At 40.0% G+C, this 72,089-nt stretch overlaps 1 protein-coding gene and 1 long non-coding RNA gene across 5 annotated transcripts; one reads left to right on the top strand and one right to left on the bottom strand.

Annotated features, from left to right (window-relative positions):
• The first annotated feature begins 13,274 nt into the window (after positions 1–13,274).
• On the top strand, positions 13,275–55,971 carry MACROH2A1 (macroH2A.1 histone). 4 transcript variants are annotated; one of them, XM_079320046.1, is made up of 9 exons: positions 13,275–14,001; positions 21,657–21,856; positions 34,423–34,529; positions 35,973–36,170; positions 38,005–38,112; positions 44,729–44,819; positions 48,544–48,633; positions 51,672–51,846; positions 55,671–55,971. In XM_079320046.1, the coding sequence occupies exons 2-9, from the start codon at positions 21,685–21,687 to the stop codon at positions 55,834–55,836; spliced, it is 1,107 nt and encodes a 368-aa protein (XP_079176172.1). In that variant the 5' UTR covers positions 13,275–14,001; positions 21,657–21,684; the 3' UTR covers positions 55,837–55,971. The 4 variants fall into 4 exon arrangements, with proteins under 4 accessions (XP_079176172.1, XP_079176170.1, XP_079176171.1 ...); XM_079320044.1 differs by lacking the exon at positions 44,729–44,819 and adding an exon at positions 43,158–43,257 and having other exon boundaries at positions 13,858–14,001; XM_079320045.1 differs by having other exon boundaries at positions 13,858–14,001; positions 38,002–38,112.
• Positions 55,972–57,172: 1,201 nt separating this feature from the next.
• On the bottom strand, positions 57,173–70,515 carry LOC306808986. Its single transcript, XR_013776139.1, has 2 exons — positions 70,379–70,515; positions 57,173–58,171 (listed from the first exon to the last, which is right to left on the bottom strand). It is a non-coding gene; the product is annotated as an uncharacterized lncRNA (long non-coding RNA).
• Between the last annotated feature and the right edge of the window lie 1,574 nt (positions 70,516–72,089).

The following is a 72,089-nucleotide window of genomic DNA, read 5'->3' as shown; positions in this document are numbered from 1 at the left end:
AGGCAACTGCATCCTTTTTCTATATTAAGGTGGTTTAATGTATCAAAGGACAAGATCTGTTCTCTTATAATTAGATTGTGAATGATTTGAAAATATAGACTGTGCAGCTTCTTGTACAAATGCTCTAATTCATGGTTAAAGATCTCCAAGATGTTGGAATAACATACAAATATACATAGAGATAATAAAATCCTGATGGATCTTATAATTACTTCTGTCTTGCAAGATTATAATAGCTTCATACCTCCAGTTCAGTTTTTGGAATCACAGGCCATAAACCAGAAGGGTCTTGCAGGATCAATATGCAAGTTATTTAGAAGACTGTTTGATGCACATATGATTTTCTGTAACACTGACACATGGCAGCACATAGATCTAACCCAACAACCAAACATGCACACATTGGGGTAAGGATGAAAGAGAGAATGAGCATGGCAGATGTTAGCTGGATCACATAATGCTTGGCTGGAAGGCACTCAGATACTCTCTGGTGATGAAGGTGGAATAACATCCTGTATAGATGAGAAAGCAATTTACCCAAGGAACTTGCAAGCAAATAAAAAAATACAGTACCATACTCATGAAATGACCCCTCTCTCTTCTGTCCTAAATTCTGCCATGAGGCAGTGCTCTGAAACATCTGAATCTATATGGATCAGATGAATTTCCAGCTCTGAACACAAATCAAATCCAAAGAGATAATGAGCCAAACAGAGACATTAATTATTTTTATGCTGTCGTTTATTTTGCAGCATTTAATTAATGTCATAAAAATATATACTATATATTTTCAATAAAGAATTTAAAGTACCACAATCAAAGATCACATGACCCTAGTTTCATTATGAAAAGTACCTGGATTCAATAAAAGGAGGACATAGCTTTATCCAAGACATAAATTCGGTTCAGGCAGCAATATTGAGAAAGGTTAAATGGTAAAGAAAACTAATCTCTTAAAGCAATATGAATCATAGAAAAAGAGGTGGTGGTAAGGCGATAATAAAACCTCAGAGCTGTAATTTTCTTCTCACAGAAGCAATGCCTGCTAGGGAATATACAGCACTGCCTGTGCTTCACAGCACAGCAAGGACCAGCAGGGACCAAACATGCAGCATTAGGAGTCACATCTGGGAAAGGGTGATGGGGAGAATTTGGAAACAGGTTGGACTGCTTAACAGGGCTGCTTTGCAACCTCCAAAGTGCCACTGGCCACGGGCACATTGTCTCCTGTTGTCAAAGGGTGCAGAACTATCATTTGTGTAGAGCTGTACCAGTTTACCCCAAATGGACAACTCAGTGCCATTTATTTACAATTAGTATAATAGCTTATTTATATTTTTGAAGCCAGTTTAATCAAAGATAATTTATAACTTCTTTATTCTTCACTGTACGTTCTCTTTGCTGTCAGCTTGAAAATGCAACCACACTAAAGTAAGTTGTTTTCATTGCCATTTTCCTAGAGCTTTAGACTTTGATGACTTGAGAACTTTGGGTCCAGCTGAGAAAATCCACCTCTCAGTCAGCACATCTGGCCAGTCACCAAGATCTGTCAGCATTCAATTACAGACATGTAGAATATTCATATTGTTCTGGTTTGCTTCTCTCTTGTTTCCAATATTTAATGTAAACCTTGGCATGTTTTGCATTCAAGTTTTTTAATTGTCTCTTTGGAGGGACAAATTTTGGTTTGACTTATTTGGTTTATTTTAGTCTTCCTGAGCCCAAACTGGGAAAACACAATGATGTGTGGCAAGGTTGTCAAGCCACAGTGATTAAAAAGGCTGCGTCTTGAAACCATTGCTTCCTGAAAGCTGGAAATGTAGAATGTCTTCTCAGATTGACTCTCTCATTAGCAAAATGCAGTCTGGTTTCCCTCCTGCCATCAGAGAAAGTCTCTGATTCTCAAAGCCATGAAAGTATGAAAAGAAGACTTGGACTAATTCTGCTTCTTTAACAAATCAGTTTGTCCCTGTGTTTTCCTGACACCTATCTGAAAATTTTTGCTGCACATTCATTATCCTGCAATCACCTGCCTGAAACCATAACAAGTGTCTGTGGCACCAGCTCTGTCTCCTATCCAAACCTCTTTGATGAAAACTTTAGATGCACAGGCTGGAATTGAGTTGGCTCATGAGGAAAGGCTTCCCAGAAACAAAAATCCCAGCTCTGTTACTCACCAGCTAGATGTGGACAGCATCAGCTCATATTCCTAATAATTTCATATATGGGCATCAACCAAACCATGAAATGGATGAAACTTGAAACCTCCTGCAGTGAAGCCTCTCTGGATTGAAAAAGAGAAAGAGCTGAGTGGGTTTCAAGTATTTTAAGCTCTTGATCAAACCAGGGATCTCCTGGCATGCTAGCTGTGCATGGGACATGACCTTCTGTCATGCCACTCTTCCCCTCATCCACGCTTAAACTTGCAGTAAAATATTGTATATATTCATAATTTCTCTAACCCTCTTGTTATTTATTGCCAGACCCTGAGGAAACTGTTCCAGCATCCCTTCATTTCCATTTCCCTGGCAGCTCTTTAGCCACATTCAGGATTTATTTCTTGAAAGTACAGACTAAGTCCAAGACACAATCACACTACATCACTGCCCTGTGCAGAGGTTGTATTCACATTCTGCTACAGTCTCTGCAAATTTCTCTATTATCTTAGCACTGAATTTTTGTTTAATTAAATTAATTATTATTTTACAGCTGAAAGCTTCTCTGATAACCAAAGCAGAGATATTTGGATTGTACATTTTTAAATGTTTTAATATAGTTCCAGGTCTCCTGTATGCCTTCTGGAGAAATAGATTTAGCCCAGCTAATACTCTTTAGATAATGGAGTGCAGGAGCCAGGGAGAATGAGCTCCTTCAGCATGTTTTACACAATCCAGAGCACTGACAAATAGCATTATAAGACAAAATAATAAATACCTCATGTGATACACTTCAAGTACTGCCTGATGAGAGATACATATTTTTAGGATGCATACTTGACAGAGGCTTTCATTTGATAAGATCACCAAACTCTTTTCTGATGAACCTTTTTGCAGCTCAGACCTGCTTATTCCAGCTGCAGTGTTCTGTCCCTTTGCTTCCCATGCTATAATCCCCTCCTCCAAACAGTCAAAAGCAATTCTTACACACTGCAAACTGATCATAACCTCCTCATTTTAATTCAGTAATTACCTCAGTCAGGGAGCACAACTGGGGTGCCCTTTGCCTTCTGAACAACTGCTTTTGCAGCCGTGGAGCTGTTTCCCAGATTTAAAGAAGGGAGTGTGACAAAGGAGAGCTGTGTGTGTATCACAGCAATCCCCAGCACAGCCACCTGCAGGGGAGCTGCACTGGGGCATGGCACAGCCACAGCAACCACGCCACTCTCTGCAGCAGGAGGGGACATTCCAGCCTGAGGACAATAACCTAAAAAAAGCAACAGACCTTGGTGACAAGCTCCCATAGGTATCCTGAACGCTTAAAGCTGTATGATACGAGAGCAGGAACTCCTCATGGTCCTTTAACAAAGAACAGTGAGTTTCCTACAAACCGATGATGATCTCCTATAATCCTCTTCCATGACCATTTCCCCACCTTAGCTTCCTCCCTCCTTATTCCCTTTGACTGCTAGAAGTCAGCAAAGATGTGACAATAATAAAACCCCCACTGTCTGCTTTGTCTTTGGATGGAGGTGATGGCAAGGATCTCTGCAGAAAACAAAGCCTCGCTGCTGATGAAGTCATTTTAAAACCATCTGTCGTAATTTACTGACTAATGAAGTGAAGGCTTGCTCTCCCCAGCCTCACTGCAATTTGCCATTCTTTTGGCACATATATAAAACAACACTTGTCTCCTCTAGCAGTCTCTGTGACAGTCTCGAGGTGACTGTCCAAACATTCCTCAACCCTGGCAAATGTAAAATCACCAAACTTTGTTTGACCCTCACTGAAAGACATTACAATAGAGTCAGTTTTGCAATACTCTAACAGCAATTTTTCTCCCAGCAGCTGTGTGTTGGCAGTAAAGGACAAGATCACACAGAATACACAGCAAATCCAAGTAAAACTGGAGTTCATTTCAGAATTGATTCACTGAGGTTCAGATGCAGCTCAAAAGGTGAAATCATGTGTTACCTCACCATCACCTCTTTTATCTTGTACAGTAATTTACCATCCTTGACTTTGAATAATTTCCTTCTTCTGTTTTTTTTTTTTCTTTTAAATATTTGTCCATTTCTTTTGATGTCTGAAATAAAAATAATTGTGCTGGAGATACTGCAGTTAATATGTGGGAATCCAAGCAGCATATTACTTGTGGAATCCCATTTGATTTCAGGTGCATCCCATTGACCTTGTACCCTATTCATTGGCAGCTAGATATCGTTTAGAAACTGAAGAAAGAAAAATAATATAGAACCATAGAATGGTTGAGGTTGGAAAAGACCATTAGGATCATTGAGTCCAACAGAAATATGAGAAGAAGTTTATTTAATTAAAAAAGAAATAGCCTGATCTTGCCAGAATTTTCCTCTTCTGGTTTAGGGAGGTTTATAGCTTGCCAGTAGCTCAGTCTTCATCCTTAGCACATTTTTCTTCCCTTATGTCTGTAACTCCCTTCCATCCTGGCAGGTAAAATGATGTTGGGACTGTAAGCACTGAAGTATACAAGTATGCTGACATCAGGCATGAAGCATTGCACCAGGAGGCTGGAAAGCCTGTTTATAGTGTATCATTTCAAGAGTGGAATGCTATATATTTTCTTGGCTTTTTGTAGCTTTCTTTAAAAAGTCTTTGTGGAGTGGGCTGCTGATTCAGCATTGCCTCCTGGTGAGCCATGAGAGGGTGATGATGTGAAACTGAAACACGAGAGCCAGCACTGGAACGGATCCTTAAATCAGCAGAGTCAGCCTTCTGCTGTGGCAGAAAGCACATCATCCAGCCCTTGGATTGCTGAGGTTTTCTGAGGTGGCAAGCAGAACACTGTGAATTTCTGCAGTTGGAGAGACAGCAGGACTAAGCCAGGGCTGTGTGTCTGAGCCCACCCAGGCAGGGATGACCTGCCCCTGGAACTCCTCCCGGCGTTATTTATGACAGCCACGGCTGCTCTCCTTCTCCAGCATCGGCTGCCAACTTCCCTTTTTTTACCACTTAGTAAAGAGAAAATTCTTCTTTTTGCCAGGTGAAATGTATTCACTGAACTCAGGATATTTGGTAGTAAATTCTGGCTCTGGCTTTGTTTAATGCTACTTTGGCCTAGTGCAGTTTGTCCATCTGCTCCCTAGTTATGGGTGCTGAGATGCTCGTTTTACAGCTCCTGTTACTCCCTTCCCTCTCCTGAGGCATTCTGCTGACTGATTTGAGAATATAAGCACGTTATCAGATGCAAGGATCTGAAAAACATTTCAATGCTTCCAAATGTCTGGACATTTCCTAGGTTTTTCCAGCCTGCATCATCTGCTTTGAACATGCTTTTTGTGGTGCTTTACACCTCTCCTTTGAATGCCTTGTCACAGGTTCAGTGTCACTAGTTCAGGACAGACCTGGTTTAGTTGAAAGCAGTAGTTTTTCTGTAGCCTCTACAACTGAAATTTCAATCTATATAATTTGCTTCAGTGTTTTGCCTGTAATTTGCATTGTGTCTGCATCAATCGAGTTCTGTCATCATATGCTTTCAATGGCTGCCAATTCCCTTTCTTCTCCTGCATAGCTCAGAGGAAGTCAAGGTAACCTGGCAGTCCCTGATCTGCCCATCTGGTTTGCTTTTCCTTTCCTCTTTGCATGTTCCTGCCTTATTCGTGTCCAGTAGGACTCTAGATTTTATAGACTCCATTTACCTGAGGTTCTGCAAACCATTCCTGGCCAAAAGGATGCAAAGTTTCACATTTCCATCACCACAGCACAGTGTAACAATTTTCTTCCCCTAAAAATTGTGACATAAGGTCTTCCCTGGATGCCACTACTGCTTACAATTCTATTATTCAAAGCAAATATCCTCAGAGGTTTTTTTTTCACAGTCTTACACATCTCTTACACTGATTCCTGATTAACAGCAAAAGCTGCCTCCAGAACAGAGTAGCTTATCACAGCAGCATTTATTACAGAACTCCTGTCTTTAACCTCAGACCAGAACTCACTGCAAGATAAAGTGATGCCAGACCACACAGTTCATCTCTAAGATTGAGGTACAAGCCTTGGAGCCTGGCTCCATTCCCAGGCAGATGCCAGCCATAGCCATATCCTGCTCAGGAGGGCTGGCCAGATCCAGCCTCTCTTGCTTTGGCTGTTGTTCAGCAGGAGGTTCATAATAAAGCTCAGTGACAGATGCAATAAAACCTTGCTTTCATCCACCTCCCATTGCTACCAGTGCAGTGTCATGATTTTTGTCAGATACTTCTTGACCCTTCCATCTTGTCCAGTGCTTAATTCAGCTTCTAGTGAAGCACTGCCATCAAATCCTACATTGATTTTATCCTTATACTACTTTTTGCCATTAAGGCAAAAAATGAAACAGTTTGAATTGGGAATTCAGTTCATCTGAGTGCTCCTTCTCCCCTCATGTCCGTTCAGGTATTCATAAAAATGACAGATTACTTTTAAAAAAAATATTTCTATATAAAGACAATTATTTAGCACTCCTCCACATTACTCCAAATTTGAGTCAAGCAAGTTAATAAACTGCCCACGCCACCTTTGCAGCAGCAATGTGGTCTATATATAAATAGTATGACAGGTGACAAAACTTTACTAACCCAATGCTCTTCCAGAGGTGTCCATAAGAGGCATTTCCAGTAGCAGTTTCAGATAAACCTTAATCAAAATCTAAAACTGCTGTTTAAATGCAATTTAAACTCCACCTGCTGGCTGAGCTCCTTAATGGCATCATGTCTGCACATACAGATGGTAAAGAGGCTTAAGGATGCTCCCCTTCCAGTGCTAAAGGGCTTAAGAAAGATCTATGATACTTCTCATTAAGAAAAATACCAGGCAAGACTTTCTAAAGTGATTAATGATCTCTATAGCTCTGTTTAACAGAAACATGTCTAAAATATCCAATTTGCAAAAGCACTAATCACATTTGAACATGTTAGCAAAAACAACCCTGAAATACTCTGAAACACAAATGGGTCTAAAGAGAAGCAGCAAATGTCTTCTTATTAAAAAAAAAAAAAAAAAAAGGAATGTATTTCATGAAGAAGCTTAAAATAGGGGTTTGAGTGACCAGATGTTGTTTCATTTCCCATATCCAATTTCCAGAGATGCATTTCAGTAACTGTAGAACACTAACTGTACATACATACACACAGAGAACACAATGCACACATGACAATGAGGGACTTGTGCAGAGTTCACATGCAGAGTTCAAATTTAATTCCATTGGGACTCATGTGCCTGTGTTTTTACAAAATCATACATTGAAAGAAAAATAGGATTTTGTTTTCCTTTTTTATTTTAGTACCTAAAAATAAACTTCAGTGAAAAAACAATCTATAGAGCAGTTTAAGAATATGAGGTGCATTCAGGAAAAACATTGGGTATGAGTAAATTTTTTCATGTGTGATAAGGGTAATTTAGCATAAAACTATGGATCTTCTATTTTCTTAGAACTAGCCAGACTTTAGAAAAATGTTATGGTACTAATGAGACAGAAATCTCTCATAATTCAGTGCGTGGCATATGAGGAGATAAAAAATTAATTTGAGAGGCATATTTCCAAGCTATGAGGGTTATTGACAACAATCTGTATAATCAGCAAGTCATCAAACACCGACTTTCCTCTTTTCAAAACAGTGCATAAAAATATATTAATTTTGTTTCGTATTTCTATTTAATATTAATTTATTATCCAAAAAACAGTTTATGTGACTGTATTTATATTGCTTGAACTGTTTGGAAAGTGTTCACCAGAACTATCACCCAGAGAATGCTTTACTTTCCATAGCTCAATTTGTGGGGCAGGTCAACTGACACTTGAGACTAATTCTGGTTGCCTGGTTAATCCACAAGCTTCAGAATGACCCTCTAAGCACTTTCAAACAAATACCCTGGCCCATTTCTCACTCATATTCATCCCAGTGCTTTCCATAAGCCATGTTTTATGGAGAAAAATGTCATGATGAATTAGCAAGAAGCAAGTAGAAAAGAATGACATATTCTGGTATGAATTGTAGGGCTTTATGGAAACACACGCATAGACACACACACACACACAAAAGAATATATATGTTACAGGCACCTGCTGATTCTTATTGTGCCTAGTCACAGAATCTACACATGACAGAAGGATGGACCTGTTCAACTGGTAATACTCTGTTAGCTTGATGCTGCTTATCCTTTCAAAACTAGCACATGTAAGGACAGTCACAGTGCAAAGGCCATTTGGGGTAAAAAAAAAAGCAAAGCTAAACCCAGCAATAATTATAGGGTTTCTCACTAACATGTATCAACTCTTTAAAAACACAGTCTCTGAGTAGCTGTCAAGAAACCAAGACTTTAGTTAGAAATAGTTACAGTTGATACCCTCAGCATCTGCACCCCAGCAGCCCAGCAAGCCTGTCTGGAATTAGCAGGAGCAGCAGAGGCTTGGCCAGACAGGTAAGGCAGCACTGCAGGAGATTTCAGCTGCCCAGAGCCTGGGGCTGCAGAACAGGTGATTCCCATAGAGGGAGATGTTGCTTTGTTTCTTCCTTATTTTAAAGTTTTTCTGTCGATGACATGGGAAAACTCTATGTGCTGCAGTCATGGCACAGACTTCCCAACAGTTAGATTTTTAAGATGAGGAAAGCATTCACCAGAACTTGTCAGTCATGTCTATTACCAAATTAAATGTTTCCATTGTCCTACTATATGGCTTTTTTGAGCCAGCATTACGGAATTTACTATTCCTGACTGTTTTCTTAACCTGTCCAAAGGAGCCCATGAGGATGCTCAGAGGGCTGGAGTATCTGTGCTACAGAGACAGGCTGAGAGAGCTGGGGGTGTTTAACCTGGAGAAGAGAAGGCTCCAAGGAGACTACACTGGGTATTTAAAGGTAGCTTATAGAAAAATTGATAGAAACTTATTGCAAGGGCAGATGTCCTATCCTTAGTGATAGGACAAGGGAGAACGATTTTAAACTAGAAGAGTGGAGACTTAGATTGGATGTTAGTATGAAAATTTTCCCTGTTAGGGTGGTGAGGCCAAGGCACAGGTTGCCCAGAGAAGCTGAGATTGTCCCATCCATGAAAGTGTTCATTCAGGTTGGATGGGATTTTGAGCAACCTGTCCTAGGGGCAAGTGTCCCTGTCCATGGCAGAGGGTTGAAATGAGATGAGCTTTCAGGTTCTTTCCAACCCAAACCATTCTGTCATTCTGTGATTCCTAAAGAGGGGTGGAGATGGAAACTGTTCTTACAAAGCAATCAAGCAGCTGCTGCATTCCCAGCACTCTTTGGATCCTTCAGCAAAAGCCAGGCTGACCACACCACTTGGCACTTTTGACATGGACATATTCTGTGTCCATCACAAATAGCTGGCACCATCACTTCCTGATTCTGTATCTCCACATAGAACATAGTTCAAAATAAACAGAAGGAATGATGGGCTGTCTCTGACATAATGGATTTATGAAGCTCAGGTTAAACTGAGGACATCACCCTCTGGTAGCCTATGGCTTGCTATGACAGCCAATTGTCTTCACATCTGCAAGAGAAGTTTTGTTTAATTTAAGGACTAGGGTTTGTCTCATGAGATGAATGTGCAAGTGCCTGATTTCATTGCTGCATGGTATTATAGTGGACTCTAATTCTCTTGCCTACTTCATGAACCATATTCTATATAATGTCTGCTGTCCAGCACAGGAGCTTTTTTAATTAATATTCCTCAGAGAGATGATCTGATTTTGCTTTTTCAGGCAAAGAAATGGGTCTGCTTTAAAAATAACCTCTTATATGAAATGATGCATCACAGCAATCCCATGCAGAACAGCAGTTAGGAAAGTACTCCATGGCAACAGCCACATCTTAATAGAAGATGATCTCCTGGACATCTCCCTCTGCATTTCTGCAATTACCAACTATGTCTCCTACCATCTGCAATTATAAAAAATCCCTCTGGCAAGTACAGCTATTGCTTACATGGAAAATTAATGTAGTGGAGCAACAAGACCTAATAACTAAATATAAGAAATGTGAGTTATTACTGCATTACTATCTGCCAAGCTTTATACCAGCTACCAGGAACCATTGAGCTGATCATCATGTGAAGTAATTTTGAATTCTTTGAGTTAATAATATAAATCATAACTCTTGGATTCAATATTTTCTTTGCACAATAATGCAGAACTTTCCCCTGCCACTTGACATTAAAAATGCAGCAATGCAAGAGGCTGTTTTCAATACCAGAAAGGAAAGAACTGATCTGCTCAAAAGACAGGGTGGGAGTCAGGTTATGTTGGGAGCAGCTGTGACCACAGGAGGAACAGGTGTGCCTGTTCTATTGGTGCTCCAGGGTGCACCAGGCTTGTTTCAAAGCACACTTCTTCCATATTGCTGGGAAAGAGGCATTTATGTTTCCTGTGTCATACTGCTGTTGGGCTACTGGTTTTATAAATCCAAAAGCACTTAGATTCTGTTTAGAAGAGGCAGGTTTTGAAATGCATTATATTGCAGGTTAATATTACCATTAATCTAGAGATTAATAATGACTTTACAGACTTAGGCTTCTTCTTTTATCCCAGCATCCATTAATTGTATGAATGACTTCCCAATCTGGGTTAAAAAGGTGCAATTATCACAGTGGCTCTCATTTACATCTTAATAATTTAAGACATTTGCCTTCTTTTTTTAAAAAATGACATTTTATTTAAAGTATTTTGAAAGCAATTAAACATTTTCTGACAGTGGGTATAAGCATCGATAAAAAATTTCCACAACTGACCTTTTTCTAGAAAACAGCAATGATAAATGGCATACATGTTTGAAAAAGTTTCACAAATATCATCTTGGGGAAAACAGTAAGAGGTTGCCTGCCTAGAAAGATTTGGAACAAAGTAAATTATTGGTACTAACTTACCTCTGTCTACCAGCCTGGGAAAGAAATCCCAGGCATCCACTTTTGGTGCCCTGGAAGTATTAATCTCACCATATCAGCACTAGTCAGCACATCTGCTACAGAACAATGAGCCTGCCAATTAACAGAGTCACCAGTGCCTTGGCAGTGTCAAGGCAGAAGGAAATGTTCTGAAGAGTGAGGATATCCCAATTGTCATGACTTGGATGTCAAAGCCAAGACTGACTGCTTGAAAATGGAATTAATCCTGTTCACCTGTGGCAGACAAAGAAAAGCTGAGGATAAAACAGCAGCGCAGTTCAACAGTCAGCTGTCAGGTTTGAAACCAAACTGAAATTCTCTGGTGATCTAGATATCAAAAAGATTAAAAGAGATCATCAAGATCAATGGCTCTGACCCTGAACTGAACAGGTATCAAATATCAAACTCGTGTTTCCAGCACCAGTTTGTGAGCAACCTTAGTTGCAGAACTTCCTGATCTTGGTGGGCTAATTTTGAACAATGAGGAAGCTGAGTACCTTCAGAGTGGCTGGAAAATAGAGGGAAGTGAAAGCAAAAGCCTGGCCCACACATCCTGTGTTGCATCATTCCTTGGGATGGTAATGACAAAGGTGGATTACAGAAATCTGCTGGAAGGCCAGGGTCAGCCCTCTGAAAGTCACAGCTAATTCTGCCCTGGCACAGGCAGCTCTGTGGGTTATCATGCACATTAGATGAGCACTGAGTGGATTTGGTATGTGGTCACTGTGCCCCTCTGATGGTGAAGGCAAGAATGTCACTAGCATGATGCACAGCACAGGTATATTTATCTGTGTCACTGTAACCTGAAGCTAAGAAGATGGATTAGTCACATGGTTTGCAAAGAGAGAGGAGGCTGAGCAGCTGAAGGAGGTTCAGATAACCCCTTCTGAGAAACAGGTCATGTCTGAGGAATCAGTACATCCTTTAGACCACGTGAAGGTTGAAGGAAACAGCAGCAATTTGCTGGTTAGGTACACAACATCCTGAAGGGAGTATTTCAGCAACCTGCAGCAACCTAGGACATGCATTCTCAGTAGCCAATAAACACACAACAAACAAATACCAGTGACAAAAGAGGTGACGCATTTAGAATGAGGATAGATCTCCCAAAGTGAAAATTCTTACCTAAGTTTAAGAGGATTACCCCCAGCCACAACCCTTCCCACACTGCTCTGCCCCTTCCCAGGTGATATTTCCTTCTCTAGCACCTCTGCTGCACAAACAAGTTAAGTATTTGTATTCTCAATCACTCAGAATTTTCTTCTGCAAATATCCCTTGAGGTTGTTAGAACTGATTATAGAATCAGAGTGTCAAAATAAAATAAGAGTAAGTAAATGTAAGAATATAAGCTGTTTATATTAGAAACAAAGACAGTGGAAGCCTGGAAAGGTGCTTTTAATCATCCTATACATACATAAATACATCACAACTGGCAAACAGAACAAAATCTAAGCCAAGGTTTGCTTTAGTGAGGTAGATAATGTAGTGTAGTTTCACAGGCTTTTGTGCAAACTTCTAGACAGTCATGACACATTGTGTGCTTTCAAAATGGGCATGTAGACCCAGCAGATGTTCAGTATGATAAATCTGTGCTTTGGTGGGAGGTGAGCCAGTCAATGCTAACATTACACATGATCAACAGCAGCCTTCATACTAGCACCCTATTCCATGGACAAATTGTTCAGGCCCTCTGCAAACTCAGGCAGCTCCCACTCCAGAAATTCTCACCAATTGAGAAGGGTTTGAATGTTAAAATCGAAACTTTTGAAGGCTTTCTTCAAAAGCATAAAATCCATAAGCTGGAGCTCAGAGTGGTTGATGAGAAAAGCGGGAGAAAAGCAGGAGAGAAACGCCTTGTCATCTAGTAGCAATGGTACGATGCCACTAGTAGCAATGGTACAGTTCTACCCTCGAAAGAACAGCAAGGGACACTGGGGAGGAGGCTATTCTGCTTTGGGTACTGAAGAAATAGGATGCTCCATTCAAATGGCAGTGGCACAAGAGTCTGGGAGCATGAGCAAGCCAGGAATCTTCCAGGACATTCAGAACTCCAGCTGCTTCTAGTCCCACCATTGTAAACACAGTGGCAGTCTGTTGTGACTTGTCTGTCCTGCAGCCAAGATCCGCTGTGGCAGCTCCTCTTTTCCACTGGCAGCTGGTGGAAAAGGCAACAAGGGAAGCAGAGGAGAGGTGGAAGGGGGACTGAACTTTCAGTGTGGCACAGGGCAAGGGGCAGCGGCAAGCCAGCACTACCGACCCGACAAGGTGAGCTCAAGGACATCCGTGTAGCCCATGGACAAAGGCTCCGACTGAGGCCTTGGTAAAATGGCACTGAGCCATTTTTGTACTGCACGAGGAAGAAAGTGCACGCTCCTCACGGAACAATCCAACTGCTCATTCTCTTCCCTCCATGAACTTCATTCCTCGGAAGTGCACAGAGCAAACCCCTCGCTCTGACCTCCCCGTGCTGAAAATTTGGAAGCGAACACGTTCGTACACAATGGCTCGGCCGGCAGCAGCTGCGGAGGCCGCGGTGCCAAATCCCAGCCCCACTCAGGGACTGGGCTTTTCAACAGCCGGGCCGGGCCAGCTGCCGCCTGGGGCCCGTGCGGGCGGGAGGAGAGGCGGGAGAGCCAGGGAACCTGCGGGATCGCGGCCGCGGTGGCCCAGCCGTGACAGATCGCCAGGGGATCCGTGAGCGGATCGGGCAGGAGTGAGCGGAGCGCGGGGAGCGCGGGGCTCCAGCGGCACCGTGAGGGGCGGGCGGTGGATGTGACGCGCGGCCGCGCGGGGCATTGTGGGAGCTCCGCCAGCCCGGCCAGCCGATCCCGGTAGCCCCGCGGGCAGAGCGGAGCGGAGCGGAAAGGAGCAGCGGGCACGGCAGCGGGGACGGGAGCGGGGCCGCCGCCGCCCCACCGGAGACATCTTGCCCGCGCCGTAAGTGGCCGCCGCTGCCCGTTTGCCGTGCGGGAAGGAGAGGGCGCGGGGGGCTCTGTCGCGGCGCGGTGACACCCGGCGGCGGTGGGGGGGCCGAGGCCGTGGGACGGAAGGGAGCCGGTCCCTTCCCCTGACAAAAACCGGGACTTGGTTCAGCTGATTCTTGCTGTGCCTCGGGTGAAGCCGGGAGATCCACCCGCGCCCCACGAAATGGTGGCAGTGGGGCTGCATTTCCATGGAATCCGCTATGGAAGGACGGTGTGGGGCTGGAAGGAGCCCGGCGGGCTGCGGGAGCGGCCGGGGGTGCGGAGCCGCTCCCCGCGTCCCTGCCCATCCACGCACGCACCGGCTCCGTCCGCGTTCCGCCGCGGGTCGCCGAGCAGGGGCGGGTAATCGAGGGAGACTGCCAAAAGCACAAGGCAAAAAAAACGCCAGGACTCGTTTTCCGTGTGTTTCACTTCGGGATAAAGAACCCGTGGCGTAAAAGTTACCTGCCTCTTGTACGGCTTAATTAAAAAAAGCCGGATGATGTATTTTAAACCGTAAGCAGAAGCTTCCGAGGGTAGTAAAAATAAATGTTTGTCTGGAAACAGGGTTCCTTATTCTTTTAGGACTCACTTCTTGTGGAGCTGCAATATGTCTGCCTGCAGGATTTGAGCAGCCCATAGGGACTGTCTGGGTGTGGGTGTTCTCCGAGGGGACCGCGAGTGCTGCAGGGCGCAGGTGGATGCGGGTTCCCGAGCTCCGCGCCGCTCCCGCGCAGCGGCGCTGGGACCCGGGCTCCAGGCTGACGTGTTCGCCTGTGCAGGAGACGGGGAGGGCAGCAGACTGCTGCTGTGACTTGCATCTCCCTCTAATCCTTTTGTTTCTTCTGTGATCTTTGAAAGTAAGTTGTAGAAGGCCCATGAAATTGTGGCTGAAGCCAGCAGTTGGAACTAGCTCCTGTGCAAGCAGGGTGGTTGGCTCATTTGTAGAGATGGAAGGAGACTTGTTGTAATATACTTGGATGAGACTTGTTATTTATCTCTTGACCATGCAAGTGAACAACCATTTTTTCCCCCAGGAACGTGTGTGGCTGTCACTTAGCAACAGGTCTATAGACAACTTGGCAGATCCACTGCCTCCCTCATTCTGAAGAGTAAAAGAAATAAATGAGCGAAGGAGCAAGAGTGCAATTAATGAAAACAGTACCTGGGTTCTCAGGGATTGCACAGAGTTGAAAGACTTATGTTGGAATAAGACAATAACAGTTGCTTTGAAAATTATGTTTTAATGCAGTTTGGTATGAAATATTTTGCACCAAGGAGTCCCTAGAAAACTACCCAGTGTGTTTGGAGGTTTGGGGCTTTATTTTTTTAGTGTTGTGAAAGAAAGGAATTACATTGTTTACTTAGTAATGGTTGCAGGTTATTTTGCTGCATTGTGTTTCGTAACCTTTCACACTGTAATCTAGGCCTCCTGGGTTTCTAAAGAGTAACTTTGATTTGCAGTGTGTGCTGTATACCCTTCTGATTGCCAGTAAAGTCAAATGTTGACAGTTAGATTAAGTCATAACTGATCTAAAAACTAGTGGCAAGACTAGAATTTATCTTAATGACAGTAAAGTCAGTAAAGTGCTTAAGCACTGCTTATTTTGTAGATCAGCATGAGCAAAAAGAGAAGTCCACCACTGCAATCTTACTCTTAAAAGAAACTGGTGTGTTTAAATTTGTTCTTAGGAGTTCCCTAGTTCTGCCAATACATAGCAGTGAACTTTGATAAAAGATATTCTCTTGATAAGGTAGGTGATATAATCACACTCTGGAAAAATAGTTATGAACCTTTGCTCTCAGTGAAGTGCAGAAATATTTTTGTGCAAGTCTGTCTGCTAGGATCAAGGCCTGCTCTCTGTTCCACAGAAAAGGTAGTCCTACCCCAGCAAGGTGATATAGTAGGGATAAAGGAGCAGGGGTCTGGAACTGATGCCACAAGAGAAGAAAAGAGCCTCTGCGTAGATTCCTCCATGGGGAGAGGAAATGTTTGCCCTGTGGGTAGAGCTGAGCATTAGGCTGGTCATCTCAAGAGGTGAAATTGGGGAAGAAAAATGCAGCACTTGTGGAAAGACTGCAGGAGTGGCTTGCTTCCTTGGTAGGGAAAGATGCTGTGAGCACATAAAGATGCTATAGTTCCTTACCCAGACCCATTGCAAGGACAGGATAGTCAGGATTCAGCTCGTGGTCCTTGTTCCAGGAGTGATGCAAGAATCACACTATTCATGACCTCCTTGATGGGTCAAGTTTTTGCAATCCCTTCTCTCACCAGTATAATATCTATTTTAAATTTTGTTTTGCATCTGAATTTTGCCTTGGAAGCATCCACGTAAATTCTTTGTCATGTTTTTATTTTCTTACAAAAATGTCAAGAGACAAAGTTGTTTTCAAGATGTTATTTAAAACAGTTTTTCTGCACTGAATTCACAAATGGTCCAGTGACTTAAGGCCGTCTATAAATTTTTATGCTAGCTAGTATACAAAAACCTATAATGTATAAATGGTTATTTCAGGCCAGTTCTCCCAGCAGTGGTCAGTGAAGACAATTATGTTTACATTTTCCTGTCTATTGGTGGCAGAATGCCCAGCAGAAACTCTTGTCTCACTCTCAGCACTGTTCTTAGTGAAGGTTTGCACATTAAGGGGTGTTTGTTTTGGTGTTTCAGACCCACTGTGGGAGAGAGGGACTTCTGCCAGTTGAATACAATTGTGCAACAGTATTTTGTTTATCACTCAGGTTTTGTGAAAACATTATTCTTGTTTTTCCCATCCTTTATGTTATTGCTATAGGAATTTTAATTGTCTTAATATTATTCAACAGAAAGTACACCTGTTGTGCATTCCTAGATGGGGAGTGCCTTCTTGGTTTTCCAAATGAAAACAAATGTATGGTGCTATCTTCTCAGATGAGAACTTAATGGAGTTATGGAACAACTGTTTTACAACTGGTTTCACTCTTCTGTCTGTTTTAGACCTGAAAGAGTTAATGCTTTGAGAAAGAACTTGAACTAAAGTTTGAACTCACATCAGATCAAATGATAACTGAGTGATTGGCTCTTTTTAGTACTAGAAACCACAGTCCCAGGCAGAGATGCTGTTGTGCCAGGCAAGTATTATTAGAGACCATTCTATACCATTTTATAAATATGCCAGAGCAGCTTCTGATTAGCTAAGAGCAGAGCAAGTTCATTGTCACAGCAAAGTCAAATGCACCTTTTCAGCAAGTGGCTATTATTGTGGGACATAAATAGATTTAAGAGAGAATCACAGCACTTACATTGTTAATCTTTTGGAACGGTGGAAAGAAAATAGTATTGCAGTTCATCTCTTGTGATACAAAAATGAACTTTCAACTTAGTCTTTGTAGTGAAAGAAAAGAAAAATAATTACTACATTTTAATATTTTTCCCATTGTACTAATGATCTTCTGGATTCCACTACTTACTGATATGATGATGTAGATCTAAATTGAATCATCTGATTGCTGAGTGCAGTTAATACACCAGTGTAAGCCACAATCAGAACAGCCTGTCTGACAGCTGTAAGATTCATAGTAATTTGTTTAGTCATTAAGAACCAGTACCTGAAAACTGCTAATAACAGATTGGATTTATTACTGCTATTTGATCAAAGTGTCAAACCAACTGAACTAATGAAGTTTTGGTATTTGGAATTTTGATATCTCTTTAGGATGTTCAGGCTGTACTTTAAGAATGATTATGTGATGTTAAACCTTACAGAAAAATCAGATGCCTATGTGCATTTGAGGGAGATGGTATTTGCAAGTGTGGTTCAGCAGAGTATCTGTCTTCACACAGAAAAATATGGCCAAACAGAGTTACTCCAGCCAATTCCAAAGAGAAAAATGTTAATTATGCTAATTTCATCTCATCAACCTAAAGATTGTTTCTTAGGAAATGTATTTCTGGCTCGCAAAGACATAACAGCAGAGGAGTCTTGTAGCTTCAATCTTTGCTGTGACCCAATTAATACACCATCAAATCTTGTTTATGCATTTGGAGATCTTAGAAAGCAGTGTGAATCTTGACACAATCTTTAAGGGGTTCAAAAGGCTGTGAATCAAGTGGTAAATTCTGTAGCTAGGGCAATCTGTGTCCAAGCACAGCAGAGCCACTGAAGAATAAGTGTTAAATTTGGTTTGAAGTCAAAGGTGAACTTAGATACTTGACTCCTTGGTGATATCCCCTGATTATCACAGTAATAATTTTGTGAACTCTCACATTAAAAAAAAAAAAAAACATTTTATTGTGAAATCTTTGGAGACTTGGCAATGTATTTGGTAAAGTTCTCAAAAATTCCATTGCAACGGCAGGACAGAAGAAAGAAAGGAAAGTACTGGTCCATCTACTGTGATTTATTTAAAAATATATTTACTTACTTTCATTATACTGCTCAAATCTTGTCTGAACTATGATTCGTGTGATAAGGTTGCCTTCGGTTGCCTCTGATCTGCGGGCTCCCAGTGACTCAGCAAACAGCTCCAGTTCATTAGTGTTGGCAGCATTCCAGAGTTTCTGGTGTTACAAAGATAAACCATTTTCCAACATGTAAGGCACACAGCCTTCTTTGGTTTTTGATCTGTTGCCATGCTCTTTACATTTCACCTCAATATATTTTCTTGTGGTTTTTGCAAGTGAAATCTCTTTCCCTTCTCCTTTTCGGTGGAGAAGTAAAAATAGGGAAGAGGCATTTGACAGTTGGTTGGGCCATGCTGCAGCTCAAAGGCAGGACAAACAGGTTCTGCAAAGTAGTGATACTGAATACACAATTAAGCTCTGAAAAAGGTTTTCATGCCAGGCTCTCACTTTCACATTCCAAATTACGTTGTTGGTAACAGTAAAAGTGGTACTTGAAACCTAATTGAAGTTTTCCTCCCTCCACTCCCAACATCTAAACAATCTGAGCATCCAGGGATTCACTACATGGAGGAATGGGATCCCTGAGATTGGAAAGTCTGAAACTCATCTGTGTCACATTTCACCTTTAATACTCAAAGTTTCAGAAGTTCTTGATTTTTTCATTATGCAGCCCTGTGCACCTTTTGGATTCAAAGTTTCCCCTCAGAACTAAACTTATGGCTAGAAAGGTCTTTAATGTTCCCTATAAGGGGATCAGGTGAATTGTCAAGATAGGTCCAGAGTATCCTAAATATTAATTTGAGTAATGTGACCAAATGCATAAAATAATGAGAGAAAATAGTAGAATTTGCTTTGGTGACAAAATAAGCTTATGGAAGAAAACAAAAAGACACCATTTTATATATGGGTTGGTGTTATTCTGTATTCCTACCTGCTTTACTAATGCTTTGGTGCAAATGTTACTGCAGCTAAGATGACACTCTCCCAAGGAAAGAAAACATTAGAAAGTAAGGATTTCCATATTCTCTTCCATCTGTTCTGATATCCCATAAACTCACTAAATGATTAATAGAAGTTACTGCTTAAGGCTTGCAGGCTTTCTCTAGAAATACTATGTTTTTCATCATTGACATCTCAGTTACAAACTAGATATATTGCAGGACAGCACAGATATTTCTTATGCCCTTTTCCATGGTGTTTGATTCTATGAACCTCTTAACATTTGAGGTTAAACATCCCTAGTACTATTGATGAAAATGGATTATGAAATATGAAAATAATTCCTGGCAGAAGGTCTATAGAGGAGTCAAAGCCCCACCCAGCCTTCTTGCTAACAAAGACAGAGCTAATGAGATGAGAAAATGCAATTAAATGGGTGTTTTTGAAATAATTGGTGAGCTGCATTTGGGTCATTTCTCAAGGCAAGAGAATTGGCTTTTGTCCTCTTCTTCACAGAATAATGGTTGTTACAGAGCTGAGTCCACAGCAAATGAGAGGAGAAGGAGCCCTTTTGATGGCTTCCCCTTACCAAAGATTCCTATCTGTTTCTGGACATGAGTGTCCTAAATGTAGTGTGACTTTCATCTGGTCTACAAAGATGGGATTATTTTGTTTAGCTTTAAAAAACAGTAAACCCATTGCTTTTAATTTGCTTAATGTGCTGTGCAGGTGTAGATTCTTATGAATGGAATGTGGAAGTAGAAAAGAAAAGAAACCTCTCATACAAATGTTCCTTTAGCTATCCTGGCTGGTCTTTGTTTGGCCTGAATGTTATGTATGTATGTATGTATGTATTATGAATTATGAATACACACATAATATATGTATTATGAATGTAGCCTGTATCTTATTGACTCATTGAGAATTGGAGGACTGCAGGATGTGTCAGCACAGAACAGAGATTGCAAAACCTAGAAGTGGGGCTGATAAACCTGTTTTGCTTAATTCTGAGGTGGTTCCATTGTGGATTCAGGCATGTGGGAAATACAGTTAGGTTCATAAGGGCAAGGAGAAAATTCAGAATAAACAAGTGAAAAATAGGGGAAGTAGAGAAATGGTGTGATGAGAAAGCAAGATTAATTAAAGGGGGTTTCATTGTATGGAGTGTATGAAGACATCAGTGAATTTGCATGTGTGTTAGGTAAGATTTGTGCAGCCAGGAGAGAAGTGGGATGCACAGAGGTGTGTGTGTATCACTGATGCATTCTGCTGCTTTCCCTGGAGTTCAGACATGAGGGAGGGGAGAGATGGGGAGGTGAGCACTGTCTCCTTTCCTCTGAAGTAATTTCAAAACCCAGCGAGTTGCCTAAACCTTCAAAGACGCCGTGAGAGTCTGTGAACCCTCCACCTCTTTGGATTTGTCAGTTTCTATTTACAGCCTGAGCAGAAATCAAAGAGAGGACAGAATATGTTTGACAGCTGTATCAGCAGTGGGTTCCCTTAGTGAAATAAACTGAGATACAGTTGTCAGATACGTGCTGGGTGTTCAGATCACTGTGCTGTTAGGGAAAGGTGGCAGATAGAAGATGGCCAGATTCCTGGAGAGAATGTTGAAGTGTGGAGATGGCTGAGTTTTGGTAGATTCAAATCTCAAGGGGGTCATTTCAGATCTTTCCAAAAATAGAACATTTACTGTACTGGAGATGTATTTTGCCATTCATAGGCCTTTGTTCTGTCAATTCTCACAGATCTGAACACTGAGTTTTTTTAAGGAGATGAATACACTTTATGAAAGCTTTAGCAGATGCAGTTTCTCCTAGTTTGGAATGTAATTATGCATGGACATAACTGCCCTACCACAGCTGTTCAGATGCCCTATCAAAAGTATTTCATGGAGATCAGGGTGTTGTGTCTGTCTCCTTGCAGAAAGCATCCTCTGCTTCAATACAGAAGTTCTGTTTTAAATCTGGTACTTACCACTCTTTGTTTCATTAGTCGTAATGGGTTTAATCTGTTGGGAATTTCAGAAAAGTAGATTTTTTAGGAAATATCTTGTTTTATATATTTTCCATATAAAATTATGCCAAATTACAATGGGAAGTAAACATTCAGTGGGAAATTAGTTTAGGTTCTTATTGTGCATATGCTAAAAAGGCAACTTGTCTGTATATTTTAGTCACTCTAATTCATTGCCTACCCCAAAATGCTGACTTGCTTTGCAATTCAGTGTGTGATCTTATAGTGAGTCCTTATTAATAACCTTTTATCTTTTGTTCCCCTTTTTTTTTTTCTTTCTTCCTGAATACAGAGTGTGTTTCAGAGCTGATACAGACAAGATGTCCAGCAGGGGTGGAAAGAAGAAGTCTACCAAGACTTCCCGCTCTGCAAAGGCTGGGGTCATATTCCCTGTTGGAAGAATGCTCCGGTACATTAAGAAAGGCCACCCAAAGTACAGAATTGGTGTTGGTGCTCCTGTGTACATGGCTGCTGTACTGGAATATCTAACTGGTAGGTTTTGCTGAATTATGTGAAATGGTAGCAGTAAAAGTTAAACACAAAGTGAATTTGCACAGAAAAAAACACCAAAACAAACTAAAAAAGTTACAGCTGCAGCGTATGTTATACTGATCACACATCTAAGGCAAAAATCAGCCCTGCCTCAGAGCCTTGATGATTTTTGTTCATTCCAGCACAGAATTTCCTTTCACCACTTGTAAATATACTCCTTACACATAGACAGTCAGGGTTCCTGCTGCCATCAGTGTGTGTGGACTGCATTGTTGCAGTTCTCCTTGCTTTGATTTTGTGCCTGATGACTTTATATGGGTTATAATTGTCTGTTAAGCATATACATTAATTTTAAATAGAGAGCTTCTCTGTGTGTACACAGGGCTGAGACTGCTTACATCCTTGTTTAAACATTTTTGTTCAATTTACAGATTTCTTTTCAGATTGCACTTGCTGTTTGCAATTTGTTTGATTGAGTCTGTGTACACAATGCACAGTTCATCTGCCCTGGATCTATGTAGCTTATTTGCTTACAATTGTAGCTCTTGCTCTGTTCCCTTCATCACATCAGAATGAGAATACCTTAAATAACTATCACATCTCACCTTCTCCCAGGACAAAAGTATTACTTTTTCCTCCATTTAGAAAGAAGCTTCAAAGGAAGAAAATGCTTTGCCCAGTGACATAAACAGCCAGACATGCAAGTAAAGATCTTTACATAGGTGTTTTGTTCTCAAACAAAACTTAAGATATTGCAAGTTTATCTCCCCAAACAGCATTACAAATGCAGTCTTTTTACAGAAAACCCCAATTATAATGGAATCAGTGTATCGATTTTTTGCAATAATGGTTTGCTTGAAATAAATTTTAAAAAATAGTTAGGAAAGTTCTGTCACTTTCATGTGGCCAGGTGGACATCTTTAGTATATGTCTGTGGTGTAGGGATCTAGCAAAAATAGCCCAAGTACCAGATAGATGAGTGTTTAGAGCCAGGTTGTTAGCATGATGAAGGAAAAGCTTGAGTTGGATCTTATTTCTCAAAGCAATGTTTCTTTCTCCAGTGCATCTGCTTCTGTCATTGTTCTTGCTATAGGTTCAAGTGTTTCAGTGGACAGGAGACTTTAAGCTGCATTGGTGTGCCAAGCCTCTAAAATGTACAGGTTTTTCTTTTACTCAAGCACAGAGTTATAAAACATTGACTTTTCTGAGAGTATTTAAAACCAGAGCAACCTGACCTTACCACAATTTTAAATACATTTCATAATGGCTCTTGACATTGAAGGACAGAAGATTTCTTCCTATCAAGTTTTTTCTTCCCCTAAAGACAAAGATTGGTAATATTACTAAATAATTATTGAATGCTTGTTTTCTGTAGGGTGCTCATAGCATCAAATATTTTTTTTCCACTTCACTTACTGATATTTTCTTTATTTGGGCCTTTTCTTTAAAAGAATACTTTAAAACTTCATAGATGACCTTAAAAAATTAACATTTCCTTTAGCTAGGTTCCTGCTTACAGCAATAATAACTCAAATAAAAGGCTTCTTAGGGTGAAGGGTGCTTTGAATGCTGTCCTTTTAAAGAAACAGAGCAATAAAGGTGAGCTTAAGGCTCTGCTAATGAGCAGCACATGTTACTGGTTAACTGATTTAAAGTTTTGACTGAGGCAGTGATAGTTGAGGCAGTTGAGAATAAGCTGGGGAAATGAAAATGTTTCTTGAACTGCTGGGCATCTTGGGAAGCTGTCTGAAGACATTACTGGCAACAACAACAACAAAAAAACAAACAAGGAAAAGTAATATACATTACTTTAGGAAAAATAAAAGGCAGAAAGAAAGGATAGCCAAAGGAAAAAGTACTTCTTCTTTATCCCTTTAATTGTTTTTTGGCAGTTTTGCTGTAGTTTTTCTGTCTTCTCTGAAGGTTAGGTAGATAATCCTAGTAAACTGTATTTCAGGGTTTTCTTTCATTCCTGTACATAGCTGCATCTCAAAAGCACAGCTACTCCTTTCTTTCTGGAGTTAGTACTTGTTTTATCACATAATTATTTGGGTTAGAAGGGACCTTGAATACCTCTTCCATGGACAGGGGTACCTCCCACTAGACCAGTTTCCTGCAAACCACGTCCAGTCTGGTGGCCTTGAACCAGATGGGACAGCCACAGCTTCTCTGGGCAATTGTGCCAGTGCCCCAGCATACTCATAGGAAGAATGACTTCCTAATATCTAATCTAAATCTGTCCTCTTTCAGTTTGAAGCAATTCCCCCTTGTAGTCCCCTCATTACAAGTCCTTCCCTCTCCAGCTTTCTTGTAGACCCCTTACTATTCCAATCTGATGGGGTTTTTTGTTCTTTTCTCCAAGTTTTTCACACTCTCTATAGTGTAATTTTTTAGCCTTTAGTGCTCAGTATGTTTTCTGAACTTGAGATCATTCATCTTTTTCAGTGTAATTCAGAAACAGCCCCTTGAAATTGAATGCTTGGGGATTTTTGGTTTGTGTTATTTTACCTCTTAGCAGTTACTACTTCACTAAACCAGAGAAATCCTGACTTCTCTCCAGGAGAGTTTTTAAAGATCCTCATGCTAGCACATGGTCTGAGACCAAATCAAAGCATTTCAACAATTTCAAAGTAAAACCAGGAACGTGACATAATAGGAAGGAGACCATGTGAACTGGCATGCTAATAAATTGGCTAAATCAAAAAGCAATCCTGTGCATCCAGGAAGGAGAAGTATAAAATATCAAAAGCAGTCATAGGAAAGAGAAACTTCAGAAAGAAAAACAGGCAGGGAAATGACAGAGACATGACCTAATAGAAAGGAACCTACTAAAGTTTAAAAACTGGTTCAGCAGTGTGCAAAATATGGAACCAACTTTATTCCTTTAGAAGGTGAGGTGCTAAATTTTGCTGGCCTTTGCTGAGGTTTAGCTTCAATTTAAATCTGAAATCAGCCCATAATGTGCTCAGAACTGGGATTTTTTTTGTTCAATTTGAGATTTGAACTTCTGAAATGCTTCCAGAAGTTCTGTTCTGGATTCATCTGGAGTTAGGACTTACCCACTTTGTACTTTTAAAGTAGTTTATTTTTATCATGTCCGTACAACTGCTCATTCAGAAAGTAAGAGAACACATTCTATGATTTCTCATGTCCTTAGGTTTCAATATACTTCACATTTAAACAAGTTGCACACTAAGTATCCTCCTTTTCTTACTTATTCACTAGAGGTTTTTGCTGCCTAGAAGAAACATTAGAAAATAATTGTCACATCAGCACAGTGGTGATACACAAGCAGTGTATGCAGTTTGGTTTCTTAAGCCAAGTTGCTTATTGTTTTCTGTTGTTTATCTATGGAAATAATGTGTTGTATCCACTGCAAATAGTGTGTCTTTTGTGGGTAAATATGCAGAATGTACTTTGGAGTGTTAACCAATATTGAAGCAGGTGGATATACATACTTTCTTTACTCTGGAGGAATAGTGTGGATGCCAAAGAACTTTAAAGGCACAGTTCTTGTTTCTTTTCCTTCTTTGCACCAGAAGTTCATGCATTTCTTCCTGCCTTGCAGGAAATAGAATAGTGGATCAGTTCTGCAGCACAAACAGAAATTAATTTTAAGCATTATCAACAATTTTCAGTTGGCACATTCAGTGTTGGTAATTCCTTCTGTCTTCTTTCCTTACTGCACTTATTTTCCAGTGGTTCCTTGCTTATTTGTCTTCCCTAACATGGACTTCAGAAAACTGCAGTCCTCTCCTTAATTTCTCTGCAAAGTAGTGCATCAGTATCAGTTTATGTCAAAACAAACCTCTAGGTCAATCAAGAGAATGGCCCCAGACTTCATTCAGAGCATTGCAGCCACTCACATGAATTTCAGTGGTTTGTATTTGTCAGAACTGGTGCTGCCATACATCTCATCAGGTGTGGTATTTTCAGATGTAGAGCTTGCACAAGTTACAATATGTAGTCCAACCTTTCTTACTGATGGAAAAAGATACTCCTTTGCCCTTGAAAACCAGAAATCTCTTGAGCATATTTAAAAGCAGAAGGAGCCAGGTCTGCAAGTGATTTCTGCTCCCCCCATCATCTGTTCTACACTGTGAATAATTTGCAATTGCCAGAATGTCATAGCAAATGAAGAGAAGAAGTTTATAAAGCAGCAGAAGCACAGGAGTACAGAAGAAATTAGACTCTGATTTATATTTGTTAGGTACATATGAAGGTAGGAGAAAATGTTAAATACCTACTATCTCCATTAGGTCTTTTTCTCAGATTTTTTGGGGGATTTTTTGCACAGGGGTCCTGTTGTTCATACATTTTCTGGAAATGTAAAATAAGCACTTTTTGAATCCCACATTGCATCTGAGGCATTCCTGTGTTTACCCAGGTTTTTGTTTTCAGTCTTTCTGATGTCACCAGAATCAAATAATGGGGGTTGATGTGCTGGAGCTTAGTTCATTGTGTTTTTACCTTGATAAATTTTCAGTGTGGGAAAATTCAGCTGCTGATTGGCTGCAAAAGGAAAGTCCTTCCTGAGAGCAGTGGGTTTGACTGCTCACTTTGCAATGTGCAAGCTGAACAGATTGAACTGCTGTTCACCTCTTGCGTTCTGCTCACTGACCAAAATCTTCACAGGGTCATAGAGGAAAACAATGATTTGCCTTCTCTGTCAAAGCAGATGTTCCACTGCTTGGAAGAACTCCTTCTTGGAAGCAGAGGGGAGCTCAGGGGTCCACAGTAAAAAAAGCATTAGGTTAAAAGGAGATTCAAGTTCCAGGCAGTCTGATACTCTCATAAATAACCATCCTTGGAGTGTAATGAAATTTAAGAAGATAATTAATTGACAATATCTTTTTGATACCATTGAAATGTGCATTCACTACCAAGATACATTTCTTCTATTTAAATAGGCAACTTTAGAAATGCTGCTTCATTTTGTGCTGGTAACACAAACTCTGTCTCAAAGATGCCTGAAGTAAATTAGGGTTTGTACATCCTGTGCATTCCCTGAGCAAGCATGAAAATACCTCTTTGTATGTAGTGTGCTTTTAATATGATTTAATACTGCACCTGCAATAAGCAGGGTTGTTTATGGCAATAACCTCACAAGCAGTGATCTTTTGACTACATCAGCATAGGAAAGCTCCTTTGTAACATTCCTTTTACATAAGACTTGTGTCATGCTCTAAAGTGAAGTGTCATCACAATTTAAAATTGCTCTACTTTTAAGAAGTGTGTCTTTAGATACAAAACTTTGCACTGTTATTAACTGAATGACCAACTTTCTGAATTATAAATGCACAAATTAGTGCATTTCAAATGTATATAAATGAAGGGTTTTCTTTCATTGATACCTTGGCTCCAGCCTTGTAAACACTTACATATTTGCCTTATTGTGTAGTCCCATAAACTTCTAGGAATCTCTGAGTTACAAAGGCTCACTCAGTACAAAATTACTGACCTGATAACAGTCCTAATGTATTCTCCAAGCTGCACAGGTCAGGTTTGATGAAAAACTGTGAGAGCCAACAGGAGTGTTTTCTTGTAATAAAAGCTCTAACAGTTCACTGCTATGTCAGCATAGTTAAGAGAGATAAATATGCAACATTGTGATGTGTCATATTGCAATAATATACAGAATGCTGGATGGGGCTGGTTTCATTTTTATGGGCATGGTCAGTGAATATATCCTCCCTTAAAAATGTCAATTTTTTGCTATATTTCAGTTATATTTTAATATCCCTGGATCTAGCATGAAATACTTCTTGTTTAGTAAGAAATTTCATCTGTTTATTTGGCTAAGTTGCAACATAGTAATGACTTGTCTACATATTGCTGCTCAATTTAATACTGGTATCAGCCTTTATTTGGAAGAATTGAGTGTAAGAAAAGTGTAAAACAAAAATGTGGCTGATTTTTGCTATGCAGTTTTTTTCCTAGCCATACCTTTGTCTTAACTGGAATTCCTTGTTGAGAAGAGTAAAAAAATCTATAAAGCTTAAGTCTTTTCTTCTTTGGCCCTTTATTCTTGGAATGACAGTTGTAGCACAACTGGGTAGAAGCAGGAAGACATCCTGACTCCACAGTGTATTTATCATGCAGTTGCTTTCCTCAGATATTCTCAAATTTTAGAAGTTCTTGCATCAAGTATTGTAAGCATGATTTTTTTTCCACCTTTTTTCCATGAGGATTATTTAGAATGCCTGAGTTCAGATAATGTTGTCTTCAGTCTTCAATATTTTTCCAAAGTATATTTTTTCCCTGAATTACCTTTAGAAATGAAATTGCATGCAGATTCTTCAGTGCCATCAGATTAAATGCTCCATCCTTAATATAATATAAACTTCACTGGGGAAAAATTAATTTAGGAGTGAAATATTCTCCCAAATTGAAAAAATGTCTGTGATGTGGTTAGTGCAAGATGTTATGGATACTAAAAATGGTGCTAAACCTTTCTGAGTGGGTTCAGAAAACAATTAGACAAATCCATAGAAATAAAATCTGTTTGGAAACTAAACAAAAAGACAGCATTTCTAACTTGGAGAGCCACTCAGCTGCACATGGCTGAAATCAAAGGGAATGTTCTGGAAAAATAGCAATTTATCTTTGCTTGTTCCTTTAATGCTCTAGCCCACTGCCCTTGGGCACTGGCTGAGGACTTGAGGTTAGGCTGCATGTGAGCTTTGCCCCAAGGAAGTTACAGCAAGTCCTTGATTTCTTCAGTGTTTAGAAATGTGACATTAAAGACTAAGCCAGGAGTGGGTCTCAGGATGTGCATGGTCTCCTGTATTCTTTAACAGCCAGACCAAAGCACACATGGAGTCATTTAGACTGGAAAAGCCTTCCAAGATCAGCAAGTCCAACTGTTAACCTGGCACTGCCAAGTCCAGGACTAAGCCGTGTCCCCAAGTGTCACATGCTGCACCTGATCAGGTAATCTCTGGCAGCAGTTACTTTAATCATGTGTGAATGCATTTCTAAAATACATGGAAGCTGTTCTGAGGAACAGCAAAATGTGCTGCCAGGTGGAAGAAGCTCCACTGTAAAAGAGTAGAGGCTGAATTTGAGATTCTAGTGAAGAAGAGCCAGGCTATCTCTTCAAATTAATAGTCAGGGTGTGGCCATTATAATAACATCTCAGTTGAAATTCAGGTTTTCCCTGAAAATTGATCTCATATCTTTTACAGATAAATAGTAAACAAGAAATTAAAATCTAAAACAAACAAACAAAAAAAAAAAACATAAAAAAGGAAGTTAAGTAACATTGGATAACATTGGATGTCTTACCAAAAAAAAAAAAAAAAAAAAAGGATTATATTAAAGTGTAGGAAAAAGTTGAAGAGACATGTAAGCCAGATGAGAAGGCTCTAAGTGGAAGTGGCTTTTGTGGCCTGAATTTGTGTTTTATGTAAACAGCAGTCTGTCATCTGCCTCCCAGAAATGCAAGACTTATAATAACTTGGCAAAGTTAACAGTTTTTCCTTTAAGGAGCCTAGTTTTGCTACAGCTCAGACACTCAAGACTGAAAGGATTGGGTTTTTTATCACATCCTAAGAGAATGATTGAGAACCATTGCCCTGCTGAGAGTTAAGGTTTCTTCAAGGCTTGTTCAAAGCAGAAAAGTTTCTTGAACTGATTTTCACTGCATCAGATTTCCATGATTTTGAACCAAGACTGAGAACTGTTTTATTGGAAGGCATAAGAGGAAAAAGGTTGTTAAATTCTTCTACCTTCAGTCTTGCAACTGCAGTTTCCTGGGGGATTGGGTGGAATACATGGAGAGAAGAATACAGGAAACTCTTAACAGCCTTGGTTGATTGGGTTAAAACCTTCTGGAATCATGTAAAATGAATCTCAAGTCAATAAAATACTGATGGGAAAGATGATTAATTTTAAGTACAATAAGCAGACTCCTTGTCATGTAGTTGACTTTGCAGCAAATGCATATTTTTCTCAGTGGAATTGTATCAACATTCATTTTTCTTTGATTTCTGGATATTGTTTTCAATTTTCTTTTGAGGAGTGGCTTCATAATTTTTTTAGAAACCCCTGACTTGTTCCTATTGGAATTTGTGTGTTCAGAAATTGGCCTTGTGTCAACACATCACCTGTTAGTTGTTAAGAGTTTAATTTTCAAAGATATGATTTCATCTCCCTGAAGACAAGGTGGACAGAGAGATTTGATGCAACAGCAATGATTTAGCTTGAGATGAAAATCAGAAAAAAAGAGAAACATTTTGAGGATGAAGTCAGACCAATTGAATTGACTATTTACATTGAGAAGGTATTAGAGCCTGGAATGTATGATAAGCTAAAGGCTTTGTCATTTAGGCTTGAGAAGAGTTTTAGTCAGTAATGACCAGTAATATTTTGAAAGTTAGCAATAAATGAACTAGAGCACTCTCCAGGAGTGGGAGGAGAATGTATTTGCTTTTGTAGCATCTCCAGGTCTGCAGTTTTTTCTGTGCCTGCTTTGTTCTGTCCTAATAGTAATTAGTTTCATTTTAACCATGTGTTGTGATCTGTTGCAGAATTTGCAAGTGTTGGAAGTACCTATGTAACAATACTCAGGGCAGAGAGCAGCCCCCTGTGAAACAGGGAAATGTAACTAGTGAAATTGGAAACTTAGTAGTGTCTAAGAGATGACAAAAGTCTCTGAAGTAAAGCATGAGGAAAACTGAAATCTGAATACTTAATCTTGAAAACTCCATTCAGGATGAGGTTTCTGTGGAGACTTCTGACACTTTTTGGTTTTGTTTGTGTAGGAAGTGTCTTGAGAAAAGCTTTTCCTGTGGTCTTATCTCAAGCTTAAATATGAAGATACACAACCGGTTTGCTTTTTTCCTTTAAAAATATTTAACTGAACTTCTAAAAACCTCAGCTGGAGAAAAGTAGTTTTGGTCCAAGTGCTGAGAACAGGCTTAGACCAGTTTTTACTACCCATATCCCAGTTCTAACAATTGCAAAGTTTTTCAAGTAATCTAAATGAAAACTGCTTTGGAGATAAGTTTGAAGGAAATTTCTTAACTTTTAGGGTTTCCCACTCAATGCTTCTACTTCAGCAATGACTGAAAAGAAGAAAAATATTAATTTAAAAAATTATGAATTTAAATCAAATTGATATGCTCATAGTGCAGTCAGATTTCTGAGGCACCCATGCCTTTTTTGCTATTAAGCAGCTGTCCATACATTAATGTATCACATGCTGACATGGCATTCCTAATGAATTTTCTTTCCCTGATTACAAAGCTCTCACGAATTTTCTGGTTTGTTTTACATCTATACTTAAAGCAGTACATGTTGGTTTGCATTTTTGTTTGGAATTATTCAAAAGCACAGAAAAAGTAATTTGTGCAGATGGAATTTCTTGTCATATTAAGCTGATTTCAGTATGTAGTAGTTGGAGGATACCTTCCAAAACTTGGGATTTTTCTTCATTTTATAAAAAATAGAGCTCTTCATGTTCTGCAGTTCTGTAAAGTAAGTCTTGTAGTTGCCTGCTGCCTGAGTGGTGGTGATGTAATTATTCTCTAGGGGGGAAATGCCTTGAGTAAATATATGAAACGAATGGAATAGACATTATGCAACTTCCATCCTTTTTGTGAGGCCTCATTTTTGTAAAACATTTTTGTTTTGGTCTTCTGGCTGGATAAATACAAGCTGAGTGAAACCTGATGTCATGGAAGCTCTTAATGCTTTATTTTGCCTCAAGAATTCTAAGCAAAGCTTTCTCTCTTGACCCTGCTCAGTTGCTGGAGTTGATTTTAAATGTCTGTTTTTTCCTACTGTGGGAAGATTACTTTTAATGAAACAGAACTCCTCAATGACTCAAATCTTTGAACCTGGTAGAATGAAACTTGCAAAGACAGGTTGACCCAAGCGTTAAAGTCCAGTCTCAATTTTAAAAGCTTTTTCCCACCTACTCCTTTTTCCAGGTAAATCCACACTTACTCTTCTGAAAATTTCAATCAGCTCCCTCACAGAGAGATCTAGATCTTCCTCTAATTTAAAATTGGTTTTAAAAATGGGCAAAACACCATTTAAATTTTTAGAATTAAAGCAGCATGAAACAGATGTGAAAGTAGTGCTATCTGCAAGAAAAATCCAGGCAAGTAGTCTGAATCCTGTCTGCATCCAGAAAGTTTTCATTTCCAGCATATCTAAGTGCTCTGATCTGTTGGATTTGGATTAGGTTTGTCTCTTGTCAGTTCTAAATCAAAAAACTGTTGCCTCTGTTGGCTTCAGCTTGAATACTTCCTAATCCTCTGCTTTTAAATAGTAGAGTCCCCCTCTGACCAGACTTGTGTACATAGCTGAGTTTGGCAGTTCTCGGTGCTGTGGGTCTCTCTGCATGTTCAAGCAATACTTGATTATTGTTGGAGAGCTGAGAAGTCCAGAAGAGAAATTCCACCCTCCGTGGCCTCCTCCTCTCTCCCCAAGCTCCTCTTTGTGGTCCTCAACACCAGTGCAAAGCGTCTCTTCCTGAAGAGGAAGTGGGGTACCTCAACTTCCCTAAAGGACCATTAGAAAACTGTAATTTCAAAATGAGCTTCCTGTCCAAGGAAGAGGGCTTAGCACTTACAAGAACAGTTCTCCACTGTACGAGGCAGACATTTTAGTTTTATGAGGAACAAATAAAACATTCCTGTGTGCTTTACAGGCATAACACTTTCTTAGAGTCTTTAGTTCCAGAGTGAGCTGTGTGCATAGCTGTGCTGATCAGTCACAGGGAGGAACACGGCCTGACTGTTCAGCAGGCAGGGGAGCAGAGGCAAAGCAAAAAGCAGCACAGCCTTCCCTTGCTTTTCAGCTGGGATTAAGTCTGAGACACAAACAGTTCCATTCCTGGTGTGAAGAGGTGGAGGAGGTGCTGGTACTCAGGGACAGAGCCTGGCTGAGGTTGGTGGGGATGCCTGGCTGTACCCAGGGTTTCACCATGCTGGGAGGTGATGCAGGGCTTTGCCACCACAGCCTGCAGGCAGCTGAACCTCATGTATGTGAAATGGATTATGCCAACTTAATTCAGTTGTTTGGAGGTGTGGGAAGCACGGACAGGTTAAAAATAAATTAAAGCAATTGTTATCAGCATGAAATGTTGAGTTACTTCAGGGGGTTAGACTTAATATTCTGCCTCAGCTATAATAAAGTTAATTGTGTACTTTGAAGGACACAAAAATGGTGAAAACACACCAAAATCCTCAATGAAGTTTAACTGCAGAATATCCAGAAGCAGCTGAAAGTTTTCCTGTAAGCATCATAGCTTACTTGTGATGTGACTTAGGACAAATAATAATTGATGAATCATGTTAAATTCAGCCTAATGAGAAGCCGTAGTCTGTGCTGTATAGCACAACTGAAGATTTACTGTGACCTATGGTAAGGGCATGTGGTCACATAAACTTTGATTTTAGTCTTTTTTGTTTCCAGGTTAATGCCTTAATTCAGTTCTCTTTGCTTCTGAAGAAAACTTACAGGAGAGTTCTCGTGGTGCAGTCAGTTCTTTAAATGTGAAATCAATCTCATATATTATTGCAATGTAACACTTTAATATTAGTGTGTAATAGATTTATTAAAAAGACATTTCCTTTTTTTTTTCCCCCTTTTTTCCAAACGTTACCAGATATGCAAAAGGAAATCTACCAAATGCAATATTGAAACACAGATCCAGAGAGGGAGATGAAAGGTTAGATGTAATGGAGACAGCAGTAGCACATAATTGCAAAGTCTGATAAACACGTTATGTCATTCTTTTTTAATTGTTCCCCAGACTTTCTTGTAATTAATTGCATCCTTGCCCAAGGCTTGTTGAGCTGCAGATAGATCAGTTAGAGGTAATGCTGCAGCCTTTCTCTTCAAAGATCTTTGCAAGAGGAGCAAGTTCATCTTTCCTAATTCAATAGAAATCATTATGTGCGTAGCTGTTAAACCTTATTTTGTCAGCACTGGAAATACCTTCTAAGGAAATCATTTATAAGGAGCAAACAAACATGATTCATCAATTGCTTTTTCTGGTTAAAAACTTCTGAGATGGAGAAAAAATCTCTAAATGAGTGTAGCAGGAGAATTTGTATTTTTAGTGTCCTAACTTGGATGTGTGCTTACATGGTTCCCTAATGCTAAAAATGAGTCATTGAGAACAGTGTCTTTTCCAGTAATAAAAATGTAGAAGTGATGCAAGCCAGAATTCACATTTGACAGATTTCATAAAAAGACCTATAGAATTTGTCTTATCTGCTGTACTCTCTCCTCTGACAGGAGAGGGATCCTAAGAGATGAGCACACAGTAGCTTTGAGAAGAACACTGAAAAGTGAGGAATCTAGGAAAACTGCTTCAAAGAATGAAAAAAAATTCCTCTTTAAAGCACAGGACTTAAGTGTGCATTTGTTCTTCTGTGACCAGACATACAAAAACAAAATTATAATTTTAAAGTTAGATGCCTGTGAGGGTATCTACAGTTAGGATTAACATGATGTAATTCTCATACCTTTTTACATGGACTCTAAATAACACATTGCCTTTTCTTAATGATCACAGTGTAATTAAAAGGAGCTTTCTTTTTCCCCAGCGGAAATTCTGGAATTGGCTGGAAATGCAGCAAGGGACAACAAGAAGGGTCGAGTCACTCCTAGACACATCCTGTTGGCTGTAGCAAACGATGAAGAATTAAATCAGGTAAGAAAAACCTCTGCCATGGGAAGACCAGGATTTCCTTTAGGGCTTCTTAAATTGTCTTTCTACATAGCTGACTTGTAACTCAAGACCTTTGCTTATTGAGTAGCACACCAGGAAACTCACTAGCATGCTGGCTGTGTAGCTAACTACAGCACTCAGCTTAATTATGTATTTCAGCACTTCTAAAATTTGTAAAAATACAATGGAGATGTAAAATGATGTTTACTAACACTAATACAGCCATTTCTATTGGACTGATGTATTGTGAAAGGACAATAAAAATTCTTAAGGACACAGAAAATCCCGCAGATGCTGGTTTGGGTTTTTTTTTTGGTGTTTAGTTTCCCCCTTAGACAGCTGATGACTCAGTGGGACCAATCCTGTTCTCACTGAAGTCTGTTACCATAGAAGAGCTCTAAACTCTTGCAAGTCTGTGTCATTTGCAGACTTAAAGATGCCTTTAACCTGACCACAAGAAAAACTGGCATTATTACAGTGCTGTGTTGTCAGCCAAAGGCAGTGGCTGGGATTAATGTACCTTTGTGTGAGGTGCTGTAAAAACCCATCTGAAAAGATGCTTTTTCCAAATATGTGTATCATGATGAAACAGGGAAAAAAAATATTCCCCCAGCCTTCCAGCTCCCCATTCCTTCTTTGGCTTTGGCTGAAATTTGGTAATACTTTCCATTAATTTTCTCTTTGTAAGCTTGGAGCCTCACTGAGTTGAGACTGGGGAGCAGTAAACACAAATAAGAAGGTGGGAATACCTGGGGGACTTTGATGCTACTGTATATACCTTCCTGAATAGTGAATTACTCCCAGTTAGATGTTTAAAAATGAACTAAAGTGGTTTTAATTACAGAATATGATATATTTCAACTCTGCTTTTAAAGGCTTGAGTGAACTGCACACTTTTTAATATTGATATTCAACTGCATATATTTTTTGAAGAAAGACTTACAGGTATAGAGATTTGTATAATTGTTGCCCTCCATTTGAAAGTTTATTTTTCTAAGAAAAAAGAAATGTTTCTAATAACACAGTTGCAGGAAAATTCAGCACTTGGGGACATATACTGTGTTCTTCACAATGTGGCACCTATTGTAGTCTCAGATGTGTGCCCATCTGGGCCCTCAGGTGTGTGCCTGGGGCTGTCTTGTTTTTCCTCCTTGGGTAACAGCCTTCATGGCATGGATTCAGAGAAGCAGGTCTGTGGTGAAGCCTAGAGATGCTTACAGTGACAAGCACGTGTGCAGGAAGAGCACATTGTACCTTTATAGGTAAAATCTAGTGTGGTCTCCTTCATTTCATGCATTTCTCATTTCTTCTTCAAGGATAATGATGGAGAAAAACTCAAAATTTGCAGTAAGTCCTATTTTCTATTTATTGGTGAGTAAATACTGGAATTTGTCATGTACAACTTTTTATTTTATTTTTGGTTAGCTATTGAAAGGGGTCACCATAGCCAGTGGTGGAGTGTTACCCAATATTCACCCTGAGCTGTTGGCAAAGAAGAGGGGATCAAAAGGAAAACTGGAAGCCATCATCACTCCACCCCCAGCAAAGAAGGCAAAGTCTCCAACACAGAAAAAAACTGTATCAAAGAAAACAGGCGGCAAGAAAGGAGCAAGGAAATCCAAGGTAATGTGTTTATTTTAAACCCAAACAAGTTGCCAGCAGTAGCTGCAGGGAGCTTCTCACTGGGTCAGCTCTCCACTGCCTGCCTTGTTCCCAGCAGTGATTTCAGTCGCAGTGTCAGTGGGGAGGAGCAGCTCTGTCCTCCCCCTGCTGCAGCTGGAGCCTGGACTCAGTCCTGAGGCACCCTCAGGAGTGGCCCAGGTCTGCAGCACAGGCAGATGGGCCATAAATACTCTGTTCTTTATAAGAAACATTCTGAGGTGGGCAGAGGGTGTACCAGGAGACAACACAGGAAAGCCTCTGGGGGCTGTGCTGGTCGTGCCTTACAGGTTTCAGTTTGTAGGAGTAGGGAATCTTTCTAATGTGTACATGGCTGTAATGTGCCAAGGATGGTTTTTTTTTTGCTAAACAACTACAGTTAAGCAATAAGTTAGGCAAATAGGAAGAAAAGGAATTTCACATGAAATAGAAAAGGAATGTGAAAGTTATCTCTGGGTCAAGCAAAGATTCTTTGTTTATCCTGTTACTGTTTACTTGATCACTCTTCTGGTTGTTTCACTCTTCGTTTTTTTGAGCTGTTGAATTTATTTTTCTCCTTCAGAACACCTATTAGTTGACATTTCAAATGCAGTGCTTCCAATAACCATGACTAATAATTCCCCTAAATCTGGAATTTATTTTACCCTGCTTGATTACAAAAGCAGGAAGTCTGTTGTGGGGTTCTGTTTTTCTTCCACACAATAAACTGTACTGTGTGCTTACTATATTGCTATTTGGCTAACAGTAAACTCCTGGGGAATTGAAATAAGACCCATGAAAATCTAATTTTCAAAACACTTGTGTAAAGTAAAGCATGGTTACAGCTTCTGAGAGCACAATGTACCCTTGCATCAAAGTCATTTTAGTTGTTCAGCCTCAGACTTAGTTTATATACTTTGGAAAGGGACATTAGGGGAGCAGTGACTTGCTCAGTATTCCAGGTAATCCTTTTTTTTGTTTCAACACAAATATTGCTGAGGCACCAAATATTTATATGAAATTGTAAGTAATAATTTTATTGAAAATGTGAAAATATTTTTGGCACCATTTGAGTTTATAACCACAGCCATCATGAATTGACTTCCTTTCCAAAATGTTTCTAATTCTCCTTTTTGTAAATCAATTAATTCCTGAATTATTTCATTGCAGTAATAAAATTGAAAAAATAAATGGTGGTTGAGGGGAACTCCTTCTCTCTCCTCCAGCAGTTTCACTGGAGATGAAAGTAGATGATGATGTTGATTAAGACAGAAAATTGTTCAACCCATTTCCTGCAAGCAGGCAGATAGAAAGTAGATGTATTCTTTTGACACTGTTTCTAAGGACAGCCACATTACAAAGGAGAATTTCTAAAAATAAATCTGTGAAATCTGGGAGTACATCCCTTCACAGATAACATTTATTCTCTGACAAGTCAGTTTCTAGCTTAGAATGAATATCTGCCCACACACAGAGATCTGTAATCTTTGTCCACACAAGCCATTAGAAAGCTGCTAAAAGTTTGGGGCTGTTTATATGTTTTCCTGTAACATTTAAGACAACTGTTATCTCAACTGTGCACTGCTGTGGGCAAGAGGAGATGCCTGTAGATCTGCAGTCACTGGGGTAATTTTTCCTATTGATCCCTTCAGCTGTTATCAGGCACTTGGCTTGGTCTACAGGATAAAATCCCGTACCATTATTTGTACAGGCATTTTATTGCCTGCTAAGCAGTTAGTGCATGTCATATATCTTAGTGTCATTAAACTGTTTTTCTCAGAGCCTTGAGTTAACTAATTAACTATATTTCTGGAAGAAGAAGCAGGGAGAAGTGAGCAAATCAGCCAGTGCTGACAGTACAACAGAGGGAACTCCTGCAGATGGGTTCACAGTCCTGTCCACCAAAAGCCTGTTTCTTGGCCAGAAGGTATGATCCTGCATTTTTATAAATTAATACTTATTTTTCTGTGCTGCTTGGGGAATAGCCCCCTCCTACTGCCCCCTTTTTCACAAAACTCCTAGGTACAATGGATATTTCCCCACTGAGCAATCAAGGAGATATATAATACCAGTTTTTCTAATTTCAAAGAAATTTTCTGAAACAACTTCTAGAGCCTTTTTAAAAGTCCATAAATAAGTCTTCATGTGGCTACATAATTAAATACTTAATTAGAAGGAAAGCCTGTGTGCTTGTAATCTGTCTCATTCATAAACAACATAATTGTTACAGATAAGCATCTGCCAAAGAGATTATTGTAAGCATAAAATGTATTTTTTCCAACAGTCAGCGCACTTCATTGATGATTTACAGGTTTTTATCAAAACCTATTTTAGACATTTGCTCATAATAATGGTTTTATGCTATGTTCTGCTTTGTGATTTACAGAAGATAATGCTGTGTAATAATGAATTACGATTTTATGAAAAGCTAGAGATCAACAATTCTTTTTTTCCTTGCTAATGTGATTTGGGATGTAGGTTGGTTTAATGCAAATACATATCTGCTTAAAGAGGATCCATTTAAAGACACAAGTCATGAAATTAATTTAGTCTTTTATCCTGAAACCTGCCTTTAATTTGTGATGCAAAATTTTCTTAAGTGAAACTGCATCTTTCTGCTATCATTCAATAATCAGATCATTTGTTGTAAGCCATAAAAGACAAGCCATTGTCCATTGTGGAATGTAACTCCTCTGACTCATTTTTATTTCATACTGAGGTTGTTCTCCATTTATCCTCCAGTTTGTTTGCCAAGTTTAACATGCATGAGAGTAACATTTTTTTTCAAGACTTGAGTTTCCACATTTAATGTTACAGCTGCAGCTAGATGGCTGGTTTGGTAGCATTTGTTGTTTTTTTGGTTTTTGGGTTTTTTTTTATTCCTTTAGGGGAATGGTCTTCCAAAGACATTTTGATAACTGAATTAGAACCCAAAATTTATAGTCTGCATTACTGTTTCAAGAAAGCAAGTAACATCAGACTTCTGGAGCTGATTTTGAGCTCATTTTAATTACCATAGGAAACCAGTAATAAGACTTACTGTTGTGTTCCAGCAAGACTGACCCAGCAAATCAGTGGATTTTTTGCTGTTGGGCTCAGTGGAAGGAAATCATGAACTCCAGGACTGCTTTAAGCTTTGGTGGGCAAAGCCAGTGTCTGTTGTAGAGCTTCCCAGTGAGTCCTAGTACTGGGGAATGGACTTCCTGGTTTTGTCATTCACTTGCAGTCCTGTTCCCTGAGAAAATTACTGACACATCCATCCCTGCACTGGGTCTTTGTCAGTTAGCCCTGCACATGAGAGGGACCAGGCCTTTTGCTGTAACACATAGTGAAAAGAGAAATTAAAAGAAAATGAAAACCAGTTTGTCTCCTATGAGGGAGCACTCCAAATCAAACAGATTATGTTCTGAGGGTTAGAGAAGGCATTTGAAGAATTGCTGCTGAGATCAATCACAATCTTTCAAACCCCCTGTGACATTCTGGAACACCTTTCCAGCATGTCTGTTTGGTTTGCAAAACCATTATCTGCCAGATCAGAAAATCCTTTGCTAAATGCAGAGAAGGAAGCTTAATTTTGATATCACATCATTCACAAGTGTTTAATGGGAAAAATCTTTTTCTTGGTTCCCTGTTTACAGAAGGAAAGGGAAGGAACTTATTTTCAAGAGCAGCTCTTCATCCTTTTAATAACCCCAGATTTAATTTGATGCAAAAAACACAAATGAGAATGTTGCAAACCTGGGTATTGTTCAGTTTCTAAAATTACAGTTATTTGATTAAATCTATAGGGAACTGCTGACATTTAGCTGGAACTTCTTAGAGGTGATGGCAAAGAACCCTTCAGTTATACCTATAGAAGTTGATAAGTGCCACATTAATTACTAAAATCTAGTTTAATATGTAAATGATTGCACATCCACAAGTGACATCCCAGTGGAGATGTGGCATTGTGCACATTAACTAGTTGGTTTTTCCTGCAAGGATTACAAAGTAGAGGCAGAATTGCAGGATCTCAAGCCTAAGATTTAAGGTTTGGACTTTCCAAGAGACCTCCATTTGTGGTCTGCAATAGGCATCTTCAGTTTTCAGTATGAAACTCATACCAGAAAAGGCTTCAAGACTTTTATGGTAATTTTATTTGAAATTAGAAATGCCAGTCTTGGCTTAGAAAATACTCATGGATGTGCTAAATGCCATCTGCATTTTATCTAACATTTAATTAAAATGTTCCCTCAAGTTGTGTCCTTTCTTTGTTGCACAGGTATATGCAAGTTGTATCTATTTATTTTTTTAAAGTGGCCCTTTAGGGGATGACTTCTGCTTAATACATGCTTCATACTATTGGGTAGTAAAATTGAGCAATTACTCATTGGAGGATTTAATTCCACAGGAAAAATTCTGATTAATTTTTTTGTTTTGGCAATTGGATAGCCAACAGTGCATTGAGCAGTAAATGCAGAATTTAGTAAAATAATACTTAGCTGCCAACACACGCTATCAGTCATGGGCAGCTTTTTAAGCATTTTTTGTTGTTGTTAAATTGAAACTTTAATTACCAGCTGGCTGTTATGTAAATCCCATATATGAGTATGCTCAGGGATAGATTTAAGATTCTAAATAAAAACAGTCTGCAGCTGATAGATCTGGGGCAAAAACTTGTAGAGCACAAAATTAGGAATCAAAAAGATCACTTACAGAATGAGCAAAATATGTTTATGAACATACTGTAATCTCCACAAAACAGTCATGGTGTATGCATGTGTTTTGCTGTTTTATTTTGGTTTTTTTTTTTTTTTAATTTTAAAATTCATGAAGTTTTTTTAACATTTTGATTTGATTTAATTTTACTTTTATATAAACAGCAGTTGCTTGTGGTCAAACTCAAGACTCAAACTCCAGTATGAATAACTCACCACGTGTGAAGTATTAAAGGATTCCAAGCTATTTGGAAAGGAAGTTTTCTTAGATTTTATTACAAATTCCCAAACAGACATGTACTTAAAACAGGGCTGAATTACACTCGTTTTTTTGTCAAAATCACACTGGTTTGAGGTAACATAATTTACTCAGGCAACATATGCAAATTATATGAAGTTGCAGGCTTTTAAAAAGATAAAGAAGGCCAATTCATAGAATCGAATGAAATGGAAATACTTTTTTTCAGAAAACTTAAATATAGGGATATTGGCCTCCTTAAATGTCCTATTCACTTGTACAGGTTTCATGGACTGGTTTATATTCCCTGTTAATAAATTAACATACACAAAGAAATTATTTGAAGAGTTAAGTTTTGTGGGCTACAACAAACAATATATAAGATTCTAATATTGATGATATAAAGTGCCACACCTGAAGATGGATGTTATGCTTAGTAGGCTGAGGGCTTTGGATTAAAAGGAAAGCCTGGCTTAACTGCAGCTGGTTGCAGGAATTGCATAAATGAATGAGAGCTTTCTCCTTCATGGTTGCTTTCCATATCACCCAAACAGCTACTGAAAAAATAATTTAAAATAAGTATTGTAAACACAGGCGTAGGTCATGATGTAGCTAATGTATTTCCACAGATTTAAAAGTCTGGAAAATCTTTTGCACTTTTAAAGTAGTTAAAGTTTTGTCAGTAGTAAACTTGGTACCTGTGAAATCAGACTTCCAACAGAAGCTACAAAGCAGTGTCACAACCTGCTTAGAAACTTCCCATACCTGCAGTTTTGACCTTTGCCAAGTTTAGCATTCCCATCAGGTTGTCTCAAATTGTAGAATTGATTCTGTGGTGTGGGTCACATCCTATGAGGAGACACCCAAGCTGTCTTTTAAGAACACATAGTGCAGATGTGAGGTCAATCTCTAGATCTCCATGCTGCCTTTCACAGTTTCCACAGTGTGCCTAGGAGAAATCATCCTGATTTATAACAAGAAAGGAATTGAAAAACATGCTTGAAATATATGAGGGTACTTTGAGGAGTAATGAATGGGTTAAAAATCCCTGCTTTAATAAGGGGCAAAAGGAAGTAAAGCAAACAAAATAAAAATTAGGAGCAATAAGCACATAATATTCCATGCATGCTTATGGTACCTCAGCAGATATTCCCAAAGGCTGCAGAACTGTAATGGGACTGAAGTGCTGTAACACAGAATATGGTGACCATTGATAAGAAAAGAAAAAAAAAACCATCCCCTTGTTGGGATGGTGGAATTGCTGGAGACAAGTGTCTGCTTTCTTAGAGATAGGCTGGTGTTTGCTGGCTTAAAGAAGGAGGAGCAGCAGCTTTGATCCTGGTTCAGTGCAGAATGGTCCCAGCACATCTCTGTAATTAATGCTTAAGAGATTCTTAGGGTGTCCTTCATCAGTACTTGGGGAAGAAACAAATACCTTCATTTAATGGCAGAATTAAAATCACAGAATAGTTTGGATTGGGCCTTAGAGCTCTTCTCAATCCAACCCCCTGCCATGGGCAGGGACACCTTCCACTATCCCAGGTTGCTCCAAGCCCCATCCAACCTGGCCTTGAACACTGCCAGGGATGGGGCAGCCACAGCTTCTCTGGGCACCCTGTGCCAGGGCCTCACCACCCTCACAGAGAAGAATTTCTTCCTAATATCTAATCTTAACCTCCCCTCCTTCATTTTAAGGCCATTTCCCCTTGTCCTGTCATTCCATGTCCTCATGAAAAGTCCCGATCCAGACTTCTTGTAAGCCCCCTTTCAATTCTGGGTAATAATAAGAATCCCATAAAGCATAAAAACAAAACAGAGCTTACTAGTAGGTACATTTGTGTTCTCCCAGTATAAACAATGTTTGAGTCTTGTGTTTGAATTTTTTTGGGCTAATAACCCTTTATGACCTGCCTTTTATTTTGCATATTTGTTTGCAGTGATGCTATCTCCATCTGTGTTGCAAAGCTCACTTTTCTGCAGCTTCTCTGTGATTTCCCAGCTGTCCTGTTATTTCCCACCTCATGCTTTTCTTTTCAGCTGAACCTTATTCACAGTGAAATCAGTAATTTAGCCGGCTTCGAGGTGGAGGCCATTATCAATCCTACCAATGCTGACATTGACCTTAAAGATGACCTAGGTAAATGGGGCATGGGTTGTCACAACTAACGGTCACATGGAAATTATGGAACCCAGAATTTACACTCTAGGGCTTCATACTTTCAATCAGAGCAGAAATTCAAATCCTGCAGGTCCTGTTTGAAGAACTGTATTCAAAATACTTTTTGACCAATTCTGAATACTTGCAGTTATTGCTAATCTTCAAGCTGATTTCAGTTCAAAAATTTTAAATTCTTTTCCATAATGATCATATGTGACTGTTAGATATTTTGGGGGGTTTCTTATTTGGATACTTTGAGGACTAAAATATTTTATTGTCAGGTTTTTCTCAAAATAAGCAGTTTCTCCATTCTACCTGCAATCTCAGGGGTTTTATTTCGATGCTTAGAGTAGGCTTAAAATTTTTGGAAAGGGCTTATAACATAATTGGCTATCCCAAAATCTTCCATACCAAATTCCAAATTTGATATTTAATTCAGTCAATAATTTGTTTCCATTATGTTTCAGTTCTTCCCTGTCACTTTTACATACAGCTGGAAACAAATACTGATATTATACCAAGAGTGAACTATCATGGGTGGAGAATCACTTTTAAAGCTTTTCTCTTGTTTCAGATTGATAATAAATAAAAAAATCCTTCTTTAACAGAAGTTTATTCTTCAGCAAAACAAAAATTGCTTTTCATGCATTATGTGCTGTGTTCCCTTCTTATTTGAGTAGACCTGCTGCTGTCTTTTTAAAACTTGGAATACAACCCATAATTCTAATACTTCTGTATTTCCTGTGGGAATGTAGAGAAGTAACTTAACAAGAGAAAAGGTCTAAGAAGACTGATTTTTATATCAGCTTTTCTCAGAAAAACATATTATTTCTGTAAGTGTCTTAGCCATTCCAGCACATAATTAAAAGATATGCCTTACTTTTAAATTATACAATTATTTGTATTTGTTAAAGGAAATTCTGTACAACCCTGGCTGCAAATACATAGTTTCCTACACGTGAAGAAAAGTAGCATTTTTAGAAACAGAATTATGAATGGTTTTACATATGAAAATCAGTGCCTGTCGGCTTATTAGTGCTGACAAAATGGAGAAACTTATTATTTTGTTTGGCTCAATGATCCTGAATTTCTCTTTTTTAAACAGATTCCATATTTAAATGTCATGCTCTGTGGGGAACTGGTTGTTCTAGGTTTCTGCAAAGTGAAATGGGGCATTAGCTGATTTTAAAACTTTGGAAATGATCTCATGTAATTGCTCTGACTTGTCATTTTAACATTTATTTGATCATGTCATACTCAATATTCCTCCTCCTGCTCCCTACACCCCTTTCTCTACACACACCTGCACACACAACTCAGCATACTCCTTTGGCGCAAGGTTTGGAGGCGCAAAGGTAGGAAAATATGGACGTTGGTACATGTGTAAATGTAGAGCCTGTGCTGGGTCTCTGTCCAACGTGGTTGATATACATCTGTTTACCTGTTGTAGTTGCAAGTTGTACAGGCTGACATTGCCACCATCGACAGTGATGCTGTCGTTCACCCGACAAACTCTGACTTCTACACCGGTGGTGAAGTAGGTAATGGCAAGTTCAGTGCTGCAGTTCGTATGTGTGTGCATGGTCGGTCAGCAGCCACCAGCTTGTTGTAGCTATGCAGATTTGCATTCATTTCTCACTTCCAGCAGTCCCGACTGATCATAAGCAGAGATGAACAATTGCAAACCTAGTGAGCGTTTTTTTGGTTTTTATTGCCAAATCGGCCTTTCAGAAGTAACAATGGAGTGCACCACCAAAATTGAAGCGCAGGAACAGTGTGCTAAATGCAGGCACATGACCAGGGAAAATGAATTACAGCATTGTTGGTTTGACATGTTAAGTGCCTGGTTTTTTGAATGTGGTTAGAGTCTTGATCTTTAGATTTCTAACCAATTCTAGTGCACCCTTTCCATGCCAAGTTTCAGATATTCACATCTGGATTCATGGGCTGGATCTAACCTGTCTGGATTCTCCAAACTCTTAAGATTATCCTTACAGACCTTCCTAGCCCTGCTCCATGGTTCTCATGCCCACAAGCCTGGGCTAGTGCTGCACACACATCAGTCACCTGAGCTACACAGATGAGAGAAGGCATGACAGAAAACAGGACAGACCTTTTAACTCAGCCATCTTAACTGTCCCCTGAGTAGCTCTTCTCCTAGCCTCTCTCTTACCCCTCTCACATACAGAATTTTGAAGGATTTTATAGAAGGGTAGGAGTACTTTGATTGAATTGCCTTGGTAATTTGAGAAGGCAAATCAGAATTTGGGCCAAATGCAGAAGTTGCTGGCAGTGTTTAAGAGCAAGTCTGATCCCAGCCTCTGTTCTGCATCTTGACCTCACCATCACTGTGAGGAGGGGCTCCCCCCATGCCTGAGGCCTTATTTTCAGTACTGACTTGGAGGGACACATGTCCTGTACCACCTGCTTTTTCTGAAAGGGCTGCTTGCTGAATAACAGGCAGAGAAATGTAGCTAGCTCTGGTCAGCCTGTTGGGGCAGAAGCACTGTGACTTTGCTGATTAAGTAATATGCAGAGTGTCATAGTAGCCTGTACCTGAAGAATATGCTTCCAAAATCTGTCAGACCCATTTAGCCAATGTGCCTGTCTCCTACCCTGTGACAAAGAAATGCTTTGCTACCCTGCAAAGAAAATTGTCTCTTGAAGCTGGGCTGCTCATTCCTTAGTGTAGGTTCCTATTGCCTCTGACTGCTGTAAGAAAGAATAGAAGTGCACAAATGCTTAGCTTCCAATGATTAACTTTTACCCATCTAAATTTTTTTTTTAATTTTTGTTGGTTTTTTCCCTAACAATTTAAATGTACTGGGGGCTTATCTTGAGAATTTTAGAGCCTAAATTTCTGCTAACACTGTTTTCAACACTGATACCAATGCCTGCTTGGAAAGCATGAGATAATGATCTTATTCTCATGGGAGTGACACATATTTATGCCTATGAGCAAATAAACTACTAACCTTGAAGCTGTGAAGCAAGACTTCCATAAAGAAACTTGCTAGTGTAGTGGAAAATGGGTAAATACAGTCTTGTCCTTTGCCAGATTAAGCTAATTTACGACATAGATGTCAAGTAAGATTTTAATATAAACCCTCACTATTAATCAGAAGAAGAGCATAATTGAGGAGTAAATGGAGAATATTTCACTCATTCACACCAAATATTACTTTTTCTCTTCTTTGTACCAGATCTGCAAGAAGAGAGCTCAATGGAATAAACTGACATGGTTGTTCATTGCTTTTAATTATAAATTAATTCCCAGTACAAGGGAAAAAGCTGATCCTTCTGGATTGAATTAAACCAAACTAGGCTAAATTCCATTAAATGCACAACAGCTTTGCAATGGCAAAGAAATGACCTACTTAATAGAACTTTGCTGTTTCTAGGTTCTGCACAAGGCTTAATTATGTTTCCCCTTGAAACAAGAGAAATTAAGGATTATGAATGTCATGGGTTTTAGGACTGATCAGAGTTCATGGACTCATGGGGAATATAACTGGCATATATATAAATATAAATAGAAATGATATGGAAATATATACAACAAGAATATAACCAGAATGCTAGAATGGAAGACTGTTTCATTCCCTCACCATCTCTTCTCAGAGTGATTTTATAAGACCCTGGAGTCAGTCCCATCTGCTGGATGGGCTCAGCAAAGGGCACAGGGTGTTGTGCTTCCAAGCATCTCAGTGCTGCTCTGGAACTCCTTCCCCAGCACTCTCCTAACACACCTCGTGGCCACAAATAAAGTCATTACTGTCTTTCCAAGAGATTGTAAGGTGATCCTCCCACTCAGTTGCACTAAGATAAGGAAATTAAAATTTCAGAAAATTCTTAGGAGTTTGGCTGAAGTATTTATATTTAAAAACTTAAATGAGCACAAACAGCAAATTACACTCTGACCTACACAGTGTGACCTTGCAATCCAGTTTTTGGCAAACCCTTTTATGAACTGGTTATGAAAAAAGCCAAAGAAAAGGCATAGCTTTTGTAATTGTCCTCAGCTTTTGTACCCCAAAAGCAATAAACTCCCACTAACAAAATAGACTCAGGGTCACAGATCCAGTTTTTGAATGGAAAACAAATGCATTGTTTTTAACTTTTCCATTCAGAAGAAATTTAGCAAAACAAAACAAAAGCAGTCTTCTTAATTCCTAGAGCTATAATCTGATTTAGTAACTTGAGTCTTGGAGGAGGAACTCTGCTTCCTGGAGCATATAGTATGTGCACTTCCATCAGAAATTGCATTTTTTTTCTTTCTTCATCAGTGGAAGTAAGGGGTGTCACCAAATAAATGTCTAGATCTTCAGAGATCCTAGTTCTGGATTTTTGGAAATCAGTTTTCAAAGCAATCTTTCAAATCAGAGCCTTTATGATATTACTGCTTTTTACTTATCTACCTTTACAATTAATATGCACCGTGCAAAATTATGTGGGATGCCTATCTAGTTAGGAAAATGCTTTCTTGGGCTGTTTTTTCTTTTGTTAATATTTAAAACTAGAGCTGCAAAATAAGATCTAAACCATTTAGTGATGGACTGCCTTTGTAAACAGCATACCTTTTGGTTGCCCTGACACACTGCACAGCTCTTCTCCCAGAATGACTTTGCCAGTTCCTTAGTTGTAGTTAGAGAAGTTCATTGGAGGAATGTGTTCCTTAGAGATTCTCCTTATTTCTGAGGCTCTTCCTCTTGGTTAAAGGTGGCTCAACAAGCTGGGCAGTTACCAAGTAAAGCAGCCCGCTGCACTCACGAGACTGTTTCATTCCTGGGGCCACCTGTTGGGGTCAGGGACCAAGATCAGGTGAGTTTCAAATTCTTATTGTGGCAAATGGCTCTTTAAAACAATTTGTAAGAGAAGAGGGGAAATGAATCCTAGGGGAAGGAATTATGAACCTTCAACCGCTGTTGAGCTAGCACATTCTTCTGGAACATTTCACACTAAGAGAAGGAAGGAGGTAGGGATGTCATGTCAGGTGTTTTTTGACAGTAAAGTCAAGTCTGAAAATCTTAGCAAGGGATACCAGCGTGAGGTTTTTGGGTTGTTAGGGTTGTCTTCTTGTTCTTTCTGTCGTTGTTGTTGTTGTTTTTAATGACTAGCTAATTCTCAAGTCCCAAAAGGTTTAGATCTTACTTTGCAGTCCCCAAAAAATATTTGGGCAGAAAACTCTAGAGTGACGTAACAAAATTAATGACGAGTGACATGTCTGCTTAGATCAGAGGAGTAAACTAACAATTCTCTGTTCAGGGAGCACTTTGGAAAAGAAGGGTGGCAAGGAGTTTGTGGAAGCCGTCATTGAGCTGCGCAAGAAGAACGGCCCGTTGGACATCGCCGGAGGTGAGGACCCCGCCAGAGCTCTGCCTCGGGCTGGCTCACTGTGCCCAGCTCCTCCTGCAGCAGCACTGGGGCTCTGCTGCCTGCAGGCAGCTCCCCAGGGCTGTGTGTTTGTGTTCTCCACAGTTAAACTGCACACATTGCATCTTAAGTAACCTTTACCAAAGCCCCTGGGAAATGGGCGGTGCTGTAGTGTTACAGTAAGGCCAGGCTGTTCACAGGTACGTGCATGCACACGCAGTGTTGATCACTAAGGACACAGTTCAGAAAAGCAATTAATGAGATGCTTATTTTTGAGTCTGTTAAACATCTGCTTTGCTGAAATGCTGCTGACTTTCAGTGAACTTAAGCATGTGCTTAAAGTTCAGCATCTGCTTGGGTACTTAGTTTAATCAGTGCCAAAATCATCACTATAAAAGCTTACGACTTTCTGATGCCTAGTTATCAAAATTTATGTAATATCAGAGAAAAATCTACTATGTGAGTAATAAAGTTTGATAATGGCAATATATTATTTTAGACCATCTGTGAAATTGCTGATCCATGTTGTTCATATAGAAGGCTGATTCTGCCATCTGTGTTTATGCTATAAAAATAAATACAGTGTGCACAGTTTTGTAAACGAATCCTAACTACAGCCGAAGGGGAGATGTAAGAATTCAGCTCTGACAGGAAAAATTACAACTGTTTACTTCTACAGCTTAATACTTTGGGGGTTTCTCCCTTGCTTTTGAAAAATTTTAATAAGTTTTTCTTGGAATTTTTGTTCTGCAAAAATATGCAGAATCAATGACTCACTTTTTTCTTTTTACTAACTTCTGTAAAGATTTCTTACCAGCCCAGACCAAACTGCTCCAAGTAGGTGGCAAATTGAAAAGAAAAGTTTCTTTTTCTCAGCTGTTAGTGCATCCCTCAGACCTGGGGGTTGCTTGGCAGTTTTATTCTAGGGCAGCTCTGCACTACATTGGGATAAGCTGGCTGTTAGGGACTTGTTGGAGGGCTCTAGAACAGAACTAATACATGCATTTTTCAATCCTACATATCCCCAGTTTTCAGATTTCTCAGTTCTTCCCTTTAATCTACCCATCATCAGAATGCTTACCTAAAATGTGACTAGCACAGAATAAGTCCATAGTTGGCTTTCTCTTTCTTGCTTCCCATTTCAGTGCATTTGCATTTGAAGTAAGGGACAGCTGCTCTTGGTAATGAACAGTTGTCCTCATCAGAATCCTAATGAGTTAATTAGTGACTACCCTGAAAAACACTCCCTGAGAAATATTAAAGTTGGTCATGTGTATCAATACAATATTTTATTCTTTCAGGATGAGGATGATATCCACATTTCATATCTGACTAGAGATATGTCAGCTGCTTTTAATAGATTTTTCTTGGATTTATGATACATTCTGAATCTGCCAACATTTTAGTTGCACATTATGACAAATTAACATTGCCTAACACTAAGGCTATTCAACATGTTGGGACTCTGCAAACCCATAAGGACATAAATGCATGTGCTTCCATTGTCCTTCAAAATGTTCTAGTTAACCCCTGGTCAGGATCCATATGACAAAGTCTATTTTCTCTTTCCTGCAGCAGCCAGGAGATGGTATCCATATGTGATGATCATGTAATAAAAGAGTTACTTTTACTATACTTAAATAGCAAAATGCCTCATGTACATTCCAGAATGGAACAGAGGATTTCAGACCTCTATGCACCTTTGCAAAACAACTTTTTAAATTTAAAAAACTTAGTGTTATTTTATTATGGTTTTATTATGGTTTTGTGAAGACATAAGCTGCCATTTTATCCCTACACTTTTGTGGGGTGTTTTAGGGGCTGACTCACTGTATGCTCTTGTGAGATTTAACATAGATGTTTTTCTTCCCTCAGCTTGTGATTAGGGTAGTTTGCTTCCCTTCCCCCTTTATTTTTTTTTTTTTAACAAACTGAAGTTAAAACTTTTTCTTTGCAACCACAGCCCAGTGAGTTCAGAAATGACAGAGATCCTCTTACCCTGGTTTCTGGCAGGCAGAGCACAGTCTGTTGTTGCTCTATGATGGGAAGTGGTGAACCCAAAACGTGCTCTCCTGCAGGAAAGGAGGCCTCTCATCTGGAGAATCCCTGCCTGTCAGCAGTTTGTAGGCAGGGTCTGATGCATATTCTTAGTCCCCACATGTCCATGGTAATATTATTATGATGATAAGGTATGATTAGCATAGTAAAAATTCTTCATTTCTTTATACACACAAAGTGTGTCCACAAACAGTGTGAATCAAGCACTGCAAATCTGTAAATGCATCTTCTCCACCCCTCTGCCAAGAATGTGATGAAAGAGAGAAACTAAGCCCAGCATTGTTCAAGTGATCTTGGGTGACCCATACACAGAAAAGCTAAAATAAGGCCAGGCCCAAAGTCTTGAAATCACACAAAATGTCTTCATTATAGTTATTCAGAGACAAAGCTGGAAAGAAAGCCACAATCTTAATTCACCTCTTTTCTATCCTTCCTTTGGGGTTTGCAGAGCACTAGTAGCTCTGAACTGCTCCACTTTGGGCTGGGGTGTGATCAGGAGCCAGCTGAACACACTGTACATTTAGCAGGAGAAGCTGAAGGTCACTGGAGTCATAACTCCTTGTCCCTGTCCAGCATCCTGGTATTTACTGTATCTCTGCAGTAAACCCAACCAAAGCAAGATCATCCCTTGTCTGGGTTGGGGTTCTAACAGATACTGCCCTTCTCCTTACCCAGTCCTCAGTATAAATGTGCTTCCTTTGATGTCAGCCATGAATTCTTGCTCTCTCTTAAATAAGCTCGATCCTAGCTATGATTTATAAATTATCACAGCAAAATGCAGCTGGAAATGGAAAACACAAAGTCTCTAATCATGTTATATTTTTAAGGCTGTGATTTGTAATCTAAAACATTCTCAGGGGCTAAAGGAATGTCTGTTGATTGTGTGCTATTTTAATCACATGTACACTCCTTTAATCCTAAAGAGAGGAAAGTAATTATGTTTAATTTTCAATTCTTCCTAGCTGTTGTCAGTGCTGGCCATGGACTGCCTGCAAAATTTGTGATCCACTGTAACAGCCCTGGCTGGGGCTCAGACAAATGTGAGGAGCTGCTGGAAAAGACAGTGAAGAACTGCTTGGCTCTGGCTGATGAGAAGAAGCTGAAATCCATTGCCTTTCCTTCCATTGGCAGTGGCAGGTAAGGCTGTCAGGGAGCCTGATGCCAAACAGGTCACATTCTCTAAGTGCCATCTGATGTTCCAGTCCCTTCCCATCTACAAAACACATTGATACAATGCTGCCTTTTTCTCTTCCTTGTTTGAATCAGTTCCCTAAAAGAAGAGTTTCTTCTAGGTTTGTTCAGGTAGTGCATGGAGCCTGCAGTGTTTTCCTGAGTTTAGTTTAGTGTTGGCAGATCTCAGTGATCCCTGCAAATCTTAAAGCATGCAAATGGGATGAAGGGCATAAAATGAACTTGCAAGATAATATTAAAAGATTTCGTTCAGATTATCAGTTCATTCATATAAACAGGAAATGTGGAAAAGAACATGAAGAAAAGGAGTCTCTTTTGCCTGATTTTAGTGGGTAATGAAACTTACCTGTGAAATTTACCTGTGTTAAGATGGCCAGAAGACATGGCTTAGTGTTTGTTTAAGCAGCAAACCAAAAATGCTTTGATTCTCAGGATTTGCAGAGTCACTTCAAGCTTTCATCCAAAATCCATAAGCTGAATTCCATGCAGTTTACATCATGGGACTATTTGATTAAAAAAAAAAAAAAGACCTTAAAAACCCTTGCCAAGGTCTTTGAAAGCCTCAGTCTAAGGTTCAGGTCTTTGGCTCCATACAGTGTGCTCAGTGCCTTTGAAAGTTGGATCGTGTTCTTAAGAGTCTCAGTCCAGACTGACTGCACCTTTAGTCTGAGGCTCCTGGATTGGGGTGCAGGGGGAAGTTGGGAACACCTGGCCCTCACTGATGGCTCAGTAGGAAAACCAAGGGCCAAATCTAGGCTGAATTGCACAGTTGTGTCTCTTAACCCTGAACAACTGACTCTCTTGAGTTTGCCATGAAAGATGTTGGCTGGTGTACAACAAGAATATTCTTCCCATTGTGCTGTGTTGCAACACTAGATTAATTCTTGCATATTCTGTGGCCTAGGGCAGAAAACAGTATTTGAGGTTTTGGGTGAATGACAATAAATAAAAGTTTCATTAGGATGCTAAATTTAAGCACCTTGCATCATACAAATCTCCAGCTAAGGTTAATTTGCATAGGTGTCATTTTAAGGAGATAACTTGAGAAAACTTTTATATAACGAGAGAAATAGAACAGAGGGTTCATAGTAACCCATTGGATTAGCTGTCAGGATCACAGGCTGGTCAGTACAAAGAGAAGCTCTGAATCCCTCTGAGAGGAACTCTATTCCCCCATGGATATGGAGAGTGCAGAATGACTGTGGAATTGATTATGTAAAAGTGGGACTACGTAGAATATCTTCCACACAGCCCTGTCTTTTCTGGATAGCTCCCAGCAGAGAACCATTCCCAGCCCTTATTGTGAAGTAGGTGATTGGTACTGGAAGATGATGAAGCATTGAACAATCCTCAGGATTCACATTCTGTTGTGAAATCTGGTTACTGACAGGCAGGATTTGGGGCAGGTTCTCCACTCAGCATATACATGTCATTCTTACTTGAGCCAGTTGAAGTGGTGCTTTTAAAAGATGGAGAGGAATCAAAAGGCCTTTGGTAATATATGAGGTTATGCATTTTTCCCTTTTTCTTTCCTTAATTAGAGATACTCGAGCATAAGTTAATTTTGGATAGAACATAATATATTTTGACAATAGTCTCTACTTGTTTTTATGAAGTCAAAATCATTAAAAAAAGAAAAAAGTAAAACTTTAAAAGACAGCAAATGCCAAAGACACCACATGTATGCAGCTGTTCTAGTACAGGCATCTGTCAAGCAGACATCACCCAATAAACCCACATAAACAGTTTCATTCTCTTTTATAGTTAAGGAATGGGATTACATGAGGGCAGTTCAAATAAATCATGAGGGGAATTAAAATAGCATACTTGTAGCATTCATTGGGCCAGATGCTCAGCTACAGCCAACTTATGGAAAGCACAACTTGGGTGCTGTTCAGAGGTAGCCTGGAGTTCAGTCTGGTAGGGCCAGCAGGAGAAAAGGGAAAGGAGAGTTAGGAGGAAAAAAAAAAAGCATCCTCTGAGAAAGGATTTCATTCTGAGGCTCTGACTTTGATCTGAATTGACACTGGTTTGGTTAAAGTCCCAAATTGCCTTTTCACAAGAATTTAACTCAGACCTATAGATCAATGCTTAAGACTTCTTTTTCTTGCAGCCCATAGATGACCATCAGGCCAGCACCTTCCTGCTAATTTTGCTGCTCCCTTTTGTTTCTTTTGGGAGAGGTGTCCTGAGCAATGGATTGTTACCAGCTTGCCTGGCACTGTGCCTTCCTTTCACCAGGCCACTCTTCTTTCATGTGGCCTGCCAGAGCACTTGGGAGTTGTGTGACTTCAGAGCCCCTGAGAACACTTCAGAAACAGTGTATGTCTGCATTTTGCTGCTGCCCTGCATGCCAATTCAGGAGCAACATTCCTGGAAGATCTCTGCTGTATGCCAGGATGCAGCATTCATAAGTAACCTGCTCAGTGTGGAGGCTGCTGACTCCTAAGCAGCTCCTGTGTCAAAACTGCTCTCAGTTATTAACTCCTCACACAGCTGATTGCCCCTGAGCAGCTCATTTGGCTTTAGAATAGTATGAGCTTGGTGCACAATGCTGTGTCCTTTTTTTTTTTTTCTTCAATAGAAGAAAAAATCAGGCATTTTCAGAAAAGAAGAAGCAGTGTAAGCTATTTCATGCCATCATTTTTGGAATACTACAAACATTATCTTCAAGAAACCGTGTCTAATATCACATTACATACAGGACTGACACAGAATTGCTAAGAATGTTTTTTGGTAAGGCAATATGCATCAAGTGAGCCATGACACAGGCAGTTGCCCTTCACATTTGGTGTGTTGCAGCACAGAATAAGAGGGAGATTACAACAGCATTTTACTACCAGTGTGGTGCTTCAGTGAGAAAGTGCTGAGAAATGCTCACCTGTGAGATCCAGAGGTAGATTTAGCCCAGCTTCTTTGAACTGCTGTTCAGGTGATGTTCAACAGGCTCTTTTTCAGGTTCTTTTTGGGTGCTACTCATAAGAGAGTGGTCATGTCCCATCACCTTCAAACTGATTATGGGGAAGGGCTCAGAACTGGGCAGGGTCAAACCACTGGGTGAGTAGCAGTACTTCAGTGGTAACACAGCAACAGAGTTCAGGCCACATTCCAAGCAGTAACCAGGTGTAATTCCAGGAGTTTGCCATGACCTATAAAATTCAGGTCATAAAATTCAAGTCATAGCTTTGTTCTACTTGTACTTGACTTCTTTTAAGATTAGATGAATCTTTCAGACAAGGATTCTTAGATTAAAATGTGAAGTTTATAAGAAAGGTTGTCAGGTTAGGTCCTGTAAAATCCTGTGCTTAGTTACCATTAGTAGTGGTAAGACTGTATTGTACTTCGGGTCTTTTCATATTTCATATTCTGTATCAAGTTCTCTGTCCCTTTTTACGTCTCTTTAACAGTTGCTTTGCTTCCAGGACAGGTTTAATTTTGCAGCTCCAACACATACACTGCTTTCCAGAACACAGCAGGCTCTGTACTTACCTGTTAAATGAGAATAATTGACCCATCAGGTATCATGAGGTTCAACCTGTCAGTGGGTGTAGACTCTGTATTAATATTTTCTTCTGTTTGAGCATTTTAAGTCTTGCCTAAATCAGCAAGTTTGTAGCTTCTAATTCAGATTGTGAACCCTGGCTTTGCAGCTTTATTTACGGTGAGGTGTTGGAGAAAAGCTGGAACCTTCACTGGGAGGTTAAACCATCAAAAGTTGGTTCAGCAAGTCTTGATTTTCTTCCTTTTTTTTTTTTCCTCTCTCCTTCTAGAAATGGCTTCCCAAAGCAAACAGCTGCTCAGCTGATCCTGAAAGCCATCTCCAGCTATTTTGTGTCAACAATGTCCTCTTCAATCAAGACTGTGTACTTCGTGCTCTTTGACAGTGAGAGTATAGGGATATATGTGCAGGAAATGGCCAAACTAGATGCCAACTAAGCCTAGAAAGCTGCAGTACCATCCCCCCTTCCACCCATCAGCATCCCCAAATCCTTAACTCATTGTGAGGCAGAGCATCCCTTATTTTAAATTTCGCTCATCTAGGGAAATAAAGGTGAGGGTTTTGTTGTTTTGTTTTGGAATTTTTTGTTTGTTTCGTTTTTCTTCTCTAAACTGTTTTATGTTGGCACTGATAGTTGGCATTAGTGCTCTTAATGCACTGTTTTACCAGGCATTGTCTGAAGTTTGTGTAATCTAGAAGATTTTATAGTTTTATTTTAATGAAGTATGAATTGAAGCAGGAAGCTGTTAGGAGTATGTAGTCTTTTACTTGTGAAAGAAACAGGCCAACCCTATTTTGTAACTGTGTTGTGGTGCTTTATCAATACATCAAGTGGCGTTCCTTTCATTTTTTAAAAGAACAGATGCTATAAACCTAATTTGTGTTTGTTTATTGTCTTAATGATTCTGGAAAAAAAATACAGAAACCCTGTTGTCCTTAATTATATTTACAATTTTGAAACTGTGTGAATTGATTTAGTAAAATGTTTGAACTGTTGCTCTTGGTACACTTGGATTGATTTTTCCCTTAAGGCTTTATTTTTTAAGTTCTGAAAAGTTGTCTGTGAGAGGGATGAGAGCAGATCACAATCAGTGCCCTGGAAGCTTGTTTGGATATTTTGGGCATATTCCCTGTGCTGGCTGCATGTGAGTGTGCTCAGTGGCACTCACAGCTGGGATTTTTCCAGTGTTCACACTTCCCAGTTGTTGCTTCAGATCCTCCTGTTCAGAATCTGCCCTAATTAGGTCTATTAAATTTGGGAGATTGAAGCCTTTTAGATCCAGCAAGGCCTCTTAAGATTTTTTTGAACTCTTTCCAGTCATCTAATACTGCCCTGTTTGAAGCTACTTTGTATTTTTTCCATATTGTTTGTAGTGGTGGCCCTGTCCTTTGCACAGCTGAAATCCATACCAACATAGACCTTTATGGAAGTCACTCTGAGTTTGTACTTTGAGAAAAAGAAATTACACTGTTAAAAGCTATGGATGTGGATGCTGCTCTGAGGCAGGCAGCTCTTCCTTTGAAGTTTTTAGTTTTTTCTAGGTAGGAGGCATACGTTTTCCATCTCTGTTGAAAACTTCATTTGCTGATGAAAGGGTATTTCACATCCAGTCTGAATTGGCCCAGAGCAACATTTCAGTAACTTAAGGAATACCAAATACTGAAAAGGTGTAGCTTGAATTCCTACAAAAGTTTGGTGTGTTTTGTGTAGAAGTCTAAATACTTGGAGTCTTCAAGTGTAGAGGAGAAGTGGACTCAATAACAGAAGGCAAATTTCAAAATACGAAATAAAAATTATTGTAAATATATACCCAAAGTTAAAAGTAACAAAGAGTAAATTATTTTTGTTCCTCAAATGCATAAAGTGTTTGACCAGAATATGAGCTCAAACTTTAAAATTTTATAATTGCCAAAATGCATTTTGTGCACTCCTTGGACAGCAGTTTAAGGGTCAATAAATGAAATAAGGTGCAGTACTTTGGGCATTTAACTGTGAAGTGTCTGCTGCTGCAGTTGGATTGATCCTTGGAGTTCAGCTGAACTTGCACTTTCTCCAAGTTTCACTAGATGTCACTAAAAGAATTGAAAAATACCAAAAAACTCGTATGAGCAGCTAACTTGGAGTGGAATGGGCCTTTTCAGCACAGGAGGGGATTTTTAACACAGGAGAGCATGCATCACACTGAGCCTTCAGATAACAAAATCCTAATCTGTTTGCAGTGTAGAATTTACCATACTGTACTAAATCTCACTGTTTTAAACTCTGAAAGCTTTAATGTCAACAGAAGTGTTTATCCAAAGATATTTTCTAGGTAGTTGAAAGTACAACCTCCAGTGTCAGTTCTTAGATCTCTCTGACACTGCAACGGGTTGGGAGGGCCAACTTTGGTCTTTCAACTAGAAAATCCTAAAGCAAACAAAATTGTAATTCAAATGACATGAAGTTGCTTCTCCTGGTCTCATCTTGGCTCCTTTTTTAGCTGTGGGCTCATGGTGCTTTTGTAAGGAAAAAACAAAACCAAAATCATTTCCAGTGTTGGAGCTGGTCTCATGTGGGGCATTGCCATATTCTCTTTCCATACAAACACCAGAGCATCCTGTTCTTCCTCCTCCAACAGCCCAGAGCCATCTGTTTTTACCCACATCTTCCATAGCCCAAGGAATGCTGCTCCAAGGTCCCAAATTCCAGCAGACTCTGTCAGGAGAGCCAGAGATCCCAGAGCAAGCTTGACCTCAGGCAGCCAGAGTAGATTGTGGCATCTATTCAAGAACCTAAAAAGTAACATATCAGGTTACATTCATAACAAGGAAAACCAGAGGAGAAATTCCTGCTAACATGTGCACTGAGGCCAAGACATTACTTCAGCAATCTCTGTGGCATTTTGCTTGTTGGAGCTGAACATGCAAGTGTCACTTGACAAAAAGTCACACTTTGGGAAGATCACACATGGAAAATTATCAGTGAGATACCTTTACAGCTTCTTCTCTTACTGGTAAGTTCATTCTTGCTTTTACCTGAACACAGCAGTTAAAATAGACATTCTCTAACTTCTTCAATACTTTCAAAGTAAAAAAGTTAAAAGCATTTTGTGGCCAATAGCATTTTCAATTCACATCAGTAGAAGTCAGGTGGCTGAGCAAGGATGACCCTGACAGAGATTTTGCCTGTCCTGATCTCTGTTGCAGCCTGGACATCCCACTGCTCCCTATTTTAGGGCAACTAGCCAAAGAATAGGTGGGACTGCACTGCTTCCATGTCCTTGACTCAGAGATTACAGGTCTGATACTACTTTTTATCATCAGCATTTAAACTTAATAGCATAGTTAAGAACAAATTGTAATTGTTTAATGAATTATTAATTTTTAAAATAATTAATTACAGATTAATAACTCAAGCCCTTGTAATCATAATATTGGAGAAGCACAGTGTGCAGCAGGGTAACAAAGCCACCATGGGACAACATCAGGATATTTCCAGAGATTTGTCACTAAAAATGCTTCCATGTACAAGATTTTATCACAATTGGGAAATGCAATCCACTGGGAGCAATAGCAACATAATCATAAGGATAATATGGAAATACAAAAAGATTGGTGTTAATAGCTAGATAGGAGAGTGTGTAATCCTTCAGCCATCAAATGTATTAAGGAAGAGTCACTGAAGTGACTAATTTTGTAAAAATATGAGGAAGACTGAACTGGAGTCGTTAGGTGCAAGCAAAGTACTTTTAGAAATGTTTCTTTTCAGTAAGAAGGTGAATCAGGAACCTTCCTATTTGTATAAATTCTCCAAAAACCAGAGTAGAATCAGAGTCCTAGGATGGTTTGGGTCAGAGGGACCTTAAACATTATCTTTTTCCAACTCCCTGCCTTGGGCAGGGACACTTTGTACTACACCAGGTTGCTCAGACCCCAGCCCAACCTGGCCTTAAATACCTTCAGAGAATTTCAGAAAAAGCCCTCCAAAAGGGAAAATACTAAAACACAGACAAGGCATCAGAACAATTCTCAGACTGAAACAACCAGAGAGGCAAAAGTTTACAGAAAAATAAGGCTCCGGGTTTCCAGCATTCATTAGCACCAAGTTTTTGTGAGCTTCCTTCCCCTTGATCCCAGCTAAAATTGGGGTTTCTAGCCTGAGAAGCAGCATTGACAGGAGCTGCAGGTGCTGGCTGCTTGAAGATGAGGTCTGGAGCCTGTGTTAACCAGTCACATACTCTGCTCTGTGCTGGTTTTACAGAGGACAGTAATACCTCAAGTTGTAACAGCAACTCTGAGGGAGCAACATAATTGATAGGCCTGAAGAGTGCAGGTAAGTAGGAGGATTGTGTTTATATCCCTGGCATGAAACCCAAAGGGAACCAGACTATTGCACACTGGCTAAAGTGCTTGAAAATTGCCACCGATTCCTTTTTGTGTCAAGTTCTTCAGAGATTTAGTTCACTCCTCTATAGAATCCCACTTAATGCCTCCACAATTCATGTTTAACCATTATCACAAGCAACCTGCTCATAAATGCTACATCCTTGTTAGATTCCACGACCAGGAATCAAGGGCAGATGATACTGCTGTTTCCTAATACAAAGGAAGGAGCGACGTTTGACAGCGCAGCCCATAAAATCCCAACTCTTCCCCACTTTCTCACCAGCCTGGTTAACGGAAGAAATTTGATATTTTTGTACCTTGAAATGACTAACCTTCTTAGGCTTAGGAGAATAAATTAAAGTTGAGCCAAAGTATGCCTCAGCTGCAGCAATGGGCAGATTGATTTGCTTTCCATCTGGGAGATTAAATTCCACTGCCAAAAAATGGCACCAGCATAATTAGCTGTCAGTCAAGTTGCAGAGAGACAGACTATGTGGGATAATTGAAAGCCCTGCAGCTTCTCATTACATACTACAGTAGCCCTATTTGCAAATTTCCACCTTGAGGAAGTTCTCCCAACATGGTCAGGATTGTACTCATTCCTCCTGGCACATTCCTGTGAAGTGAAACAGGAGTGTTGTGCAGGGATGGATTAATTTTAAGTAACTCACTTAACCTAAGTTGGTTATAATATATTTGTCAACAGCCCCTGACAGCTCCACTAGACTTTAATTGCAACAAATCCAAACAGCTAGAAGGAAATGGTACATCTTTCACTCTGATTATGCCCAGGAGACACCTTTACAGGCATAAAAATCACCTCCCTCCCTTTGCCTTTCTGCTTTCTCCGTGTGCTGTCCATCTCACAGGAATCCTCCTATTCAGCAAATTGTAATTCATAATGAACCCATCAGTATGCAATATTACAAACATGTACCTTTCATAAAATAATGAACTCTCCATTTTCCTCCCCCATTTCCTGAGGCTCAAGCATGCTTCAGCGATCGCTGAGTGTATACAGGAAAGTTTAAAATCATACAGAATGGTTTGGCTTGGAAGGGACCTGGAAGATCACCTGGTTCCAACCCCTGCCATGGGCAGGGACACCTTTCACCTTGTTCAGAGCCCCATCCAGCCTGGCCTTGAGAAACAAGGAGCTCTTACTGAAGTCTCACTGGTGATCACCCTTACTGAAGGGTGTGGGGTAATCTTGGTGATGAGGCAGGAGGCAAAAAGGGTTCTAAGAGTAAAATATGTTACAGCTTTCACCCTAAAACTATAGGGAATATGTAATCCAGATTTTTTTCCTCTGACTATAGTGGAATTCAGCACTGCCTGCCCTCTCCTTTTAGGCTGAGATGTAACTTCTGTCCCTCATCCTCAATCAGCTGAGGAGAAATGGGTCCATCACACCCGGCAAGCTCCAGTTTTAAACAAGGCTCAGTTGCCACCAGCCCCTGCTGAATTCCCCGGCCACGCTTCCCTCCGGGGAGGAGCAGCCGTGCCCCTCCTCTCCGCTGGGCGTTACCTGAGCCCATCCACAACACTGCGAATTACACCAATGTTTTGGCGGCTTCAAAGTTCTCCAACTCAGAAAAGTTACGGGTTCCCACAGAAGAGGGAGCCAGTGTCACACCTCCCACGTGGCTGTGAAACCTCCGAGCTAATAAAGCCAGGACTAATGCACTAATAACCCTTCTTAAACCAGAGCTTTCATTATAAATGTAATTTATGTTCACCTTTAAGAGCACCACAAACCTGAGCCCTCTCACAGGCACAGATTTGCCTCTTGCCTCCCTGCAGCACTTCCTCAGCACTGAGATGCACTAATGTGAGCTGGGAGCCAAACTGGGAACAGAGCAGGTGGTTCAAAAAATGAGTAAAGCCAAAGTAATGAGTTTGCTGCTGTGATGTGGGAGAAGACAGAGCAAGACAGAAACTGCAGAAAACTGTGTGAAACTATTCCTGATTATTCAGGCTCCATCAGAAATATAAACACGCCAATCTACTCCTGTGTCTAGAGAGAACAAGTCAGGATTTAGCACGGAGACAGGTCTCACACTGGCTTATCCTCATGTATGTTAGGAATGGGAAAATTGCTCCTCTTGTCTGTGCACAATGCCCCTTTATGATTTATTAGACAGTCCTCTTTCTTTGCCTCAATTGCTCACTTCAAAAGAGGGTGGAAATGGGACATTCCTAGTCCTAATACTAAATGCATGTAGTCAATAAAAAAGAAAAAACACTGAAAAATGTTTAAAGGGAGGGTGCTTAAGTTATTGCAGCCCTTGGGAGCATTAATGTATGTGCCAACAAGTTACTGTATGTGGCTTTAATATGCTTATTTATTCTGCTGTGCAATAAAACTCTCTCTTAAATAGTGCCAAAACCTGTTTGCCATGGCAACCCCTCATCACACATGTGTTCCAGTAGTACTTACAAGCACCTTCTTAAAGAGAAATACACAGCAGGATGAATGTCTTGTGACCTTCGGGGCATTTTACAAAGTTTTAAGCACCCAAGTAAATATTACTTTGGACTGAAATATTTATTCCAGGTATTTTTTTTCTTTTTGAGCAACATTAAGCAGTGAAGCAAAGCTTGTTTCTTGCTCACTTCTCTCCAAGTGGAGCTCTAATGACTTGGACAAAGCACAGAGCCTGGTTTTTACCTGGCAGGGCTCAGGTGTTGCCAGTTGGCTGGGGAAGCATGGTAGGGATCAGCTGATCTTCTATAGTTTCAAGTGCACTGCAGCTGTTCCTGGTGTAATTAGTCATCCTTTCTACTGTCACAAGAAAATAGATGTTTTCCCTCCTCCCATCCACACAAATGTTTGCTCAGTGTAGACACTGGCCTGGAATCCAAGTGTGCACATGCCTGTAATAAAGCCACTAACACTGGTGTTACACTTCCAGTCCTGCAAGTGCCCAGGAAAGGGGTCAATCTTGCTTTCTTTTACCACTGTTTATTTTATTGCTGTGCCTTAACAAAACTGGCAAGACCAGCTCATTTTCCACATCACTGGGTGATACATCCATGGACCACTGCAGGAAACTGTGTGGAGCAGGTCTGGGTTATCCTGCCAAGCCATCCTCCCACGGCAGGATGCTGCAGTCTAGGAATCCCTGTAGGAAACCAGGTTCCCTGGGGACTGCCTGGTTTGCTGGTTGATAGTGGCCCTTTTTTATCATCATTGGCTGTTTGTCCTGTTAGGCACAAGCAGCAGCAGTGGAAGGAGCAGGTTCTGCCCAGGGATGGGGCTGCCCCAGGAAGGCTTAGTTGCCAGGAGCTGCCCTATCTGCCTTTCCCTCCTCCCTTCCTTCTCACCTGCTTCTCTTTCTGGGGTTCCCACTCCTTTCCTTCCCTTTTCATTTCAAAGGACATTATTTAATGTTTCCCAAGCCCATCACAACACTGAACAGGATGATGAAGCAGCTATATTCCCCAGGTCTGGAGAGGACAGGGCTGGCCATCAGAAATGGCTGGTGAGGCTCCTGAGAAGCCACTCCCCAACAGCTACAGGGACCCTGCATAACAGCACATCCTGAAAAGCCCCCACAGCCCCCAAGGAGGATTCCCAGTGCCCTCCATCCTGAAGGTGATACTGCCCAGGTATGAGTTCATGCTTGGGACATCTCTGAGGGCAGGTTCACTCCACTGAATTCTGCTAATAAGATTGCTAGGGGGATAATATGAGATATTTTAGTCCTCTGACATCATATAGACCCACTAAATCTTTTAGGTTTGAAAAAAATATATAATATGATCAAGTCTAACCATTAACCTAACACTGCCAAGCCCACCACTTAACATCATGACTTTTTGCAAAATGAAGTTCAGTTTAATTTTTACAGAAAGAAATCCATGAACATTTTCAGCCTCTCCTGGGCCATGCACTTTCCTCAGAGCTGATGAGCCTTGCCCAATCCACTGCCCACCTAAATTCCTTGTCCCAGGCCCTGCTGCAGACTGTGGAGGCAAAGGGCAGGTCCCAGCAAGGCAAAGGAATATTACCAGATATGGCTGTACAGATGTTCCTTCTTGTAGCCAGCTCCAGAGAAATGCTCCCTCCAGCACCCAGGAAAGAAATCATAGGAAGCACCAGAAAACAGTTGTTTTAAAAATAAATAGATTCATATGAAGCAAGAAAAGAAAACAGTGTATTCTTAATGCTCCATTATTAACGGTGCTCAGGAAGGGATTTTCTGCTTTGCTGGAGCATGTAACAGGCTTAAATAAGAAACCCTATCAGAATAAAACTTTGTAATTATGCAGATAAAATTTTGTTCCTGCAATGTCAACACAAACACTCACACGCTCCGTTGCTTACACATTTCTGTAAATAGCAGGGATGTCTCTCAGGTTGCACTGCCATGAAGACCACAAGCGTGTCACCCTGACAAACCACAAATCATTTAAGACTCCAGACATTTAATAGTGTTGTCCTGTTGGTTTTAGTGAGGCTTTCAGCTACTGGCTCCTGGCAGGATTCCTGAAGCAGTTGTGCCAGGCAGAAAGCTGATTTCCCAACCCTGTGTTGTTATTTAACCATTTCAGCACCAACTCAGGTGCATCCTTTAATGCTAAGTGAAGCCTACAGAGAACCAACCATCCTGAGGGCTGCTTTGAAATGCCTCATTTTTACTTTTTATCTCCCAAAAAACAATACCATGCCTAGAAATAAAAAAACCATAGAATGGTTTGGGTTGGAAAGAACCTTAAAGATATCCCATTGCACAGCCTGCCATGGGCAGGGACACCTTCCACTATCTCAGTTTGCTCCAAGCCCCATCCAGCCTGGCCTTGGACAATCCAGGGATGGGGCAGCCACAGCTTCCCTGGGCACCCTGTGCCAGGGCCTCAGCAGCTCATGCTGAAGAAATACCCTCTTTTTTCCTTCTTATTTTCTCAGTGACTAATACAGAATATAAACACAGCAGTCGCACGCCTGCAGCTGTGACAGGACATAACTCAAAAATTCCAAATGTACAGAAATAAAATCTAGCAGCTCTATACAGTAAGTGATTCCTCCTGGTAAACTGTGACCCACTTCTATGCTATCACAGCAAATATGTGTTTTACTGCTCTGGCAGTGGGACTGATCCCTTCCACAGTAAGCATTTAAACAGATACTTGCTTTGCTGGAGAGCTGGTTTTGGATCAACTTCATGAGAATTCAAATTTGTGCTGAAATGTCTAGTTATGAACACTTCTGTCATGCCTTACAGCTTCCTAAATCCCAACTGGAAAATATCTTTATTTTATACTGGTATCATCAGTTTAGACAAACATATAAAGTTCCATTTATTGAGCTGCAATTTTGCAGTGCATTTGCAAAATTCAGAAAATATGTTAATGTGTGATTCCTCTAAAAGGCAGGCACAGAAAGCACACACTGATGTACTTGTGCATGTGTTTATAATTATTTTTGTACATTACTGTGTCCAAACAGCTGTTAGAAAAAATTCCAGGCTAGTGTGGATATGTTTAGTTTTACCCCAGTGTCCATAAATGCATAAGAAATTTCTGCTGCCTAGAGACTTCTGAAAGTCTTGCTCTGGCTGGAATCAAATATCAGGAATGATACCTATTACTGCATTCCCCTTGCCTATCCCATTATAACTTGGAGGCATCACAATATTTGGTGTCATTACATAGTGCTGGAGGCATGAAAACTCTCCAGGCTGATTAGCATCTTAGAATTTCTCACACAAGCACCTAATCCATTGGAAAGGACTGTTGGGTCTCAGCTGATCATTTGTCTCATTGAAACACTATGACTCCGTTTTAAGAGCTTTTTTTATAGACTCGTATAAAGGAGAAAGTGAACTTTTTAACATGTTTGCACTTCACTAAGTCAATACACATAAAAAGAAGTACAACTGGGGTTCCTACATGGATATAAAGCCCAGAAGTGCTAAGCTGGTAAAGAGATACAGCTACTAGCTAGGCAAGAGATTAACTTTATTTATTTCCTTTTCTTCAATTTGCTAACTTGTTCCTAGAGATATGAGGGACATCCCATCCAGGAATGTGACAGCAGGATGAGTCAGATCCCAGACTCTCCAGACAGATGTTTTAACCAGTACATTCATATGTAATTTTTTTTCCCTTGAATATTTTTTTAATAGCCCGTGTTACTCTGTGGGTTGTTTTGCTGTTGCTTTTCTGTTCTTGGAATGCCAAATCTAAAAGCAGAGCAGGATTCCCAGAGCACTGTCATTCCTGTCTCTACAGAACCTTGCATACAGCTCAATATACATAATCTTTGTCACAACAAGCTTTTTTGGGAGCACTTTGTCCAGTTACCTGACAGGAGGGTCACAGAGCAGCAGTGAGGATTAAGGGTGTTTTTCCTACATTAAAATCTGGTGTGTTTGTCCACCCTGCTGCCTAAATATCTAACAGTAGTTTATAAAGCATGATGGAGTATTTGGCCATCCCAATTTAGGGAGGAGAAACATCTCCTTCTCTCCAGCATCCCTAGTTGTCCAGATCATTCCCACACCCATACAAAAGTCTGAGTCATACAACAGAGAAGAAAATCAACTTCTCTGCAATGGTAGTGTTGGAGCACTTACTCCCCTCTCTGATGCCTGTGAGATGCCAAGAGAAAGACTTAAAGGAAGCAAGACAAAGAATCTCAGCAGCTGCAAGATGCAGCAAACAACAGACATGGTTTTTAAACAGAAACCATCAGTACCAATACAGTTGTCTACTGTGATTTGCCCAAGTGAATTTTTATTAAGCCCTGTAAAAGCTTCCAAATCTGAAACTTTAAAAGCTTTTTTCTGCTTAAAATTAAAGTGGCAAGTTTTATTAAAAACTAATGTTAAAGCAAGAACATAGCCAAGAGAATCACTGAGATGAACAATGTCATCAAGTATCATTTAAACATCTACGTCTTCAGTAGTCATCCAAAATCTGCCAGGAGGAAGACAATCAATCAGGACCTCTCAGCCAGATAGCTGGAACAGCACCAGCCAGCTTTTCCCATGGACAACTGCTCCCCTCATAGTCTAACTTCCAAAATATTCACCTCTGACAAAGTTTAAAGACAAATGTTTGATCTGAAGTCAATGACATTGGCATAGCACCATTGATTGCTCAGTTTGCAAGAACCTGAGTGGAACTCAGGAAAGTATGAAAAAAAGAAAGTATGAAAAAAAAGAAGAAACTAAGCAGAGATTCAGAAAATCCAGTTATATTCAGAAAAGAACCCTCACATCAGCAACACAGTCAAAGTGAAAGTTGCAAGTTGTCTTGGATGGTGTTTCAGTTAAAGCTTTTCTAGCTTGTGGGTGGGTTTTTTTCCTTTTCTTGAAAAGCACACACATTAGCACAAACACTCTGATGGGTGGTAAAAGCCACAAAATTCCCAGCCATTGCCAAGCATCATCTTTTCCTAAAAATACTGTTCTATGCTGTTATTTGACCATAAAGTTGAGAACATTTAAACCAGAGTGAACCACAGGCTGGAGACAATGCTTATTAGAAACAGCCTCAAATTATATGTATAGTTGGATACTGTGATCTTGAAGTTATATAACAATAATTCTACATGGAAGAGAATCCTCCTGGAAACAAGGGCAGAAATTTATGTTGCCCACTCCTTTCTGACACTATATTGATAAATACCCTGACAATTCATGGCTTATTACCATGAAATGAAAGTTTAAGGGAGGAGATCTGTCAGGGCAAGCATACCAGTAGTTGCTGGATCAAGATAAAGATATATAACAGAGAAAAAGTGTTCATAGCTAAGTTTAAAACCTGAGGGAACCCAACTCTTTCCCAGCTCCACAGGTTTAATGCAAGTAACTTATCATAATAGCCATAACTGTAACAAGGGCATAACTGCTGCTTAAAATAACCCAGAGAATTAGGTATTCATACTTGGATAAATCTGGAGCTTCATGATGGCAGCATTTCCATTTATAAAACAGGGATGTAAACCAACTGGGACCCCCCAAACCCACTGCTGTGCTCTGCCAACAGCAGACAAGGTTTCCGGTCCCAGGCCAGTGGAGGATTAGGATGAGCAGGGCTGGGCCCCAGGAGCTGGATGACAGAAATAGTGAGAGCAACCCTAAACAGCCCCCAGTGCCCCCTGAGCATGTTGAAACACACCAGCATCAGCTGGCAGATGGAAAAGGGGCTTGAGAGCACTGGCATGCAGAGCATTTTCTCTGAGTCTACACCAAGCTGCAGTCTTGAATGGAGATCTTGATTTATGTCTCTATATAGTCCATAATCAACCTCATGACCCAGGAATTAAGGAATCTTTAAATAATTGCAAGCTTCTTATATAACTAGGGATTTTGCTTTTCATTCCCACCCTCCAACAGTTGTTTTTTTTTTTTCTCTTCTGCTTGTACATGATCCCACACCCATCTCAACAACAAGCTTATTAACTTTTGATCCCAAAAGGATATGAAGAACAAAAAGGGCATCAAGGTCTTTGAATGCAGTACAGCAAGCCATATGCAAGCAGTGTTTGAGTGTTTCTACTGTTCCTCTGACTCCCAAAATTCTCTGAAAGACCTGGTGGAGCTCATGTTATGATGGGCAATTTGACAAGAATCTGAAATATGTCCTATTCAAAATACAGTCTGTGTCACAAGTGGTCTAGGCAGCAAATACAACGTTTGTCCATGTGTTATAATTCTATGAACATGTGGAGTAGTATAAAATGAGATTTTTTAAATGCTTTAGAATTTTTTTATTACCTCACTCAGTGCCTTGTTAACTAGGTCTAATTTTAATCAGCCAACGATCCTAATTGAGCAGAGTCATCTTCCAAGGGATGGTGGGAACAACATCACTGCCCCATCTCATTTATTCAAGGCACAGCATTCCTGGAGTGCTTGTCATTCTACAGGCTTTATTTCAGAAACCACAGCAGTATGGTTTTACCCAGCCCTGGTGAGTTTGGAGGTCCATTTCATCACACTTCTCAACAGGACTGTTGGAGATCCAAGTTTGTAAGCAAGATCACCATGACTGCTTCCACCTCACAAAAAAGTGGGAAGAGAAAGCCATCCCAAAGACAGATTTTGGGGCAAAATACATTCAGTATTGGGACTGCTAATTGAAAGATCTCTAATTTTCATTAGCTCTAAGACAAATTTTTCAAGCATCTCCTTACTTTTTTGCTCCTTTATTAAGACAACCTACTTCCTTTTAATTAAGAAGCCAGTGGCCTTCTGAGAGATAAGCAAAAAGAGGGAGACCCCCAGCCTAGTGAACTGGATCCACTCTCTGATATGCAGTTTGTGCATGGTTAATGGATGTTGGGCATTAATATTTCTTACCCTTTTGTCTGTGTTCTCTGTAATAGAAACCCCTGTCTAGACTGAGTGGCTACTACAAGTAATCCCAGTAATATCCAATAAAATCACTCTGAAATGTGATAGCTATAGTTATCAAGGAGCACCAGGATTAACTTGATTGATTGAACAATGGACTTCTGGTTTTTAACATGATCTATATGTGTCCCAAAAAAATTTCAAAAATATACATAAGGTTGTAAAACCTTCAATGCTGGGCAACTTATCATAGTCTGTAAGTGTACTGACACACCCTGAAAGGAGAGGGATTAGTGCTGCTCCAAAATTAAAGGATAAATGGCAATGGTCATAAAGAAATACTTTCACTTAACTAACTTCTGCAAGGACAGGACATACCACCCTCTCACTGACAGCCAGCAAACAAAAACATAAATGTTCAATCTTTGCTTGAAAGTCCTTTGCTGAAAATACTACAAAAGTCTTTATTTGTGATCCAAGTCTGACCATGAGAACCACCTGCTTTTCCTAGAGTGGACTCTGAAGCTTCTCAATAAATACATCTTTCATTGAACAAGGAGAATTAGGTTCTTCCAAGAGATCAGAGAGCACATGGAATGTATTTGCTGAATTTACATAAGTAGTAAAATATCTAAGCCCAGGTGTAGAGCATCATCCACTTCTATTATGAGCCCATGACTTTCCTGCTAACCTAGGTCTGAAACTGTGCATCCAACACCTTTATTTTGTGCTTGGTTAGTTTATGGTGTGTATGCCCGACCTTTCTGAAGACTGAGGCACATCAGTGGATAATCAACTGGTCAGAGGTAGCTGGAACCAAAACTCCTGCACTCATTTCCAGCTCTGCTCATAGTCCTCTTCTTGGATTTGCTCAAAACCTTGAGTTCTTTGCATGAGCAGTATGAAGCTGGAAATGAGAAAAACTTTTCGGACTAGTACAAAAGAGAGAACATTCAATAACTAAATGCATGCTTAAGTTAAAGATGAATTACTTCTCAAACTAGAGAAGTATCAACCTTTAGGAAAGTTGCTCAAAAAATCAGTTTAATCTAAGGAATCCCCAGCTGAAGAACCACATTTTATTTGCAGAGTTCATAATCAGTTCCCAGAAAATTGAAAGGGAACTATCTTGAGTTTGCAGCAGCATGCAGCTATAGAAAGGCAACAGTATGGACAGCAGGAATTTTAGTGAGGCACAATGTCTTAGGAATAGGTTTAGAATGACCTGGCAGCAAGATGGGGTTTTTTGCTCATCTGTGGTATACCAACAAACAATATGTCTGCAAAGGAATAGAAAGCTACTGACCTTAACAAATTCTTCTCCTCAGGTTATTTCTGCACCAGATGTGCAATGACACAAAACAGTCAGGCACTGTCTCACACTGCAGCAAAAGGCAAGCTTCCTTCCCCAGAACCTTCCCTTTTATAATGCACCTGTGGATCACATTTCCCTTGGTTCCTGCATTAAAATAGCAGAACAGGGGGGGTCAGGTTTGTTTGAAATAACAATTACAGGAGCTCTCCCTATAGTGCCAGTTGTCAAGTAGCTCAGTCTTACTCACCTGGGACTGGTCTGCTGCAGTAGGACTGCTAATTCACTTTGTTCCTGCAAGTAATCCAATTTAGCGGGACAGGGAAGCAAAGAGAACTTCAACCAAAGGTCCTTCATTCACTATAAATTTTTGTTTTTCTAGTGGAAACATTCTTGCATACAAACCGAGGCTGTAACCACTGCCCAACTGCTCCTCAAATTCCAACCAAATCCAACATTTAAAATGAGCAACAGGTGAATACTTTCAGTCACTCCCCATCCACCAGCCACTGTGGAGCTCTAACAGTTTCTTAGAGGAGGATACAGTCCATGTCTAGCAAAACATGGTTAAAGAGCTCCCTTTGCTGACCTGACATTGAACCTTTCCTCGAGCTGTTCTCAGTGCAGGAAAATATTTATTTTATTACAGCCCTGCAGAACTCATCCCAGTCCAGGCACTCAGATTAAGACCAAATGTGTTGAACTTGCATTAGGTGAAGTTATGAGATCTGTATTTGGGATTTTTTTTTTTTTTTTTTTTTTTTTTTTTTTGTAGATGCTGTTGGTGCTGAAAGAGCACAAAAAAAAGAATTGCAATAATAATATGGCAGCATGCGGGTTCTGTTGGGGACTCTATAAAGGGGATAGCCCTAACTTGTGTCAGATGTTGTTTTCAAAGTCTTATGTAACACAAGGCTCCCTGAATCCTAAGAAATTCCTTTTACAAGGGAATCCACGGGGCTCTCCTGGCTGGCTGAGCAGTATCAACCCTTTGAGTCTCAGCTTATGTCAGCTCCCTGCACATCACAGAATCTCCAGGCCCAGCTTAGCAGCACCACAACCACCCCAAGAGCAGGAGGGAGATGGAGGAGGGAGCCTCCCCCCAGCCCAGGCAGAAAGGTGTTGAGGTGGGGAGAGGTCACAGGGCACACGTGTCTGTAGGCACAGCCCAGATCTGATCCTGGGAACCTGCAACGCCAGAGAAGGGACATCTGACCTGCACTGAGACCTAACTCAGGGCTGTACACACAGACACCAAGGAACCACGCTCATTTATTTCTGATTTTCACTGCATTAACAGCTATTTCAATAGCAGTGAGAGAACTGAAATCTAGTGGGATTAGATGAAACCTTGATGAAACCATTGAGTTTTCTCACCAAAATTTCTAAGTAATCCGTGCTCTCATAGTAACAGCAAAATCCCTGTTTAAAATATAGTTGCAAATATCCTGTTTCTTTTTATTGCTGAGTTGATATATCAGACCTGGGATATGAGATATATGATATTTCCATTACAACCATAATGTCTCCTTGGGACCTATATGGTGTCACTGTGTATTACCAGACTTCAAGGGTGATCCTGAATACAAGGATTTTATTTACTATAATAGCACATATACCAATTCCTCTTCCCTCTATTGTAATACAAAGAAAATGAAAACTAATGAGAAATAAAAGCTAATTCCATATTTTAAAGCCCAAGTGT

Source organism: Erithacus rubecula (genome assembly GCF_903797595.1).
Source record: "Erithacus rubecula genome assembly, chromosome: 16".
NCBI classification, from domain to species: domain Eukaryota; kingdom Metazoa; phylum Chordata; class Aves; order Passeriformes; family Muscicapidae; genus Erithacus; species Erithacus rubecula.
Note: the sequence above shows the minus strand (reverse complement) of the source record. Positions and strands in the feature narration are given on the sequence as shown.

Excerpts from the sequence above, each read along its gene's own strand:
- MACROH2A1 (XM_079320043.1), top strand. The coding sequence starts at position 21,685 with ATGTCCAGCAGGGGTGGAAAGAAGAAGTCTACCAAGACTTCCCGCTCT. Across the intron at positions 43,258-48,543 it reads TGACCTTAAAGATGACCTAG|GGAGCACTTTGGAAAAGAAG; the intron begins GTAAATGGGGCA and ends TTCTCTGTTCAG. Across the intron at positions 51,847-55,670 it reads CCTTCCATTGGCAGTGGCAG|AAATGGCTTCCCAAAGCAAA; the intron begins GTAAGGCTGTCA and ends CTCTCCTTCTAG.